Raw genomic sequence first — 64,755 nt, 5'->3', positions numbered from 1 at the left:
TGGTCTGGGAAGATCCCGCATGCCACGGAGCAACTAAGCCCATGTACCACAACTACTGAGCCTGTGCACCACAACTACTGAAGCCCACACGCCTAGAGCCCGTGCTTTGCAACAAGAGAAGCCACCTCAAATGAGAAGCCCGTGCACCTTAACGAAGAGTAGCCCCCACTCGCCGCAACTAGAGGAAGCCCAGACACAGCAACAAAGACCCAATGCAGCCCCAAAAAACAGTGTCTTTCAACCATTTCAATTTATTCAATTTCCCCTTAAAGTTAAAAAAGAAATATTTAGAAAGGAAAAATAAAAATGAAATAGTGCTATACAGAAAGAGACAATGTCCTTAAATTTACTATTCTCTATGCTCAATCTTCTAATTAATAATTCAGACTGTCAGATATAAGAAAGAGGTAGCCTTAATAACAGGTTAACAGTAGTCCAGTATTCTCCCACTGTCCCAACTAAAGCTCAATAAACTGATGTCCAATTTTCGTGAGCTTTGTGAACTCTGGGCACAATGACAAAACTGTTTTCTTCCAGAAAGTGGCGGACAGACCCTGAAACATGGTAACACCCAGTCAACTGCCAACTTTAAGTGCTATCTGAATGACTAAGCAAGCTTGCTGCTCTCTGACAACAGAAAGTTACACAAATGGGAAGTAATTTTTTCTTTCCACTTCACTGAGTTCCTTTGTATCAAACTCAGTAAAGAGCAAAGACACTAAGTATCTGTTAGACAAATGGACTAGTACTTTCCAGTTTACTTTTTCATATAGTCTCTCATCTAATCTTCACAAAAGTACTTAAAAAGACAGGAATTATCACCACAGATAAACTGAATAGAAAAATACTAATTTTTGCCTTGGATGAAAGAGGAGGGATGGGAGTTGAGGAGAATTCCAGGTAAAAGAGACTGGCCTAATCTTAATCATGTAATAATATGGCCCAGCAAAACTATCCACTTGTTTTACAGTATCCTTCCTATGACTGATCCCCAGATCAAGCCATTCCCTTTGTTAGAACATTCATTCTTCTCTCTAAATACTATGTTCCCTTTTTTTCTAAAAATTGCTGCTCAAGCCTCACCTGCTTCACATGACTGTCCCAGATTAGACCCTTCAGACTCTTATCAGTATAAAAACACTTCCCCTTCCCCTCCCCCTACCTCTTTCCAACCCCTATTACATAAACTAATGCCTCCCAGCTGTTTTTAGTTATGCAATATATTTGCTGTTATACCTGCCACTTGAGTGTATGAGTTGTTTGCTGCCCTTGATTTTGCTTCATTTCTCCCATTCGTGTGCAAAATTAACTTGAAATAATCCACAGTGTCTACTACCGCTCCTTCCTCATAGTGCTGAGTAGCATTTTTTCATCCCCTTAACATAACACTCATTTTACAAACTGTGAAGAATACATTAGCTTTAGAGACAAATCTATATTAAAAACTCTCTGCCACTTAGTATGTTTGCAGTTCTCTGTAAATCTAAAATTAATTCAAAATAAAAAGGTAAAAGAGGAATAAAAAAACGCTGCTACTTGCTACTTTGTAATTGTAGTTAAGTCATGATATTCAACCTCAGATCTCAGTTTCTGTTGATACATCTGAACAATAGGGATTATACAGCCTATACCAAAGGACTGTTAAGAGGACAAAGATGCCTCAAACTAGAGTTCCTCAGGGCTTCGCTGGTGGCGCAGTGGCTGAGAGTCCGCCTGCCGATGCAGGGGACACGGGTTCGTGCCCCGGTCCGGGAAGGTCCCACATGCCGCGGAGCGGCTGGGCCCGTGAGCCATGGCCGCTGAGCCTGCACGTCCGGAGCCTGCGCTCCGCAACGGGAGAGGCCACAACAGTGAGAGGCCCTCGTACTGCAAAAAAAAAAAAAAAACAAAAAAAAAACCCCCACCAAACTAGAGTTCCTCAAAAGCAGGTTTGTGTTTAGTTTTACAATATTTCTAATTAGAAAATGTAATAATTTCCCTCCACTCTAAACCCTGATTGATCAATGCCTAGCTAGAACTCCATACATAATATGACTTACTTCCCAATACTTCAGTGTCATCTACTGACCACGTAACACAACTGTAAAGCACCACTGCAAACAATGAAAACAATTATCTCCCCACACAATATACTGAGTCACTCTGGATCATTCATTCACTTCTGCTCATTTCACATCTCTAGCCTCATTCCCAACTACTCACCTTTTTAATTTACAAAACCATTTGCCTATTTCTTAAGAAGCTTATTCCAGCAAGAATGGTTAGGTGGGCAGATACTAGTAATCTTTGTGTAAAAGAAGCACATGGAAGTCTAAACAAAGGTGTGATGATGAGTGACTCCAACACGTATTCAATGAGGATGAACTGTTCCCGTCCTGAACAGATTAATTCAGGCATTCGACTATTTTTCCCTTGATCAGTGGTTTTCAAATATTGTTAGCTATGGAACCCAGTCCATAAAACAGACATAAGCACAAAAGCTGCCCTGGCTGAAGTAAAGAGGGGTGGGGGCACAGTAGAACCCCATAAGCTGACCCTTTCAAAGAAGCTTACAGCTGTATGAACCAGTGTGAAAAATCACTGCCCTAGATTAGTGGTTCTCAAAGTGTGGTCCAAAGGCTCCTATAAGTCCCCAAGACCTTGTTTGGGGGCCCAAGAAGTCAAAACTATTTTCATAATAATCCTAAGACATTATTTGCCTTTAAAAAAAAAACTGTGCTGACCTCTACACCTAGAACCTGAGCATGAAACAAGACAATGGCCCCAAACTGTATAGTCACTGGATTCTTCACTGCCACCCACTTACACAGCACACACAAAAATCCACTTTCACTTAAATGTCCTTGATGGAGCAGTAAAAATTATTGATTGTATTAACGCTCGACATTTCAGTACACATCTTTTCAGTACTCTGTGTGATTATTTTGGGGGATGAAGTGGGAAGTACTCAAAAGCACCTCTACATACTGAAATACAATGGCTGTCCCAAGGAAAAACATGTGGGTGATTACTTTTGAGTAGAAAGCTGAACCAACTGTTTTTTTTAATGGAACACCATTTTTATTTCAAAGAATAAATGACAAACTATGGTTACTTAGATTTGAAGAGAAAATTGGAATCTTGAAAACTTGTGTACACCACTATGAGCCTGTAAACTTCCCAATTCTTAAAAGATTTATCTGATGAAATGGGTGGAAATATTAGCAACTGTAAATTTGTCAACATTTGGAAGAGCTGCATAACTCAGTGCACCAATGATTCCTAATGACCAATATATAATGTCATAAAATCATGCACAGGTAAACAAACACCCATTCAAAGTGCAAGACAGACCAATGAATTTTATGTAACACTGTACAAAAGTTCAATGATATGGTTTCAGATTCCATGTTGCAACATACCTTTAAAAAGGTTTGAGCATACTGTCAAAGGAGAAATCTACAATTATTTGAAGAGGTTATTAAAACACTCCTTTATCCAAATACTATATATCTGTATGAGGCTGGATTTTCCTCACATACTTCAAATAAAACAACATACCAACCATCTGAATGCAAAAGATCCACAAATTCAGTGGTCTTCTATTAAGCCAGACATTAAAAAGATTTGCAAAAATTAAAACAATGCCACTGTTGTCACTAAATTTTTTAGTAACTTTTCATAAGAGTATTTTTTAAATCAATAAATCTTTTAAATATTAGTTTCAGTTTCTAGCTGTTCGGAGTCTGCAATAATTCTTAAAAGCATAAAGGAGTCCCAAGACCTCAAACTTTGAGAACTGCTAGACCATTGCTAGAGCCTCCTTCTAATCGTCTGACTCCAGTTTCACACCTTCCAATTTACCCTACTACCTCCCAGCTTAAACTAACTCTTAGTACCAGACTTAGCTAATTAGACCTATACTTTAAGAAATCATTTTTATTTCTCTACTAAAAAATTACAATTGTTTCGCATTACACTGAATTAAGTACAAACTCTTAAAATGTGGCAAATAATTCTCAGTGTTTATTAAATTCTCAGAGTCAGTACAATGGGACAAGACCTCTGATTCATGTGGCAGGTCGTGTATCAGTGAAATGGAAAGATAATGGACTCACAGAGCATCACATTTAATTATATCAATTCAACTACAAGCTCTTTTTTGTCCTCTTCCACAAAAACAAATAAATATTGCTCTATTTATCCAACGACCTATCTCCTTTCAAACAGGACTTTGATTTCTCCTATCCCAGAGAAAGGGAGGTTACCACAAAAATGAAAGGAGAAACTAAAGAAAGTGACTCTAGGACTCTTAGCTTTTCAGCTTCCCATACCAGATTCTGACAATTTAAGGGTTTTCGAGAACAATTTTAACCAGATTCAACTTATTAGCGGACTCCACGAGCATAGACCAGACATGATAAAGGTTAAGATTTTTTTACTGAAATACTGGGAACGTTTTCTCTAGAGCAGTAGTCTCACTCAGGGGCAGTTTTGCCTCCCAGGTAACATGTGACAATGTTTGGAGACATTCTTGGTTGTTACAACTTAGGGAGGGGGTGTTATATGAGTACCTTATGGGTAAAATACTACAATACACAAATGCCAAATACTTAGGTTCAATTCCAAACACACAGAATGCACCAAGTTCTTAACAAACATTGTTTACATACTTTGTCTCTAATACCTACTGGTAACTCTCTAAATTTCTTAATCTCCTAAGCTTTGGACAAATTGCATAATTACAGATGTGCTCTTTATTAACTGGAAATTAAATATCAGTACTACTACCCCTTTCTTCCTAAGGTTAATTGCTACTATAAAAAATCATAATAAAGTAATATTACTGATTTTTTCCAAGCTATGAACTTGGTTCCATAAAAGTTGTGCTTGTTCTTAGTTATCCAGGAGCAAGTGGACATGAATAAAGTCAGGTACCAAAGTACCGTGTATCACACGACTGGTATGGGTCCTCTTATCTGGGCCCCGTATTTCAGGAGTACACAAATACCCAGCCTCTTTATAGATTATTTTTAGGCTTAACTCCTCCATATTTGTTTATCCATTCAGGCAAGCACACTTACTGGGGGCCTACTCTGTGCCAAGCAAACTGAATACAAAGTCAAAAGATTTTTTACCAGTCTAATAAAAAGACACAGCTAAAATACAAAATGATTTGTGCTATAAATAGAAGTATCAAATAAGTGTTATGAAAGCTTGCAGGGGAAAGAATGCCAGGAAAGGCTTCCCAGAAGAGAACATGTCACAGAAAACATACCCTGTTCACCTCTTAGTATTAAGACTACAGTTCTCTTCTGCTCTTACACACTACATTTTTTAGTTTTTGCTTCGTCATCTAAACAAGAGGAAAGTGACAATCTGACTTATGTGAACAGACCAAAGTGGCCTTCATCAAATCTCAATGAAGAGTCAAAAAATAACCTTATCAAAGTATTTCCCAGTACCTCCTTCCTGTCCAACTTCTGGTTTGTTTTTTAAATATCCTAACTTCTTCGACGAAATTCCAAACACACCATCTGTCACTCAGTCAACAAGTGTTTCCTTCTGAATTTATAAGACTGTCACAGGGGATGAACACTGCTCTTTTTCTTTCTTCCAGTTAACTTCTTCTCCCCAAATAGTTTAATTTTCTCATTTCATTCTACTACAATTTTCAAATTCAGTAAGAGAGGAGCTATGAGTTCCGAGGTACAAGAAATACAAAATGACTGCTGTGTACCTTTCTAAGTCTTGTCCATATTTCTGGTTTTCTATTCCAATATTGCTGTAGTTCATTAACTGGACTCTTTCTTCTGAGTCCCCAGCAGCTGCCATAAATAAAAATTTCAGACCTGGGACAGGAAACTAGCCAATGACATGTAGTTTTATCGATACATTTCCAATACATAACATAACTAACATTCTTTAACCAACTTGTAAGTTTAGTTCTCATGGTCTAGGTGAACTAATGAAGCGCCTGCCTTACCACGAACAGAGCTGGTAGTAACTAAATCGGAAACACTATTGAAGACTAGGTCTGCTCCTAACTATCCCAACGTCCCTACCTTAACCCCTCCACTCTTCCAAAGGGAATCCTCAGTAATGGGAGGCTGGAACACCCAGGGAGGGCAGTGTAGTAGAAAAATTTCTACACTGAGTCAGATGTAGCATTGGCTAATCCTGTTTCTTCTCTGGGCCTCGGTTTCTCCACCTATAAAACTTGCATTTAATGTAGAGTAGGGGGATTGGCTTAATTTCTAAGGTCCTTATGGCGATAGTAATCCAAAAACCTCATCTCGTCTAGCTTTACGTGGAACACGTGGGAGAACAGAAAATAAGCTTTCACTCCATTAAACCGACCGATACTGTTTTAAAAAGGTAACAAACTCCCGACCCACTCACCCTCCCCTGGGGCTGCAAATTTCCCCTTGGAGAAGCCAAGGCAAATAAAGCCCATCCCGCACGATGGTCAGAGAAGTGCTGGGAAAACCGTACTCAGGATCTCAAGGCGCTGCCCCCGCAAAGGGCCGGCCCACCTAACCACCGCCGGGCAAATGAATGAGTACAACCAGCTAGAGGGACGCCCCTCAACGCAGGCTGCAACGCGAGACCCCCGGGCCCAGATCCCACCGATAGCGACTCCTTCCCAGAGCCCGAAAAGCTGGGCCTCGGGGCCGCAAGGTCGCGGGCCCCGCCCCCTCCCTTAAGGCAGAAGGTGCGCGCCCCGGCGCGAGACTCGGGCGCGGAGAGGGCCTGGGACTCCCCGCGCACCCACCCGCCCTGAGAGGAGGAGGAGCCTGCCGGTCCCCGGCAGCCACCACCCCGGCTCCCGACTTACCGCGATGCGGTGGGGGACGGGAAGTGTCAGGAGTGAGGGCCTAGGCCCGTCTGCCACCCGCCGCTCAGAGAGCAGCGCGCGGCCGCCACAAAACCGTCGCCGCCGCCACCACCTCCACTACCGACGGCCGCTCCGGGCGCAGCGCGCAGAGGGCCCGACTGCGTCACACGCCGCCTGCCGTCAGAGGCTCGCTGCGGGCGCTCCGCCCTCGCTGTCTGCGCATTGGCAGACACCGCCGCCACTCTAGGCCCGCCCTGTTATTTATTGGACCTAGAGTCTTTTGAAACCGAACGTGAGGGCTGTCTTTGGGAGACTGGAGAGGGGGAAGAGGAGGGACGGAAGGAATTAGTGGGAGGAAGCGGGAGGGGCAGTGGGAGGGACATGAAGTACCGCCCCTCGCCGCCGCGGTTGGCTGGGAGAGAGTCGTGACGTCACAAGGGCCCCTAGAGGTAGGCTGGTGAGTGGCTACATCGGGCGGGGGTGGGAGAAGAGTGATGACGCTATGCTGAGGCTCCGCCCCCTTCCTTGGAGAGGAGAGAGTCGGGTTGCTGATGCTCGGGCCAATCAGAGTGAAGGCTCCAGGATGGCATGGTAACTATTCTACCCTTCCTTTGCCCCAGTCCGCGGGCTGTGACGGGAAAGCTCCCCCGCCGTCTTGCCGTTATTTCCTGACCAGACCACGTGCAGAGCTGGAGGGACCTCCTAGGAGGTCTATCTGCGTAGCTCGCCTGTAGCTGCTCCGAGGCCCCAAAACCTGGCTTCCTTGTCTCCTGACCCATGCCAGCCCCAACACAACCTTTCCCTCTCTGAATCCCTAGAATGGACGTTAGGAACATTAGAGGTTCCTTAAGGGAATGGCTCAGCTTAGAGTTTGGTACAAATGACAATTCTTGGAACTTCTTTTCCACCTGCACTTTAGGAACCCCTACTTATTCTTAAAGTTTAGTTGAAACGTTCCCGCTTCTCTGGGATCTCTCACAGCTAGTTGGAGTAATGCTTGGGCAGGCCTCTGTTACAGCCTTGTTACTTTGTATTCTGTTATTTACTTTCCTATCTTCTGGTGCCGGGCTCTTGGAGGCCAGAGCTTCATTTTCAAGTTGGTGTTCCTTTCCCTCAAGGCCTAGCCCAGAGCAGAAGCCTGATATCTCAAGGAGGTGGGTTGAGCATGTTCCAGAAACTAGATCTAGTGACTGTGGGTGCCACACAAAATAGCAGGGACTGTGTTCAGAAAGCAAAACCTATTAGGATTACCGCTCCACCACCCCCTCCTCCTGGGACATATCTACAAAATTGAAATGGGCCCTGCCCAAAACATAGATAAACTTAAATCACTCTGGGTTTTCAGTGGTGGCAAGGGATTAGAGATACTTAGTCGAAAAGTGAACACACCATTGTAAAGCAATTATACTCCAATAAAGATGTTAAAAAAAAAAAAGTGGAGTGATCTGGTAGTAAAGGTAAAATAAGATAATGGATGGAAGAGACCTAGTGCATTGTAGATGTTCAGTAGATGCTTGAAGGAAGAAAAAAATAAATATATGGATAGTCAAATAGTAAAGCTAAACATCTGACTCCAGACACCTTTCCCCAACTATTCCATCCTAACATCACTCCTTTCCCTCCACCCTCCCTTGCCTATGCTCAGTATCAGAAAGTCATTAGGTCTCCCTGGAGAGTTACAGTAGCTTCCTCATTGCCCTCCTGAACCTTTGATTTCTCACTTTCCAATCCTCAAAACCAGCTCTGTTTAAGCCTCTCCTCTGCTTATTTATTCTGATGTCCCTAAGGCCAGGCACACAGCATAGGTGTACATTAAATGTTTGATGCATGAATTAGTGAATTATTTTCTTAAATAGAAAAGAAGTATGGGACTTTTTAGTCAGAGAACCCTGGGTTTAAATCTGAGCCCAACCATGTATTAACTGTATGAACTTTGGTCAAATTTCTTAACCCCTCTGAACCTCAGTTTCCTTGTCTGTAAAATGGGGATAATAATTGTACTTGCCTCACAGAGTTGTGAGAATTAAATGAGCTGAGGCATGTGGTAACTGGTACACAGGTACCCTCAATAAATGATAGATATTATTTGTATTCTTTAAAAATTTTAAGGAATTCCCATTCTAAATATTCTAAGACATGGATTCTGACACAGAAAAGGAGCTCAGAAATATGTCTTGTGTGAGTGAGTGTATTCAGAGTACTAGCAGGTGTGCAGGAGCTGGATCCCTTAAGTAGTGTATACTTATTGGAAGACTGGAGGGAGAGACACTGGACAAGGAGTGCTCTCCAGGGAGGAATTTCCTGTGATCATGGTGATTTCTAAATAGAAGGACCTCTTGTTAGGTACTCTGGTAGGCATGTGGCCTACAAGCTTATCATTCCCAGGGACTTCTGCCCCAAGAAGGACTTCTTTGTGGACCAGGGCTTCCTAGGCCCACATACTCTTACTCTGCCTAATTCTCATAACACCCCTTTTGATTGTCATCATCTGCCTTCTTCCCCTCTAAAGCCAAGGAATTTGGTGCATGTTCTCAAAAGCTTGCTGAGCCAAGCTCTGTCCTGGGCATCAGGAGCCCAGAGATGTCCACCGCTCAACACTCTGCCCTGGCCAAGAGAGACAGAGCTAAGTAAAGTCCACTTCTGTCATGGAAGTTTCCAATCTGTCTCACACATGCCCTGAGAACTCATTCTATGCAGCTCTGAAGGATTGATGCCCAGGGAGGATAGAGACCTGTAAGGACTGCAGAATTATAAAAGAACAAGAGACTTCCTTCCAGCGAGATGATTCTAAATTTCTTATATGGTACATTGGAAAGAGCAGCAAAGTTAGATTCAAACAGATCTAAGTTCAGGTCCTAGATCTGCTACTTTTTAGACCTTGTACAAATTATTTAATTGTTCTGTGCCCCAGTTTCATTGTCTATAAAGTGGGCACAATAATTTCTGTTTCATAAGGTGCTTGTGAAGGTCAAATAAGATCATGGAATTTGCAAAGGACTGGGCCCCTGTTTGGCACATGATAAGCATGCAGTAAATGTTGATTTCCTTCTTCTTTTCCTATAACTTGATAAGGAAGGATGATGTTTATAAATGACATATAATTAGACTTATATAAATCTTGTGTGAATATCTGACTTTTAACTAGAGCATTTAGTCAATTGCATTTAACGAATTTACTGTATATTTAGGATTTTATCTAACATTTTAGACTTTCTGTTTGCCCCAGATGTTCTGTTTCTGTGCTTTTAAAAAATTTTTTTGTTTTTTTTGGTAAAAATAACTGCCATTTACTGAGGCCCAGCTCTTTGCTAGATTTTTTTTTAAAAATTGAGATATAATTTGCATAATATAACATTCACCCATTTGAAGTGTACAATTCAGAGGTTTTTAGTATATTCACAAGGTTGTGCAACTACCACCACTATATAATTCCAGAACATTTTCATAATCCCAAAAGAAACCCCAAACCCATTAGCAATCATTCCCCATCTCCCCCTTCCCCCCAGCTCCTGGCAATTTACTAGTACACTTTCTGTTTCAATGGATTTGCCTATTCTGGACATTTCATATAAATGGAATCATAAAATATGTGGTCTTCGTGTCTGACTTCTTTCACTTAGCATAATGTTTCAAAGTTTCAAACATTTTTATAGGAGAATAATATTCCATTTTATGAATATACCATTTTTGTTTATACAGTCATGAGTTGGATGGCATTTGAGTTGTTTCATCATGAATAATGATTATTCCATTATTCCACTATGAATAGTACTGCTATGGACATTCACGTACAAGTTTTTTGTGGACATGTGTTTTCAATTCTCTTGTGTTTATACCTAGGAGTGGGTTTACAGGGTCATATAGTAACTCAATATTTAACTTCTTGAGGAACTGCCAAGCTGTTTTCCAAAGTGGCTGTACCATTTTACATTCCTGCCAGCCACATCTTTGCCAACACTTGTTATTTTCTTTTTTCTTTCTTTTTAAATTATAGCCATGCTAGGGGGTGTGAAGTGGCATCTCACTGTGTTTGTTTTTGTTTTGTTTTGTTTTGTTTTTGCCTTACACGGGCCTCTCACTATTGTGGCCTCTCCCGTTGCAGAGCACAGGCTCCGGACGTGCAGGCTCAGCGGCCATGGCTCACGGGCCTAGCCGCTCTGCAGCATGTGGGATCTTCCCGGACCGGGGCATGAACCCGTGTCCCCTGCATCGGCAGGCGGACTCTCAACCACTGCGCCACCAGGGAAGCCCTCTCACTGTGGTTTTTTTTTATACGTTTCCCCGGTGACTAATGATGTTGACCATCTTTTCTTGTGCTTATTGGCCATTTAAATCTCCTTTCTTGCATTCTTTTGGATTATTTCATTTTTATTCCTGCATCAGTTTGGAAATTAAATTCTTTTTCTATTATTTTAGTGATAGCTCTAGAAATTACTACATGTATGTCTAACTCACTAAAGTGTCATGCTAATCTATACCTTTATAGGAAGGATAGAGTTTGCGGAGACAAGGAAAAGATGCATTCCATGCCAGATGAATAGGGAGAACAGAGATGTGGGACCACGAAAGAGCTCAGTGTATTCATGGGTGCAAACTGGGACTTCATCCTAGAAGTGATAGGGGAGGAGCTTTACTGGTGGCGCAGTAGTTAAGAATCCGCCTGCCAGTGCAGGGGACACGGGTTCGAGCCCTGGTCCGCGAAGATCCCACGTGCCACGGAGCAACTAAGCCCATGTGCCACCACCACCGAGCCTGCGCTCTAGAGCCCGTGAGCCACAACTACTGAAGCCCGCGCGCCTAGAGCCCGTGCTCGGCAACAAGAGAAGCCCGCACACTGCAACGCTCGCCGCAACTAGAGAAAGCCCGCTCTCAGCAACAAAGACCCAACACGGCCAAAAATAAATTAAAAAAAAAAAAAAAAAGAAGAAGAAGTGATAGGGAAGCTAAAGAATGTTCTATAGAACATTGAAGATGTAATTACTATTTGAGGCAGAATGGAGCTAGAGCAAGATGAGTGAGCCTAGGGTAGGTAAGTAGTTTAAAGCCATCCAAGAAGGCTGTCTCTGCCATGGAAAAGATCTCTGGGAAGAAAAAAAGAACACTCCTCCTCAACCCAGGAAGACTTTCCTAAGGCTGCCCAGGAGGCAGCGCAGCGTTTGGCCTGAAGTTGGATGCTTTAGCACTGTTTCTGTATCTGTCACTTTACCTACCTCCCACCCCAACCCCGAGCCATGTACCCTCTGCCTCCACCCTCTATTCCCAGCAGTCATTCTTCAAAGGCCTTTCTTGCAGTTCCTAAATCTCTTCTTGATATATCTAAATCCTATCCATCCTTCAAAATCCAGTTCAATTAAATAAATCTAGCAAATATTTTCTGGACTCTTACTGTATGCCCATGCCTGGGCTAAGCTGAGACATTCAGAAATAAACAGGACAGGTGGAGGTTCTGTCCTTAAATGAGCTCCCAGGAAGGTCGGGGAAACAGGCAACAGATTATTTTGTTTCATTGTGATTAGAGCCCTAATAAGGATGTGATGGAAGGCCATCCAAGGCTGCCTGCGGAGTGGGGAGGTGGGCAGATCATGGTGGGTAGGGAGAGATAAGGAGGAAGTTAAACAAAGCTCCATGGAAGAGGTGAGTGTAGTTAGAATGTAAAACAAGTGGTTGCTGGAGTAGAGAATGGCCACATTATGAAAGATATTGAACACCACACTAAGGAATTTGCCCTTGATGCTAAAAGCCATGAAGATTTACTACTTTGCCACAAGGGCGGGACATGATCAGATCTGTGTCGGAAGAGAGCCAGTGTGGCTAATGGGGAGAATGATGGAGAGATAGGAGGGCAGTGAAGGAGTGAAGGAGATCTCCTACAGGAAGCTTTCCTTGACAACTATATCCCACATTCACTTCCCCTCTTCTGCCCCCCACCGCCCTATGCTCCTGGGGGCTGGAACATCCCTGAAAACAAATGTTCAGTCAGCTTGGGATATCTGGTATGTGTATGTGGAAAGGGGAGTGGAGCAGTGATCGTGGCTAAAGCTTGAAGATGGTGGTGCTATTTCAGGCACAGGCCTCTCTGGGGTATGTCCAGGCACCAGGCAAACCAACCAGGAGGGAGGAGACACTGAAAGGCTTCAACAGCAGCAGCAGCTACTTGGACAATGGACAAATATGCCAGTTCAGCAAACACTGAGAGCGTCCTGAATAAGGTCGAGCCTAGATGCTTAGATGCTTGTTCAATTTTTTTATCTGTAAAATGGCTTTCATCAAACCTACCTCATCAGATTATTAAGAGGATCAAATAAGAGAATGCATTTGTAGTCCCTGGCACGTGGTAAGAACTCATCTTTTTCTTCCACTTTTCTTCATATAAATCAAGTAGGTGATAGTCTTTCAAACTGACAGTGGAGGAAACAGATTCAGAGAGGGTCAGTGATAGCTGAAGTCAGACAGTTCAGAAAAGGCTCAATCAGGACAAATTCAGACTGTTGCTGACACATCTAGTTGTCATCAACCTGGCACATTGCTCTATTACCTCATCTAATTCTTACAACAACACTATAATGTGGATATTCCTAAAACCATTTTACAGATGAGGAAACAGACTCAGGACTGTATGGTGGGGAAGTGCCCAAATCACCAGAGAATTAAAGGCCAGTTAGAGCACCTCAAGTTTCAGGCACTGGGGGGTAGTCTAGAGGCAGGGAGAAGAGACCCAACCTTAGGGAATTGTACTTAGAGCCAAAGGAACAGACAAGGGGTTAAGACTGGTAACAAGGGCTAGGAGCAGGCATGTGTGGCTTGGAGCTAGACAAAGAGCATCACGTGAAGCCCCAAGGAAGAAAACCTAAATCCAGTTATCAAAACTAAATGGGAGTGGTTCTTTCAGTAACAATTAGTTTTACTAATTGTTCATTTGCCCTGGGACTTTAAAGGCAGGGGTGGGGTGGGGTGGGGTGGGGTGGCAGAATTCAAGTTAAGAAAACTATTTTTTTAGAATAAGACACCTTCCCTGTAGCCTTGGACCCCCAGGAGTGAGCACGATATCTCTGGGTCCCCCACCATTGCCCAACCCAGGGCCTGTCACAGAGGGGGCCTAGGCTGAGTAAATGAACAAGAGTGGATGCGTGCAAAAGAGCTCTGGCAAGTTAATCAAATTTGGGCCTTTGTTTTCCCGAATTAACAGTATATAGTGATTAAGGGAATGACCTCAGGTGCCAGACTCGAATCCTGGTTTCTGACACTTACTAGCTGTGTGACTAGGTAACTCATCTTCTCTGTTTTCCATTGGTGAAATGGAGATATTAATAGTATCTACGTCATAGGGCTTTTATCAGGATTAAATGGGATAACATAAAAAAGTAGAAAAGTGCCTGGGACACCGGGGGTGCTCAAAATGTGCTAATTATTACTGTGGGGTTTTAAATGGGAAAAATGTGATGGTAACGGTGTCTAGGTCAGATGTCCTCCACCTGCTACAGGTGCTCTGACAATCCCACATTGTAATTGTAGGAGGGATTACTGATCCCTTCATTCTTTTTCCCCGTTGAGGTAGGATGGTCTTTACAAAGGTAGCCAAGAGTCCCCCTCAGATTCCTTTAGGGGGTCGGTCAGGGTGGGGAAGGAACCCTGGCTGGGGGTGGTTTCTGGGGATCAGCCCTCTCATGGTGAAGAGAGACCAGGACTGGGGTGGGGTTGGGGGGCAGGAGATCCGCTCTCTGCATTTCGACAGGCGGCACAGGGCGCCCTCTCCTGATCAAAGGCCGGAATAGCTGTGGCCCAGAGTTTCTCGGGTGGGCCCCACGGGATCTCGCTCCCTGTGAGGCGCTCTTCCCTTTGCTGAAACGCCCCGATTGGGCTCTGGGGAGCAAAGTTTGGGGAAGGGGCGCCGAGGCTGGGGCCAAACTGGTTTGTTTCAGAAGTGCGAAACTGGATAATTTCGTCTAGATTGGGGTGGGAGGTGGGTAGAGACTGGGGTCACGAAGTGAGAGAATTCGAGGTCCTGTTGAATTAATTTTATGTTCTTTCAACAGGTGATGGAACGCAGCCGAGAGGTAAGTGACAAGGTGGCTGATCCAACGTGTCAGACCCAGGTGTCCAGTGCTCTTCCGGCTGCCCCCATGCAGCCGGAATTAGCGGGGCTGACCAGTGCTGGATCGGCATGGCATGAGGGGACGCCAGATTAAGGGGGACAGCCCGGGGTCCCGGGCCGCAGAAGCGGGGAGGGGCCAGCAGAGGATCTGGGTGCTGTTTCCTTCCCAAGTTCCGCCCCAAGCGCGCCGGCCCCGCCCTCGCCGTTCCCGCTCCGACCCGCCCCCCACCGCTCGCCCCCCGGGCCCGGCCTGGGCTTCCCCCGGGTGCTCCCTGCTCCCGGACTGCGCCGGCGCGGCCTCCTCGCCGCCACGGCCTGGGTGAGTATGGAGATGGGTGTGCTGGACTGCCGGGCAGCCCCACTTGGGGGAGCTCGGCCACGCGGTCTGGCCTCCGCAGGGCCCGGCCCCAGGCTGTGGGGATCCTGGTGTCTGTCCAGGAACTGCTGCTGTGCCCGCTGGGGTAGCTGACCCCTTTCCCCTCTGCTCCCTGACAGGGGCCCGATGTTCCAGAGGGAGCTCTCCCTTCTTCACCCCGCAGGCACTCCTGGTCTAGATTCTTCCTTAGGTGCCCCAGGAGAGAGGTGCGGGGGACTTTGCAACCATTTAGATTAGTTTCAAATCCCAACTCTGCCAGCTATTAGCCTGTGACCTTGAGCAAATGTTAACCTCCCTGAGCCTCACTTGCCTCTTCTGTAAAATGGAAATATACAGGCTATAGCGCCTACCTCATAGAGTTGTAGTGAGGATTAAAAGAAACAATGTATATCTAGTGCTAAGCAGGATGCCTAGTACTCAGAAGGCACCCAATAAATGTGGGTTTGGACTGGAGGCTGAGAAGATCTTTAAGGATCTTTGGAAATAAGGTAGGGATACTCCTAAGAAAGCAGTTTTCAGTTAAGTGGTAACTGTGTGGAAGTTAGAGTTGACTGGGGCTGGACAGCTGCCCTTCAGATAGTGAGCTCCCTGTCCTGAAGCCTGGGAGAGTAGAATGACCTAGTTGGTATGGCCTTATTAGTCATCCAAACCACATGATCCCCATGTTGTACAACTGTGAAAACAGGCCCAGAGTGGTTAGGTGACTTGCCCAAGGTCACACAGCTAAAAGGGAGGTTAGGCATACCTCCAACAAGTGGAACAGACTGTTCCTCAAACCTTCTTATCAACCCCTGCCTTGGGCACCGCCTAGTCATCCCCTGAGGATCTGGTCTTTGGTTTGGGGGTCCCAGTGATTCTTGAGGGATCCAGAGCTGCTGACTTCAGGAAGGGATGTTGGAAGCGGGGACTAGTACTATTGCAAGCACAGAATCTGGGTTTGGGCTGGGTGGGGAAGGTCTTTGGGGATGATCCAAGGACTGTAGGAATGTGCTTGATTTGCGAGGGGCACCAGAGCCACTTCCACTACTCCTGGGAAACCCCTGGCCCGCAGAAGGAGAAAGGAGGTTGAGCAGTTGGGGCAGGCTGCCTGATGGAGCCTGGCAGAGAGGTGGGTGGAGGAAAATGGTTGAGAGGCGTATCCACCTGGCTTGTTCCGGATGCCATGAGGCCAGCCTCCTGGAGGTCAGGGTTCTTCCTGAGGGTGGGACTAGGAGAGAGTCCTGAGGGTGGGGCCAGGAAGAGCTAGGACTTGATCTACAGGCAAGGTCCTGGAGTCCAGAAGGGCAGGTTCTTTATGTATCTGGAGCCAGCCCTAGTTTGGCACCTAGAAGCCTAAATTCTGAGGATGGCTTTCCCTCAGGTTCAGCATATGGCTTTGAGGAAAGACCTTCCTCTCTCTGTGTCTTGGTTCCTCTGTCTTTAAAATGGGGACAGGGCTGACTGACTCATCTATATAAGATTTGGTTTTTTAGTTTTTTTCCTCCTATGGACAGGTACCCCTTCACATTTCCCCCCTAACCTGACCTAACCTGACCTCTCTGCCCAGAGCTCTGGCCCAGAGAGCAAAGGGTCAAGGAAGGCGAGAGCTGCAGTTTGTGACACTGTGAGCGCCACATCTCCCCACTGCTGGCTCTTCCTTCTATTTGCTATGTGACCCTGAGCAGGGTCCTGCCCCTCTCTTGGCCTCAACTTCCCCTTCTATACACTGAGGTGGTCCGGGCTAGGATTGCTGGTATATACTTGGCTAATAGTATGGTGCATGACCCTAGATATCTTCATCTGAGCGGGGGAGTGGGGTGGGGAGGAGCCCAGTCCTCAGGAGCCCTTACCTAGTCTGCAGAGGGGAGCAGACAGGCCCCTGGGCACTGGGAGGCCTCCAGAAGCTGACCAGGCAGCTCTCTCTAGCAAACAGCAAGCCCAGGCTAGCACCAAGCCTGATTCTGCAAAGCCTTTCACCCTCAGAGCACGTGAGGCAGCGGGTGGGGACAGGCAGGGGGTTGAGGTTCTGCTGGCTTCCATGGAGTCCTTGCTGCTGTGGACTGTGGTGCAGGCACACAGAGCACACAGAACTGGGAAGGGACTGAAGGTGCAGAAGCACCCTGGGCCGGTGGGTGAAGCAGTGAGAGCTGATAGGAGGCCCTGAAACATGGAGGTTCCAAGGCCTGGGGGAGGAGATGGGCCATTCTGTTCACTGGGAGGTTTTAGGATTGGTTCCTGAAACAGGAGAGACTAGTTCAACCAGCTCCTGTAGTACTAGGCCTGTCAAGCCAGGCATAGGGATGAGAAGTTTTCCCAATCTATTCAGGCTTCATCTTAGCACAGATTTGGTTCATTGTCTTTCCTCTGAAATTGAGGGTGAATGTTCTCATGGGATTCTCAGTCCATCTTCCTCATCCAGGGCAGTAGCTGTCCAAGTTTAGGGGCAAGGTGGCTTCCTTCTCAAACTCTCCACCCCATAGCATAGCTAAGCTGAGGACTGGGCACAAGGGCTAGCTTCACCACTGAGTCCCAGCCTCACTACCTTGGGCCCTGACAGCACGCCACTCCATCCCCAGGTCTGACAAGATGTACGAGGTCCCACTGCCGCTGGACCGAGATGGGACCCTGGTCCGGCTCCGCTTCACCCTGGTGGCCCTGGTCACGGTCTGCTGTCCGCTTGTCGCCTTCCTCTTCTGCGTCCTCTGGTCCCTGCTCTTCCACTTCAAGGAGACTACGGCCACACACTGTGGGGTAGGGCTTGTGGCGGGGGGCACTGATACCTCATATTCAGGCCCAATCAGATCTATTTTGGATCCTGATTCTATTGTAACAGGATTAGCCATCAAACATACTGGGCTGCTGAGGGGATGCCTGCAAATTGAGGTCCCAAGGACTAGTCTCCCTCCACCTTCCACGGAGGTCGTTGGGGGCCAGGGTCCCTAAAGTTGGGCAACCCCAGGGTTTTCTGGGGGACAGAGAAAAAAACTGGGCTAGAGGGCATTTGGGGCTTTTTCGTGTGGCACTGTGGGCTGTGCCTGTCTCTACGGGAACGTGATTATGTATATGTGCGTGTGTTAACTGTGAGGGACGTGACTATAATGGCTTTGAGTGGGGTATGTGTGTGAGAGAGACTGAATCTGTGTCTGTCTGGTTGGGGACCTGATTATGTGTGTGTACGTGTGTTTTCTGGGGTAGGTCCCATGACCTCTGAGGTTCCATAGGTGGCCATACACCTTCTTGGACAGGGATATAGGGTGCTGGGCCAGGAAGAAAGTTGTGAGAGTTCTTTCTCTGTATGTTATGGGTGTAAATGGGGTGAGACCTGTGTGGACCTTTGTTATCCTCCTAGTTCATCCACTGACTCTGTATATTACCTGAAATTCAGAGACTGAGCCTCAGTTTCCCCATGTCTATCAGGGTTGCTAATTCCTGTCCTCCTCCTTCTCAGGGTTAGTGTAGAGCTCCAGGTGGAGGAAATAGGAAAGTGGTTTGGGAAATGTGAAGGGGAGGAGCAGAAGGAGGAAGAGGAAAAGGAGATTGTCAAGGTGGAAGACAGGGCAGGAGGGGAAGTTAGCCAAGGGTCTCTAGGTGGGAAAGAGGCCGAGTCTGGACGTGGACCCTTGAACTAGCCTCACAGAGAGCTCAGAAGGCCCCCAATCAGCTGAGCTTCCACCTTCCTATAAAGAGCATTTGCTTGAGAAGAAGGGGTACAACCAGGAGTGGGATCTGGCTGGCAAGCATGGGGGCCCACTTCTTTTGTTCATACGACTTCACGTTTTCCCTCTTCTTGATTTGTCAGTGGGTAGATGTGTGCCTTGAGTTGTGGGCAGCCAGCCTGGTGAGACTCAGAGCTGGGAGCTATCAGAAAGAACAGGACTGGAAGAAAAGGGGGTGACCAGGTGATCTGAGGGGGAAGATCAGAAAGGATCCCATCCAACAGCCTCTCCTGACCTAGTTCTCACCTTAGATAATGCATCAAATGTTCTATTACCCTGGCCAACTCCTCTTCATCCTACAAAACCCTTCTCATGTGTCTCCTCCTCCAAAAAGCTTTCTGCAGCCTCCATGGGGCAAGCTTAATCACTCCCTCCTCTGGGTGCCCATAGTTCCAGGTGTTCTCTCTGATATAGTTCTATCACATTATATTTGTGTCTCTCTTCCCTACTAGGCTGGGAGCTCCTTGAAGATGGGCACTGCATCTGAATCAGAAAGTATTTGTTGAGGGACTACCCTAGTGGTCCAGTGGTTAAGACTTTGCGCTTCCACTGCAGGGGGCACGGGTTTGATCCCTGGTCGGGGAACTAAGATCCCGCATGCCACACAGCGTGGCCAGGAAAAAAAAAAAGTATTTGTTGAATAAATGGATAGGACCCCCCCAACACACACACACACATCAGCTCAATGCCCTGGGAAAAGGAAGACATGATATAATGCAGTCATAGTCCATACTGAGAATTATAATATTTGTATGGCATACGGAGTTAGACGGAGTAGGCTGTTTGCTCTGGTCCTCGTGGCTGGCTCCAAATGATAATGGGATCAGTAACCTCAGCATACTTATAACCCATTCTCAACATACTAGATAGGGAGCTAAGGCATAGGTAGCTGCTGGAGGGGTACCTGGCCTCTCTGGAGCAAGACTAGGCCTAGTGACCCCAGGGGTATTTTGTCCCTACTCCCTGGGACTACTATGATGGATACACCTGGGAATTTTCACATATACTCTGAATTTCTCACCCAGAGTATCCCAGGAATGGCCAACTGAGGAATGAAAGAAGTAGCCTTAGTCTATAATTACCAATAGATGACATTGCCTCTGCTTGCACATCCCCAGTGATGGGGAGCTTCTTTCCTTCCCAGGCAGCTGATTCCGAGGAGACTTAGTAACTAACAGTTAGCAAGCTCTTTCTTATAGTGAGCATACACCCTCTTTCTGGTGAATCTCTATCCTGGCTCTGGCTCTGCTTTGGGACCCTTGGAGCTACTTTTTCCACCTGGCTTCCAGCCAGCCCTGCAGAGATGGGAAGGCAGTAATGGTGGGGGAGGAGGGTCCCCTGAGTTTACTCTTCTCAGGTAGCATAGCTCCAGTTCCTTCAGGCAAACCTTACAAGACATGTGCCCCTGGACTTGGCCCAGTTGATCACTGTTCTCTCCTAGGCCCTGATCTGGGCATAGGACTTCATGTGGCCTGGGAAGTACAGCCCAAATCAGGACTGTTCTATTCCTATTACTGGCTGTTAGACCTCTGTTAATGCAGCCTGAGCTGTTGTGGCCTCTCCCGTTGCAGAGCACAGGCTCCGGACGCGCGCAGGCTCAGAGGCCATGGCTCACAGGCCCAGCCGCTCCGCAGCATGTGGGATCTTCCCGGACCGGGGCACGAACCCGTGTCCTCTGCATCGGCAGGCGGACTCTCAACCACTGTGCCACCAGGGAAGCCCTGTCTAGATCTCTTTTGGACCGTGAATCTATTGTTTAAGATTAGCTAGCTCTCTGATGGGGCCCAACAAACATATTCAGTCCTGTTCCAACAGAAACGTGCTAAATCCTATTCTGCTTTCTCCCTTTCCCTTCCCAGGAACCTGCCTACATGCCTGGACCCAACCCTCAGAAAGGTCCCCACCCCCATGTCTGGCAAAGGGATCTGCTGTGGGCCAACCTTGGCCACTATCATTCTTACCTTTGCAGAGTGTTCTGGGATTTATGACATGGCCTTGTTGGTCGTGGGAAGGCTGTGTGCCTGGGGAAGGCGTGGAGATCCGGGCTCTGTGGGCGGGAGGCAGGCCCTCGGGAACTGGGGGTGGGACCCTCCAGTCTTAGAGCAGTCTCAGTCTGGCTAGAGCCCTCAACCCAAGCCCCGGATCCTTCAGCACCCAGTGTGAGTGTTGCTTAGTGCGCCTACCCCCACCCTGATTCCCTGATGCTGAGCTGGACTAGTAGACTGGGGTTCCCTTAATGGAGGGAGGTCCGAGTCCCCAGGGGAGATTTGGTCCTAGGCCTTTTAATACAAATCTGCCCTCCAGAAGGAAGTCCAGCGTGAAGGGTCATGGTGGTGGGTGCAGTGGGGGTGGGGGAGGGAGTTCTCTGCCCAGAGGGAGAGGGAGCAGAAGCCCAGCCGCCTCAGTCTGGGTCTGTCCTTCCTGGGTCGGGCCCAGCACAGGAGACTCAACCTGAGCGGAGAAGGTTCCCATGACCCTCAGTTCCCAAAAATCTTGGATCGGGTGACATGGTCTTCTCAGAGAGGAAGGAGATAGAGGTCTGGGCCTCTGGAGGGACTCTGGTATCTCGGGGTCAGGGTACTGCTGGCCTGAGGCTTGGATCATTCTGAGCCTGGGGGTGGGATGGCTGGTAGCCTGTGGTCCCATTGAAATAGGTTATGGGGCCCTCCCACTGTTCCTAGTTGAACTTGGGTGAAGAGCAGGAATGTAGTCAGACAGGGTCAGTGGGAGGGCTTGGGCCAGTCTGAGCCAAGGTCCTTTATCTAGGTTACTTGGCCTGAAGAAAACCTTGACTTGGAGCCTTAAGCTATCAAGTGGCAAGAGGCCTTAGTCCTAATGTATTTTTTTTGTTTTTTTTTTTTTAGTCCTAATGTTTGATCCTAGCATAGTTCTGGGCCTTGGTCTTCCCTTCTGTGGAATGGGAATAATAACCCTTCCACCTCTGACCCTTCTCCTGAGTGGGTATGAGGGTCATGGGAACGTGGTGGGCCATCAGAGCTCCCGTGTCCAGGCCACTGGGATCCTCTATTCTCCATACTCTTCAAGAGGTGAACCTATAGGACCAGCGTGCCAAGGGGATTCCTATGAGCTGACCCTGTCTCTCTGCTGTTCCTGCCCCATCTCCCTCTGTACTCCCTCTTCTGCACTGCTTTCCTTTTTCCTTTATGCCCTTCCTACTCTTTATACTCTGGCTCTTCCCTATACTCTGCAAATCCAGCTCTGGAAAAGGCCCCACTTTCCTAGGCCCAGGTAACCCCACCAGGCCCCAAGTTGTGTCCCTTGCCCTGCCTGGGCACCAATCCCTACAGGATGTTCTCTGCGGCCTCCCAGCCCTTGGACCCCGATGGGACCGTGTTCCGGCTCCGCTTCACGGCCATGGTCTGGTGGGTCATCACTTTCCCCGTGTTTGGCTTCTTCTTCTGCATCATCTGGTCCCTGCTGTTCCACTTTGAGTACACAGTGGCCACTGACTGTGGGGTGAGTGCCAGGCTCCCCAGCACCTGGGTCAGGGCCAGGTCAGGAGATGGTGATAAGGGTGGAATCAGACAGTAGGAGAGAAGGCGGAGGGACAGAGAGAGGGGAGAGGGATAAAAGGATGGTGGGGGGAAAGTCAGAGGTGGGGGGAATTGGGGGAGAGAGACTCAGGGAAAGTAGAGTCACAGTCCTCCAAGAGTAGAAGAGGATTGTAGAGGGTACAAGGGAGCAGAGGGGGCCCGGGGAAAGGGAAGAGAGTGGGAATAGGCAGGAGAGATTGCGAGAGGGAGAAGGGAGTTGAAGAAAGACCAGACTGGAAAGGAAGCCAGGACTGAGGAGGTAAGATGAGGCCAGGAACCAGGAGAAGTAACAGGTGGCTTTAGCCCAGACTAGGGGCCTGACCTGAGAAGACGCCCAGCCCTGCCCTGGCTTCTTCTAGCTTTGTTTCTCCTCTGGCAGCCTCAGGCCCCACAACCTATATCCACTCAGAGCTTTGTCAGCTAGAAACCTAGAAGGAGTTCCTGCCTCCAAGAGCAGTCCATCAAGCCTTTCTTGAGGGCCCAGGGGTGGAGGTTCTGTGTCAGGGGCATGGAATTGAACATGGACTTGCCCTTAGCATCTTATTCCTCCAAGAGACAGACCTAGGCACAGACAGTCACAACACTGTGAGATGAGATCCCTTCTGTGATAAAAGGGAGCACAGAGATGCTGGGCCCAGGAGAAGCACTTAAACCAGCTTGGATGTTGGAGACTTCCTTCCTGGAGGAGGGGAAATTGTTGCTGTGGGGTGAAGAAGGACCTTTGTGAGTGCCAGGCGGACAACTTTTGATTTTATCCAGAGGGCAATGGGGAGCTTTGGAAAGATTTTAAGCAGGGAAGGGACACGATCAGACTTGAGCTTTAGAAGACCATTCTGGCTCCTGAGTGGAGAACACATTCAAGGGCAGGGGGCAAGAGTAGGGAGACCAGTGAGGAAGCTAGTGCAATAGCTCATGGTACAGGGGATACCAGAGCTAAGGTGGGGGACTATGAGGTTAGAGAAGAGGGGATGGAGTCCAGAGAAGAGTAGCAAGTAGGATTGACAGGAATGGGAGTTTTTGTCCAGTTGGTGGGGAGGGGAAGGGGTGGTAAGGTATAAAGAAAAGTCATCCATAATTTCAGGGGACTTTTATCTGAGGGCAGAGGAATGAACCTCTAATGGTGAAACATGAGGTTCTATGATAAGGAAGTTTTTGGACCCTCTCCCTTTATACCATGTGAATTTCTGATCTACTGCCCTGCCGTAGATCCACTGAGCCATGTCTTCCAGGCCAAAGGATTTCTATTCTTGGGGAAAGAGGTTATGTTCCCATCTCTCAATACCCTTAGCTCTGGGCTTTTGGGGAGGTTTGTGGTGAGCTGTGTACCTGGGCTCTGATAGCACCTCATGTTGCTTGTTGTTGGCATAGTTGGTGGGTGGGGAACTTGTGTACTCGGAATGGCGGGGGTGTATATGAGTAGCTATACCTGATTAAGCGTGTGTGTGTGTGTGTGTGTGTGTGTGTGTGTGTGTGTGTGTGTGTGTGTGAGATGAGGGAGGCAATCCCTGCTCTTAGAATCCTGCCCCCACCCTTAATTTGAGAGGAGCTTGTGAGGATGGGCCAAGCAGCCACAGGGCCCTAATCCTCATCCTCCTGAGGCATCCCCCTAACTCCGTGCCATCTCTACCCTTTACCTCTTTCCCAGCATCAGTCAGGGCTCTGGGCCCTTGAATACTCTGGGCTCTCCCAGCCAAGGCTTAGATGTTGGTACTGTTCCCCTTAAAGTAGCTGAGATTGGGGCAGGAATTTTCAGAATGAATATTCTAGGAAGTGGAGGCAATACTCCCACTAACCCTACTCAGGGGACCTACCCAGAGAGGCAGAAAAGTCAAGTAAGGAGGCTTGGAGGTCTCAGAAGTGTCCAGTCAAGATATGATTCCCACCTTTCACTCATAAGTCGGCCTTCCCACGTTCAGTAGCCACATAGATCACAGCCAATTTGCAGGCTTTTCAGGAAAGTTTGTCTTCTGAAAGCCATCGCTTGTACTCACTGTGTGCTAGACACTGCAGATGCCTTGCATACATTATATTTAGTATTCACCATCCCCTGCAAGGTAGGTGATGTCATCCCTATTTTGCCAATGAGGAAATCAAAGCTCAGAGAGGTGAAGTGACTTGTTCAAGGTCAGCCAGCTAATAAAGGCAGAGCTGGGATGTAGACCCAGGTTTGTGTGGCTCCAAAGCCTCCATGTTGCCTTTCACTGATTACTCAGAGTGAATATCTGAGCCTGGTCTCAAGCTATGGTATCTCAAGCCATGGCCTCGATAGCATCACCCTCTCTCTGAGAGTTCTGCACTTAGCTTCTCTGATAGTGTTGAGGGGAATCCATCTCCGTTTCTGTGAAGGCTCGTGAAGGCCCTGGCTGGTCCTGTCCCAGGCCCACCCCTGCCCTGTGAGCTGCCTCCATCATTGCCTGCCTTCCCAGCCACTCTGGAGACCCATTCAGCATCCCCACTGGGAGAAAGGAAGGGGTCTTCCAGAACTCCATCTCTGAAGACTTGTCCTGCCATAGTCACAGCAGGGTCATTCCCTCTCTGGGTTTCTGGGCTCTGGCACTGCTCTGGCTCTTGTTGAAGGTCTAAAAAAGTCCACGGAAAGTGTGGGCAACAGACTGGTAGCTTCCGCAGTCATGGAATCTTTTAGAAATGCAGATTCTCAGATTCCAGACCTTCTGCATTCTCACATAATTCCAGGTGACTCGTATGCATATTAAAGTTTGAGACATACTGCTCTAGGCCCCTGAGTCTAAGAGATCCTCTTCCTATTCCTGGCCTTCCTGTTCCCATCGAAACTACTGTTCATCCATCCCCCATTCTCTCACCCTCCAAAATAAGCAACACACCAGTCCTTGCATCTGTGTGATATTATCTCCTCCTTCCTCAGCTTTAAAGAATGACACTCCAGTTCCTTAAGGAATGAGGGAATTCCAGCCTTTGAGAAAGATGGATGAGAGAGATGCATAAGAACAAGGTCATTTTCTTAGACTACCCCAGGTTAGGAGCACCCATTTTCTTAAGCATGACCAGAGTGAAGGTATCTTCTGGCCCAGCTCCCCTAGGATCTCACAGCACCCTCTACTACCTTGGTACCCCAGACCAGAAGAACAAGTGAAGCTGGGAGCAGTCAGGAACAGCTTAGCTGGGCAGTGAATCCAGCGCTGTGCCAAGGAAGCTGAGATGCTCTGTGACTCGTTTCTGTCCTTGGGACTGAATCTGGGTTGCTGGGCTCATGGACCCTCCCACAGGACCTTATCCAGGTCACAGCCCTGTGCTGTGGGCTCAGAGAGCATCTGAACCTGCCTATAGCTTTCCCAGCCACCTGTAGGGAGATGGAGGCGGTCCCACTGTGCCCCAGCACAAACCCCAGGCTGGCTAGGGAATTAGAACCAGGCATACTGGGGGCCCAGGACCTGGAAGGGGAGGTCTTCCTGGAGAGCTCTGGGGCTCTGAAAGAGGACATCCTGGAGGGAGGGGACTGGACCAGAGCCTTCTGAGTGTCAAGGTGATTACACAGAGAGGAAGATCTCAAGGTGGGTGGGGCCAGCAGGGGGCCGGTGCCCAGATGGTTCACAACTCTCTAGGTGCCCAATTACCTGCCGTCAGTGAGCTCGGCCATCGGCGGAGAGGTGCCCCAGCGCTACGTATGGCGCTTCTGCATTGGCCTACACTCAGCACCCCGCTTCTTGGTGGCCTTCGCCTACTGGAACCACTACCTCAGCTGCGCCTCCCCGTGTCCCGGCTACCGCCAGCTTTGCCGCCTCAATTTTGGCCTCAACCTCGTGGAGAACCTTGCGCTGCTAGTGCTCACCTATGTCTCCTCTTCCGAGGACTTCAGTGGGTGCCCAGACGAGGGAGGGAGGAGCCGGGAAGGGTTCCGGGAGGGGATGTCCCTGCCCCCCACCCCCGCCCCCTGACCTTGTGACGCAGGGCTTTGGGTGCTCCCTGTGGTACGTGCTCCCAGCCCTCCTCTCTCCCTCCAGCCATCCATGAAAATGCTTTCATTGTGTTCATCGCCTCATCCCTCAGTCACATGCTCCTCACCTGCATTCTCTGGCGGCTGACCAAGAAGCACACAGTAAGTCAAGAGGTACGGTCTACCCCTAGTGGGGCTCCAGGTGGCCCAGAGGAAAATCAAGGGCACTTGTCCTCAGGATGCGGGTAATGGTGAGGTGGGAAATGGAGTTCTTTTGCGAACTGGGGCTGGGGCTGGGCTTGGGGACAAGTGGAGGGTGATTGATCAGAATCTGGGGCTGTGTTTGGGTAGCATGGGAAAATGGAGAATAGAAGAGGTGGTGCCTCCAAATGGAAGTGGAATGAGGGGCAGCACCCAGGCTGCAGCAGGAACACTGCGTCAGGGGTCTGTGGTCTGTAATAACTCTGGTGCTTCCCCCCGGCCCTGCCCAACCCCCCCCCCCCGTACTTTTCTTCTCCCCACAGCATCTGGAGGTGTTGGGTTGGTGGGTAACTCCAAGTAACTTTCATACTCTGTCCCCCCGAAATGGGAGGGACAGGGACCCCACTGTGCCTTGGCCTCATTACACCAAATGCAGGGGTATGAAATGCCCATCATTCCTGCTGCCCCTGCCTCTGCCCCCTTCCGTGACCAAAGGAGGTAAGACACAGCTCTTAGGAGTTGGGGCCAAGAGGGGAGGCTGTCCGCACATATCTGACAAGCTGCAGAGTGATCAGACAGCCCGTCCCCTAGGATCGCAAGTCCTACAACTGGAAACAGCGGCTCTTCATCATCAACTTCGTCTCCTTCTTCACGGCGCTGGCTGCGTATTTTCGGCACAACATGTATTGTGAGGCTGGAGGTGAGGCCAGGCGAGGATCCGTAGGTGGTCACGGTGGCTATGGGACAGTTGTGATGTTTTCTGTAATGTGCAATATGGCAGTGGCAGTGGTCTTGGGGACTGCCTGCCATTGTGTTCTTTGCATAGTGATGCAGTGGTGGTGATCTATCAAGAGGCCCCTGGGGGGTAGGGAAGGAGGCTTATCACGCCCTGTTCCTTGTGTCCTTACCACAGTATACACCATTTTTGCCATCCTGGAGTATACTGTTGTCCTAACCAACATGGCGTTCCACATGACGGCCTGGTGGGACTTCGGGAACAAGGAGCTGCTCATTACCTCCCAGCCTGAGGAAAAACGGTTCTAAACCCTTCTCTTCTGCTGGGGAGGAGGCCCACTGCCCAGAAACTAGGACAAGATACCAATCTGGCCTTCCCTCACCCCCTGCATCCTCTCTGAGCCCTACTGAAGCTGGGGTAGAGGGGAAGAAGGGAAGAAGGGTACAGGACAAGGCTTTACCCGGCTCTACCGGCTTCTCCTTTCCCCCACCCCACTTGAAGGCACAGGCTCCTTCAAGCAGCACCACTCGTACCTGAGAAGACCCAAGAAGCTGAGCTGGCAGGAGAGCTCCACCATCTGGTGCTGGAAAAAGTCCTGAGGTTCATAACCACCATCTGGTTCTTGGCCTTTACATAGCCACCTCTCGCTGAGGTCAGGGACCACTGAGCAGTGGCTGCTACCAGAAAACCACAGCCATTTCTCCCCATGGGGTCATTCACTTGACTCATGTGTCTAATGATCTACTCTGCACATTCAGGCCTGTGACCACATTCCCCTGCTGAGTTTGCCCAGGTGTCCCAGTCCTGACTTCACCTCTGATTTGGTGTGTGCCCTTCCCTATCTGAGCCTCCTTGTGTCCGTGTGGATGATGGGGATGAGGGGTGGGAGGCTATATGATTTCCGAGGGCTCTGCCAGTCTATGCTTCTCCCTGTGGAGGTGGTGTTCTGAACCCAAAGGATACAGAAAAAGCACTGGCACAGCATGTATTTCCCTTCCCTTCTGGAATCTCTGGTTTACAGACTCTTCCTCCTTGGCAAAAGGTGCCAGGTAGAGGGGACAGAGGCACAGATTCCTACCCCAAAACGGGCTCTCTGGTGTCCCCCCCATCCTCCCTACTGCCTCAGGCCCTGTGCTCTTTTGGTTGTACATTTTATTTCAAAGGAAAATAAATTTTTTTTTTTTTGCCAACAGTCTGGGCTAGGCTTGCTTGTTCGGGGGCTTGTCTCTTTAATGGAACTGAGGGGAGGGACAGGCTCCAGGATGGAGGGAATAAGTCCATGGTAGGGTATGATTCCATGTGGCATTCCCCCCCACCGCCTTAGGCCTGGAGTCTCCTAAGGCTGGTCCAAGCCTTGATTTGATGAGCAGGAGTGACTGAGCTATCCCTGTAATGACTCCAGGTCTGGAAGCTGGGCTACCTGGGAGGGTCTTGGGTTGAGGCAATGGCCTGAGTTCCAGCCCCAACTCTGTCAGTAAAGATTTGTCCCCTTGAGGGTATAAGGGGACAGCTCTCAGATGCATGACTGTGAGAGCACCTACCTGCAGGCTGATGGCTCTCAACCTCTCCCTTTCTGAGTCCTAGATCAGGAAGTTTTTCCTCATGCTTTGCATCCCAGTCTACTACAGAATACGTGGCTGGGCCCCAGAACAAGACTGGCCCCTCCAAGGGAGCCCAGAGCTTTGTTAGGGAAATTGGGGGGTGGGGGGACCACAATGAAGCCTATTGTCCCCTGTCCCCTCTTGCAGGAAACAAAAGGCTCCCAGTCTCTGGGGAGCCCTAGCCCATGCCCGGCCCCTGCCCAACCCCCCATGCCCAGCACACAGGGAGGAGCCAGCGCCACTGGAGACAGGAGGTTTTATTGATGCTGATGGGGGTAGGAGGGGCCCCCAGGAGCCCAGAGGGGGTGGGGGTGGGGCTGAGTCAGTCAGCGGATGCGTAAGGCCTGGGCACATGGGGGTAGGTTAGGGCACATTCATCTTCTTAGGAGTCTGTGGCTCCTTCTCTGGGGAAGGGAGAGAGCATCTTGGGGGGTGGGGGGCAATTCGAAGAGCATCGAGGGAGAGGTTAGGGATGGCTGAGAGCTCCTAACCTGAGAGAAGGCACCACAATTGGCAGCAACATCTGTGTGGAAAGCTGGATCAACTGGTCAGTAGGGGAAAGTGGGGAGGAGGCACTGGGTTGGCTTCTTGGGGAGGGGTCCGACCTTGGCCTGGGTGAGCTCTTGAGCATACCTGGTGTTCCCAAGCAGAGTGGGGCAGGGCCCAAAGCCCCTTTCCCCGTGGGCCTCCTTAAGGAGAAAAAGGCATTCGGGGAGCCCCCTTGGCAAGGGGTGCCAGAATTAGTCCTTAAGGCACAGCTGGGGGCAGACAAGGCGCCAAGGCACAAAGGCACAACTGGTGGCGGGGCAGGGGCAGCCAAGCTGAGTGCCAGGGTCACAAGAGGACGCAGGACCGCCCACGTTTGACGGGCGTGGGGTTGAGCACGGCCCGGACAGCCTCGGCAAACACTTCCTTGACGCCGTCCTGCTGCAGGGCTGAGCACTCGAGGTAGCGCACAGCGTGGATCTGCTTGGCCAGCGCCTGGCCCTGCTGCGGTGTGATGGGTGCCTGGCCCTGCTCCTTCAGGCGCCGTAGGGTGTCAGGCTGGGCTCTCAGGTCCTTCTTGGTGCCCACCAGGAGGATGGGCACGTCGGGGCAGTGGTGGCACACCTCTGGATGCCACTTGTGCCGCACATTCTCATAGGAGGGTGGACTGGCAATGGAGAAACAGATGACAAACACGTTGGTCTGAGGGTAGGAGAGTGTGCGGAGGCGGTCGTACTCCTCCTGGCCCGCTGTGTCCCACAGGTTCAGGTTCACCGTGCGCCCATCAACGGCACTCTGGGCGCTATAATTGTCGAACACTGTGGGGATGTACTCCTTGGGAAAGGCGTTGGTTGTGTAGCAGATGAGCAGGCACGTCTTGCCCACAGCCCCATCGCCTACCACCACACACTTGATGCTCTGCATGGCGGGTGCAGCTGCTGTGGTGGAGGCTGTGCCTCCTTCCCCTTCTGGGCCCCTCTGGATGCAGTGACCTATGGACAGATGAGAGGGATACTCTTGGTTAGGGAGGACTCTATCCTCTGGGAAGAAAGGATGGGGGCATACAGAGGGAAACCAGCTCCAGTTCTTTTAACCTGAACACCATCCTGCAATCCCATCAAGACAGACCTCAGAGAGACAGACATGAAATGGGAGAGGCCCTGAGACCACACAAAGATAATCAGGGATAAAGAGGCTGGCACCAATGTGTAATATATTATGTGAAGCACATACGTTCTGATGCCAGACTGACAAAGGTCAAAATCTGGTTCTCCTATCTCCTAGATGTATGACCCTGGACAAATTACTTAACCTCTCTATGTCTCATTTTCCTAATCTGTAAAATGGGGATAAAATAATACCTACTTCATTGGGTTGTTGTGAGGATTATATGAGTTAACTCATGTAAAGCATTTAGAACAGTGCCTGGTCATAATAAGCATTCAATAAGTATTAGCTACTTTTATTTTTCCTCTAGGAAGTATAGACACAAAAGGAGGGTACGCATGTGTAGGGATCTACCAGATCCTCTGTCAGATATGGACCCCTCCCACTGAGTAGACTGGAGAGGGCTTCTAGCACAAGGCAGCTGTCCCAGGTCACTCTGAGATGCAGCCATGGGCGGAGCCTCTCCCAACTCAGGGCCCACCCTGCCTAGTGCACTGATGCTTCAACTTCAAACCTGACATCTTGGCTACTGAACGCAACCAAAAGGTGCAATGAGAAACCTGCTGAGTAGGGGCACAATTCTCTAGACAGTTGCCCTGTCTCAATCCAGGGTGCCCTGGGGATGGGAGAGCTTACCCCATCATTCTTGGAAGCATGGGAAACCCTATCTGGCCACACATACCCAGGCTGGCAACTCAGTGTAGGAGAACAGTGGAGACCGAGCCAGGGCTGGAATTTGGTCTGGAATCTGTGTGTGTAATGATGAATGAGGCAGAGGCTGTGGCTCCCAGATGTCTGCATCTTCTCTCAAGGTAGGGTGAGGCAGATCCTCCAAGCCCAGCCAAAAGGGATGAACAGAAAAGTAAGACAAAAACTTGATTTTTCCCTTAATCTTATGTCCCTTTCCTGAGACCATTGGCTGTGCCTCTGAAGAACTTGAGGGGCTTCCAGACTCTTGGGTAGCAAACACAGTGCCATTAAGCACTATCACAGAGAAGACATGCTGGAATCAGACTGGTCAGGGATTCTAATCACAGCTCCACCAACTAGTCATGTATGATCTCGGGCAACATATTTAAGTTTCCTGAGCCTCAAATTTTCTCATCTGTAATATGGGGATAATCTTGCCTATTGGGTTAGAGTTGGTCAGAGTATAAAATGAGCTAACATGTAGAAAGTGTTTGGCATGAGGCGTGGCACACAGGAAGTGCCAAATAAATAAGCTGCTGTAATTATCAGTGGGGTGAGTTTCAGAGGAGTCCTAGCTCCAGCCACCACCCTGGTCACCTGGGAAGCTCACAGGGCCTTCAGGTGAGGAACTGCTCTTCTGAGTTGTGGAAAAGAACAGAGCTTCCGGAAACCCTGTGATTATTTATACTGCTGTGGCAAGGGTCCTCCTCTAATTGGCTACTTCCTCTCAGCCATGGGGGACTTTTTCTAGCTAGTATGTGACTTCCTTTCCCTGCTGCTCTCTCACGACCAGGCCCCTGCTCCCTGGGAGGGGACAGTCCTGTTTTAGACACACCCAGATCTCTTAAGTATCCCCCGCTCCACCCAAGCACCTTCACCACTGGCCCGTTTTCTCCATTTCACTTTATACACCAGCAAGACTGCACCCTGGTCTGACAACCCCTTACCCCCCAGCCTGACCTCTCAACCACTGGTTCCAAAGCCTCAAAAATCACATTGGGAGGGGGAGGGGAAATCCACCACTGGGAAGTGGAAAAGGAACTCCATGGTGTGGAACCTGCATAGGATCCAGGGCTTGGTCCCAGCTCCCTCCCAGGCCCCAGCTTCCCCTGGGACCAGCTGGGAGGGAAATGAGTTCATTCTATGAGGTTGCCTCTCTGGTTCATATTAAAAATATTTTCATCTTATTTGCATGAATAAGTGTGTGTGTTCAACCTCAGGAGAGAGGATAGAGAGGATAGGAAGAAAATAAGGACCCTCTAGGGCAGTAGAGAATTTGGGATTGGGAGACAAGAGAACTAACCTAAGTCCTAGCCCCGGCTCTGCTCTGCTGCTGACTCACTGTAACCAAGCATGAGGCACGTACCCTCTGTGAGACTCAGTTTCCCAATCCATGAACTGGAGAGAAAAAAGCCTGTGCAAGGGTACTAAGTGGATGAGATGAGACATTAAGGAATCTGGGAGCAGGAGATAGGATGATGGGGATAGGAAAGGCCTGCAGGACCACGGGATGGGGGTGGGAGGGCTGATCACTCAGCAAATGCGTAAGATCTCGGCACATGGGAGCAAGTCAGGGCACATTCATCTCAGGATTCTGTGGCTTCTTCCTTGGGGGAGAAGAGACAGCATCTTGGGGTGGCGGGTGTTGGTGCCATTACTTGTGTCCACTGGATTTTCTAGGAGACCCCAGCATCTCAAAAGCACAACTCCTAGGCCTGTAAATCTTCAGTTCCACACAAAGCAGGGGAGTGGGCATGGCAGTGTGACGGGGAACTCTTCCCCCTCAAGCCCAGCACTGGGCTGGCCCAGGCAGGAAGGCAAGGAGGGAACTCTGGCAGGCAGTCACAAGGCCCAACAGACTAAAAGTACAGCTGGCTCCAGGCAGCTTTCTAGGGAGGGGTTATCAACCAGCAATCAGTAAATCAGCCCTCAAAGAAGCGAGGAGGGAGAGGGAAGCTTCCGGGCTGGCAAGGGAACAGGGACTGACACCGGAAAAGGATCACGAGTGAGGTAGTGTCCAGAAACAAGCAGGGCAGAGGCAGTATAGTATAGGGCCAAGAGCACCGGCACCGGAATCTGACCTCCTGGGTTCACCTGCCCACTCTGCCCCTTGATTAATAGCCCTCACACGGTACAACCCTTTATAGATCACAATATAGATCATACTACGTTTTTTTGATCCTTATAACAACTCATTGGTACTATTCCTATTTACAGGTAAGGAAACAAACCCAGAGCAGTTAAAATAACCCAACGTCACACAGCTAGTCAGCACGGGAGCTAACGCAGATGCCAGTTTTTTAACACGGACCCCAGTTTTGCAATCCAAAGTCCTATGTTTTCCTCAATGTGTCACACAGCCTCCAAGTTACCCCTTAGCACCTGACTTTGTGACCTTAAGCAAGTAAGTCACTTCCCTTCCTGGAACCTCAGTTTCTTCATCTGTACAACAGGCATGATAAAACTCGCCCTCCCTGTCTCAAAGGACAGCAGTGAGGATCCTGAGCACAGGAATAAATGTGCTTTATAAATTCGGAAGTGGGGTGCACAGAGAAGGTGGCAAAAGCAAAGTCTTTCATACCAAGAGGCAGGAATCATTGAGTATGCAGGTGTCTGAGTGGTGGCAGCAGCCCAATTCTCCCTCTTCAGGTCTAGTTCAGACCCTTATCCTCTCTCCCAGGACAACTCTTTTCTCTGAAATCCTACGGCCTGAACTGGGTCAAGTAAGTTCCCACAGCTCATTTAAGGAGGGCACATGCTAAAAGGTAGGGTCTAGCCTGTACCACGTAGGAAAAAGGGACGGTCAATGCTGCAGGAGGCCACACAAGGAGAGGGCTTGCCTGGGGCTGGGGATCGACTGTGGCTTATTCACCAAGTCACTTTTTTTTTTTTTTTTAAAAAGAAAAGAACTTTTGTTTAGTAAATAAATAATATTTGCAGATTGGTATAGTATTAACCATATTACAATGACTTGTTCTGGCTTTCTATTCCCAGCTTAATTCAGATCATGCCTGGTCCTTCATCTTGGCATTCAGAATTCTTCATAATCTGGCAGGGGTTTTGGAGTCAGATAGACCTGGGTTTAAATCCTAGTTCTGCCACGATGAGCTAGGTAATAGTACCAACCTTATAAGGTTGTTATACGGATGAAGTGAGTTAATGCACAATGTATATATATAAAGCAGGTACTTGGCAATGTGAGTTCCCTGCTCCAGAGGGGTCTACATTGTCCTATGTAAACAAGCCAGGATCATTCTGGCCTCTGAACTTTTACTCTTGTTGTTCTCTCTGCTGCCATTCCTTCTCCCCTCTCAAATATTCCTGACTCAAGGCCTAGCTTAAGTCTCATGGTCCCACGAGGCTACTGAATTCTCCTTTCTTTGAACTTCCACAGTATGGCCACCCTTTAAATCCTTCTTTGGCTCTGTGTGACTCTCCTCCTCCAGTATTCATACGTAAGTTCCTTAGCTTGTGGATGCCCCCACAACCCCGACCAATACTGAAGCTTGAGCTTCTCGACTCCCCTACCGAAAAGCTAAGTATAGAGCTTCTGACCTGCTTGCTTCTGTCCGTGTTACTGATATCTGGATAGACAGGTCAGAAGCCCAGAACTGGACTGATACCACCCCCAGTCAAAACTGCAATGCTGAATCTTTTTGGACAGCAATGGCAGCCAAAAGCTTTGACTGGGGTAGAAAAAATCTTTCCTCCCAGTAGCAGCTGGACCTGGCTCCCTCAGGGAGCACAGCCCATGGGGCTCACCCTGAGTGTACTCCCCAGAGCCCAGCTTGTACCCAGTGGGGCCTGGTCTGGGGTGTGGCCCAGGCAGGCCCAGAATGGGGGAGGAAAAGGAAGCAGCGGATTGCCTGATTGCCAGATCTCCTGATTGCCAGATCTCTGTGGCCATAATAGCAGGGGAAGTGTCCCAACTGGGAGTGGAGGAGGGGAGGAATAGGCCCGAAGAGATGGGGGAGTGTGGAGGCAATGGGAACTTACTACAGCCTTCTAATCTGCCTCCCTGACACGGGGGATCCCCTTCTGCAGCCCTCCATGAAACTCATTCTGACTATAATCCATCACTCTGGGTATTCTGATCCTAAGCTGTGGCCACATGACCCTGATCCTCTCTACAAGCAGCCTCTACATTCTCTTTCCCAAAACACATCAAGCAGCCATATTCACTGTCCTGGTGGGAATCCAGTATTTCTTCCCCATTTCCATCCTTCAACCCCCCGCACCCAGCAGCTCAGAAGACTCCAGTTGCCTCAAAGGATCCCCCAATTGGTCCTCCAGAGCCAAGCACCATTGCCACCTACTTCAGGGAAGTTTTGTAAATCACCCAAGTCACAAATGACTTATCCCATCCGAGGTCTGGTCCCATTTTCTCACAGGTGCATTATCTTAGTCACGTGGAAGCTGATCTGAATCTTATCTCTTGTCACTAGACTGGGAGGACCTAGAGGGCAAGGTCCCCTGGCTGATCTGTCTCCCCAGGCTGAGCACAGCACACAGTGGCTGTCAGTAAAAAGCTGAATGAACTCAATCTGTCCTTCATGTCTTTGCACATGGGAGCTCCTCTTCCTGGAATTCTGCTTCCTGCCCCCCCTCACCCTACCCCACAGCCTCCCAGTCCTTCAGGGCCCAGCTCCATTCCCCAGCTTCTCCAGGACACCACAGCCACCCCTTCTTCTGCCCTACCTTCCCCAGCACTGTTATTATGGTTCACTGTGCTGAACTTAACAGGATGCCTCATGAGGAGGGAAATCTGTCCTGCTTACTTCCAGAAGCCCAGCAGAGGGCTGAGTAAAAGCTGCAGACTGACACACATCTCCTCCCTCATCAATTCAGATTTTGACTCTGGGAACAAGGAAGAGCCTCCATGCCCAGGAGACACCAGACAAAGGTAACTAACTTCCTCCCCCTGAGGAGTACAATTTAGAGTAATGAACACATTGGCTAGATTGCCTTGTCCTCAACTGGAAGGGTGAGAGGGGTGGAGCAGGCATAGCTCCAGTCCAGTGGTGATGAGGAAGATGAGTAGGAAAAGTGGTCCTGGTGAGGCTAAGGACTGGGAATATCTAAAGACCAGGACTGGTCAAGGATGAGGCCAGGGTCAGGGTCATGGTCATGGCCAGTGTTAGAAACAGCTTCAGAAGCTCTGCCAGTCTGTCTGTTTGTTTTGAAGGGAGGAGTGGAGAAGAGATGGTACGAAGAGGCTCAAAGGGGCTGCAACTGGGCTAGGAGGAGGAAGCTGGGGGAGACATGAGGTCAGTGTGGGGCTGGGACCAGGCCAAGGGCTGAGTCTCTCTTTTTCTTCCCCTTCTCCCATCAGCAGGGGTAGAACCCAAGACAGCCTAGTTCCCAGCCTTAAAAAAAATTCACACTGGAGAATTCTCCACCTCTTGCCATTCTCCACCCTTCAGCCCCTGCAGAGGATCCTGCACTCCACGGACAGGGTAAGAGACAGAGCGAGTTGACTTTACTGACTAGGGACTGGAGAGGAGGAGGAAACAAGACAGCTATAGCTGGGAGGGCTGTGGGAGGCTGGGACCCTTTCACTCAGTCCCAGTTCCCTTCCTTCTTCTCTCGGTGTCCCAGCACCTGGGATGCGCCACACACAGTAAGTCCCAGGGTTAGGGCAGCTCTGGCTGGGGGAGCTAAGGAGGCTGCCCCTCCCCCACCAGGCAGCACAGAGGAAGGCCGAACACTTGCTTCCTCCTGCCTTCCTCCTCTCCACCTAAGAGCAGCTCAGCAGTCCTGGGGCCCCATGAAAGGCCCGTGAAGTGGCACTTCCTTTGCGTTTGCTCGTTTCACACGAGGCTGTACAGAAGTGCCATCCTCCCAATCCTGCCTCCCCCACCTGAAAATACCCATAGAGAGACCCAGGGCTGCCCAGTCCCTTCAACCCCGCCCCAGATCTGAGGGGGTTTCCACAAGGGAAAAAAACATCAGGGAGGAAACTCCAGCATCTATTTTCAACTGTCAGTTGGGGCAGAGCTGGAGCAGGGCACCGGGTACCCCCCCACATTGCTGAGCCCTGGCAAAATCCTTGACACTCTCTGCCCTCTTCTCTTGTGCTTTGGGGAAAGGGGCCACAGTACTTGTCCCAGACAGATACTTAGACCTGTTCAAGGCTGGGCCCAGAGTCAGGGGCACAGCTATGAGGAGCCTCTTGAGGGAAAGAGAGTCAGAGCTATCAGTATTCTGTATGCTCTTTGGAAGTATTGATAGGCAACTTCTTAATCTTGAAGCTGAGCCACAAGAGACAAAGCTGACGAGGGTTATACAGAGGGTTGCGAGCAAATCCAGGACAAGGACCTGGGTCTCCTGACCTCCAGCCTGGGAATGGGCCCATCTCTCTGACCTCATTCAGGATGACCCTACCATGGTTTATCCCTTCAGGAAATGGGCCAAAGGGGCCAGGTTGGCGTCTGAGCCCTTTTTGCTTCCAGGGCCTCATGCCTAGCCCATGCCGGGGCATCCATGATTTAGAACTGACATTACTGGACAGCCACCCTGAACTAGCCGAGGAGAGCCTCCTCTAGGCTCAGCTCCTGGGGAGATGCCCTCGCCCCATGACATGAGGACAAAAGAGGAAGCTGGACCCTGGACAGGAAAACCGATCTGTTCTGGGGAGGCAGCCCAGGCTTTGTCTTTGGTTTCCCTCCTCACAGAACCCTACAAGCCTCACCACTAATGGGTCTATACTCTGTATGGAGAGGGGTCTTCAGTCTGGGACCACATCTTCTTCCCAGTTGCCCTGCTACCCTCATTCTTATATCTTCCCAACTGTCTCGCTACAGCCACAACATCTCAAATCTTCCTGCTTATTACCCCCTAAAAGCTGACACCAGCCACCTCATCTGCCTGAACATCTTGCCAGAAACAACTCTCCGTATTCTCAACCAGGATCTGTGACAATCTTCTATCAGCCACTTCTGTTCATGTCAAGACTTTGACCATATTTCTTTAGCCAAGACCTCAAGGGCAGCCTCCCTCGAGGGATATAGCAGGCACATATCCCCCACCCCCATCCCCCCACAAAATATTTCCCCACTTAGATTCCTCCCACCCTGGTTATATTTTTCCAGCAGTGAATTTCATGCAATTAGCTCAAACCTCCAGTGGGGCCAGATCTTACCTGGGCGAACCCCTGTCTCATCCATCCTGTCTTCACCCTTAGAGTCCTGTGGGTTGCTCAGTTATCTAAAATAAGTACTGGTTTGGCAGGTGGGGAATCAGGACTCCTGGGTGGTTTTTTACTGATCCCTGATGCTGGGAAAGTGCCTTGCATACATATCCTTCCCTGAGCTGGGATTTTTATGTAGGTCCCTGGGATTTCCTGCTGGGGCCAAACCCCCCTGTACCTCCCAGAATCAGAGTAGCAGAGACAGGAGTGTGGAGGAAGGGACAATCCATGGGAGAGGGACAACAGTGAGAAGGGAAGAGGACAGAATGGGGAACAGGGATAGTCCTTAAATCTAGCTGTGCTTGGGAATCCCATAAAAAATAGCACTTGCTCCCCTCCACTTCTCTTTTCTTCTAGTGGACAGAAATGAATAGAGTAGACTTGAGGAGGTAGAGAGAAGCAGGATCTCTCAGCATGCATCCCAAAGGCTTAAAGAAGGAGCTCTAGAATGGGAACAGCAAGAGCTTATAGAGCCAGGCTGGACTGCAGTTAGACTTGGAAGAAATTCTCGAAAGAGAGGGAATAGGGTCCTAGGTGAGGGGGGAATATTAAGGATGCGTGAAGGCAGAAGGGTGAGCAGAACTCCAGAGAGCTTCCTGGTCACCAAGGCCTTGATGCAGCCCTGGGCACGTGGGAATCTGGCCTGGGCAGGCTTGGAAGGCAGCAGGAAAGAGGGGGCAGACACCTTTGCCTCATACCCTTCTTTTTTTCCTGAATTGTAACTACCACAGTTAAGACTGAAGTTAGACCAGCTACAGTCTTCTCTCCAGAATCCTGCCTTTACTTCTCCCTTTCCTTCCATCATACCTAGCTGACCTGGTCCCATTGTCCCCATCAGGTGGTGCTGGAACCAGTGAGCACTGGAGTCAGGGACCTTTAGGCTGTCCCCCACCCTCCAGGCCTGGCCTCTTGATCAAGCACCCAAAGGTCGAGGGGATTTTGATTTCCCACGGCCTCTCTCACCAGTCCTATTCCTGTGTCACTCTACCCTGATACCCTAACTGCTACAGACTGCTTCCTCCTACCTAACCACAACCTCACCCACTGCAGGTTCCCTTCATTCTGCTGGCTTCCCCTGCTCTGGGCCCTCACGAGGCTGAGGGCAGTTATTTTGTCTCCAAAAGATAAAGATGTGGACATGCAGACACTTGCATGCACATACACATATACAGAGGTTTTCCAGCCCTTTCATCACCTCTATCAAGGGGAGGCTGCAGCCTGCCTCTCTGAACTAGGGAGGTCTGAAAAGGCTCCCCAAAACTGCAGATAAGTGGCAGAAAGGAAAGGAAAAGAGAGGGATCCGGATATGTGTGCAGGAGCCAGAAGCTGGGCACGGAAGGGAGGGGGAAGGCCACTGGGAGAGGACAGAGATGGACAGAGAAGCAGGGTAGGTGAGAGGTCAGGGCCCAGGCATGACTGTGGGGGGGGGGGGGAAGGGACTGAAGAGGACGCAAGAAGAGGGTGACGGAGGGTTCGTGTCTGAAGTCTGACGGAATCTGAAGAAGGAATGGAGGAAGACAGAATGAGAACATGTAGAATTTAGGGACTAATAAAGGGGACGGGGGGAAGACCAGGAGATGGCTCCTGATCATCTTTCAAAGCTAGAGCCTCGTGCTGCCGAGGTCAGGGCCCAGGCATGACTGGGGGGGGGGGGGGAAGGGACTGAAGAGGACGCAAGAAGAGGGTGACGGAGGGTTCGTGTCTGAAGTCTGACGGAATCTGAAGAAGGAATGGAGGAAGACAGAATGAGAACATGTAGAATTTAGGGACTAATAAAGGGGACGGGGGGAAGACCAGGAGATGGCTCCTGATCATCTTTCAAAGCTAGAGCCTCGTGCTGCCTCCCAGAAGCCCTGTTCTCTCCATCTCCTGAAACCAGTCCTGCTCTCCTCAAGTCCTGCTCTCCTGATGCCATCTCCTCAAGGACTACCAGCACCTCTGAATAAGAGTCCTTTCACCTCTAGTCACAGGGCAAGACCAGGTCCCTTCCTTCCTCAATTTACCCCGCAAAGACAAAGCCAGGCACTAGGCAGCTAGGCACAGCCGATGTCTGCTCACTAAAATACCTGTTGCTCTGTTCCAGGGATGGAGAAGTTGGGCCTCAGAAAACAGACATAAAGAGAGAAGGATTGGGGTCGGGGGGCTCCCCCACCCTCCGCCTGAGCGCAGAGGACCCTTAGGTTGCAGGCTGCGGCTGTGGATCTGGACCGGCCTCGATCTTCCAGGGAAGGAACTCTTTCTCCGCAGCCTCGGGCTTCAGAGGCAACAGAAGCCTCTCTCTCTACCTCACAAGTGTCACAACTGCCAAAGCAGAGGGAGCGCCTTCTCTAGCCCAGAGGCCCCTTCCTCTCAACACACTTCGTAACAGCCCCCTGCAACTCCTGGGGGCACCCCACCTCTGAGTCCCATCTCCCAGCCCTAAGCTCTTCCACTCAGAGACTTTTCTCTCGGAGCGGGAAACCCTCCGACCTCAGGAGTCCCTCGCGGCTCCCGGGGGCCGGTACCGCCGCCCTTGGTACAGGAACCCACCGTCCCCGAACCACCGCCGGCTTGCAGTGGCCCGTCCCCGCCCCGCCCGGCCGGCCGCGCCCGCCCAACTTGAAGCGAGCCGAGCACCTCCCGCCGCGGCCTCCCGCAGCCAAACTTCCCGGGCCCGCTGCCGCGTCCAGTCCGGGGCCGGCCGGGCTCCCTCTCACGGACCCCCAGCCTGCCGGCCAGAGCCAGGCCTCACCTGGTGCCCTCCCCGCCGCGGGGGAGCTGGGGGGCGGCGGCAGCGGCTCGGGGCTGGAGAAGGAAGTGAGAGCTGGAGGCCGGAGGAAGTGGGGGGGGCGGGCCGGCCGGCGGGGCGGGGCGCGGGCGCGGGGGCGGGGCTGGGCGGGGCTCGACAAGGAAGTCCGCCGGCCGGTTCTCCCCCCGCCCCGGTCGCCCCCACCGGGTGGGTCCCCGGCCGGGTACTGGGCTCCCCCACCCCAGCCCTTTACCTCTGAGGCCATTAAGGTCAGTCCTCCCAGTCCCCTTCTTGCCACCTCCACCCCAGCAGAGTCCCTAGCCTAGGCGCTTGGCTTTTGTCCCCCCTTCCCCATCTCGCCCCCACCAACCCCTGCGGTAAGATGCTGTGAACAGGCGCCCCTAGGCCTGGTACCTTCAGTCAAGCCCAGGGATCGAGCGATGGCCCAGCCTGGGGGATGGCCAGAATAGGTCCGGCTGGGGCAGTCCCCACCTCTGCCCCGAGCCCCGGGGGAGTGCGGGGTGGCGGTGATTCAGCAGTGGGAAGGCCCCAGACCCCTGGGAAGGGTGCGGAGACTCGGGGAAAGAGAGCTGGCGTCAGCACCCGGGGAAAGACAAGATCAGCAGAGGCGCAGGCGGAGCCGCGGGCCCCAAAAACAGGATGTCGTGTCGTCGTTCCGCACCCGGCGGCTCCGCGCGCCTGGGCTCTGGGGAGGGGGCGGGGCGGAGCCAGGCCCTGGGGCTCCCCTCGCACCCTCTTCTCGCTGGGGCGCTCAACTGCTTGGGACAGAAGGGCCGCACCCAGTCCTGAATATTGCCGGGGCTCTGGGGACCGGCGGGTGGGCGGACTCGTGGGCGCCCTCTGGTGCTTCTAAGCTCTCTGGCCTTGCTCCTGGAGCTCTGACTTGAAGAATATTCTTCATCACAAACTTTCTGAGTGCCTACCACGTGCAGAGCTGCGTGCTAGGTGCTGTGGAGGAGAACAGGCATTAACAAAACGCTCCCTGTCTCCAAGAGGCTTTCCACATAAAGAGGAAGAACAACCCCGAAAATAAATAGTCCAACCTTTCTGAACCTCCATTCTGTCTTTGGCAAAATAGAATAACTTCCACTTCATCCTGTAGTTGTGAAGATGAGAATGGATGTAAAAGACCTGCTGCCAATACCTGGTTCAAAGTAAACACTCAACAAATACTTCTTTTCCTCTTCTTTTTAAAAATCATACTACTGTAAGAATGAGTTCCCAAAACACAATGTGCCAGCCCACATCTTTGGGTCTTTGTGCATTCTATTCTTTCCGCCTCTTTCCTGTATTGACTGCCGGGCGAAATCGACTCAGTCTTTCACAATCTGGCGGTGATGGACCACTGCCTCCAACGACACTCGCACGCACGCACACATGCATGCACACATACCACCTCTGCCATGCACTTGGTAGTCTCCTAGTGCTGTCTAGTGGAAATATAATGTAAGCCACATATGCAACTTAAAATTTTCTAGTGATGACTTTTTTTTTTTTTTTAAAGTAAAACGAAGGATTTCCCTGGCGGTCTAGTGGTTAGGACTCCACCCTTCCATTGCAGGGGGCACGGATTCGATCTCTGGTTGGGGAACTAAGATCCCACAGCCGTGCAGCGAATAAATAAATAAATAAAATAAAAAGAAACAGGTAAAATTTAATTTTAAGACTATATTTTACTTAGCCCAACGTATGCAAAATATTATCATTTCAACTGCAGCATGTAATCTGTATAAAATTATTGCTTATAAAAATGAATAGGATAGTCTACATTCTTTTTTTGTACTAAGTCTGAAATCTGGTGTATGTTTTACACGCAGAGTACATCTGAATTTTGACTAGACACATTTCAAATGCTTGATGGTTCATGTAGCTAGTGGGTATGGCATGGAACAGAATATTAAAGTCTCTATCAGATTCAGGCTGGTAAATGATCGAGTAGATGAATTCATTCTCCATGATCCTTCTGCTCAAGCTTCCCCAGATCCTCCAGGCAGAGTTTGGGTCTCTCTCCTCCCTCCACACAGCATTTGGGACATACTCCTCTGTGTGGAGAAGAGGAAACCAGGAAAGACAAGGGGAAAATCTGATTCTCCTCTGTACTCTAGTGGGAGCACATGGCTGGTGTTTGCCATTTGATGATGAAGAAAGGATTGTGTGTTTCCATTAAAGACAGGGTTCAGTGGAGGACCACATACTAAAATGGCTTCTATGAAGCCATTAAAAATTGTGTCCCACAAAGTGAGAGAGTGGCATGAACATATCTACACTACCAAATGTAAAATAGATAGCTAGTGGGAAGCAGCCACCTAGCACAGGGAGATCAGCTCGGTGCTTTGTGTCCACCTAGAGGGGTGGGATAGGGAGGGTGGGAGGGAGATGCAAGAGGCAGGAGATATGGGGATATATGTATATGTATAGCTGATTCACTTTGTTATACAGCAGAAACTAACACACCATTGTAAAGCAATTATACTCCAATAAAGATGTTAAAAAAAAATTGTGTCCCAGAACAAAGGTTTTTGAACTGTGTTCCTAAAGTTCCCTTACCAGGACTTGAGGGTGGGAAAATAGTGGGGCTCTGGCCTTCCTTTCCTTCAACTGGAATTGGTTCACTTTTATCTGATTTATATAATAGTGTTCTGGGTTAAGGGCTCATTAAAAAAAAGTTTTCTGCAAAAATATTTGAAAATCATTTTTAGAAGCATAGTGGTAAAAATAGGTGCAGTAGACCAAAAGGCTGGATTGGTAGCCTGGGGTGACTGCATTTCCTGAGGGCTTGGTCTTGGACATGCCTGACCCTGGTTCAGCTTGCTTAGGTGGGAGAACCTGACTTGGCCTTGAGGATGTCATGGTCTGATGGGACTGCTGCATATGAAGCTACTAGCAGAGGAGGAAAGGGCCCTGGGCTGGGCTTCAGAAGACCCAAAGTCTAGTCTTGGCTCAGCCAGACTGGCTTGTGAGACTTTAGACGAGGCCTTGCCTTTCTCTGGGTCTCAGACTCCTCCACGGAAAAGCAAGGAGTTGAACCAGATGATACTTTTGAGCTGTGACCTTCTATGATACACACTTAAAATTAATCATTAAGTAATTAAGGTTTATGCATGTAACATATTGCTCATAGTTCTTTAATACCATTTAGGTCATCTTGCTTTGTGCTCCAGTTAATTGTATCTGTGCCTAATGTCTGCCTTCTCCACTAAGTGTAAGTCCTTTTAGATTGTGTCTGATTCATCTCTGTGTCCAACCACTGGGCCTGGCACAGGCAGGCCTTCAGTATATTGCAGAATATACTTGCCTTCAATATATTTGCAGAATAAAATTGCCTTAATAAAGCACTAATATGTATGGAAGCATCAGAGACCAGGTGACTTGGAGCTACTTCTATGGCACAGGCATAGGAAGGGCCAATAAAGCCAGAGGAGAAGGAGACAGGTAGACAGGTGGGGCTGTCTGCAAAGGCTTCTTGGAGGAAGAAGATGGTGAGATGAAGAGGGTAGGAAGAGGGCACAACTCTAGATGGACTGTTTCTCTCACTTGCTTTCCCTGAATAGGTGAGTTCTTGGTAGGCAGTGTACATTTGTGTTCACAAGCAGCTGAGAGAAAAGGTCACTGAGCTAGGACATTTAGAAATGAGAGAATATATGAAAGCACTTGGTGGGGGTAGAAGAGAGAGATCAGAGACAGGTTCTGGAGCCAGACAGTCCAGGATTGAAATCCTGGTCGTACCACTTACATTGTGGCTTTTGACAAGTCACATGACCTCTCTTATTCATTCCTTAAACACATATTTATCGAAAGCCTCTGGGCCAAGCATAGTGTCACAGGCCAGTGACACAGTGGTGAAAACAAAGGCAAGCCCCTATCCTGATGTAACTAGCAAGGGAGATAAATCTTAAACAGGTAATGATACAAAAGTACAGAGTGCTATAAGAGCATACAACAGAGGCATTTAGTTTCCTTTAAAAATCAGAATGACAATACTGTGTGCTTTGTGGGATTGTGAGGATTCAGTGAGATAAGCAAGCTGAGTGTCTAGCAGATTGCCCAGGGTACAATTAATAAACATGAATTTCTGCATATACTCATGTTGTTTTCAAGTTTTTCTCCCTGATAATTCTTCCCTCTTTCTCAAGGTCAAATGCTAAAGCTGACTCAGTTCCCCTAAAAGAGCAGGATGAAGACAGAGAGGGGGAGGAGAAAGGCCCTGATCTGATCTCACCCCTGCCCTGGAGTTTTCCAAACACCAGGTGAGGACCCAGCCTGGTCCTCACTGAGCTCCAGCTCCTATGGCTCACCAGTGGCCCACAGGGTTTTCTGCTCAGTCCCAGTCCCAGCCTCTTCAAGCTAACCCTAAATCTGAGTTCTTCTTTTTCTCTCATGTGGCTCCAGGGACTCAGCCGTCTTGGTTCTCCTCTTGATTCCCTGGTCTTCCCTCTTTCAGCCTGCCTGAGCGGAAATACGAGTCTCCTGCTCATTATTCCCCTTATTGTTACCCCCAAAGATAAGCCCAGTGTCTCATTTCATGAAATGAGAAGATGATGGGTAATACAGGAGATAGCAGAAAGAACAAACAGGGGAAGTGACAAATGAAACAAAGTTCTAGAGTCGCATCCTCCGACCAATTGTTCCTGATTCCCCCTGAGGAAATAACTGGATGGGGGTAGTGGGGACCAAGCACATGCCCAATCCTTCTGGAGGGTCCCTCCTCCCAGACAGGCAGAACAGTAGTTGTCCTGTTTGTCTCCAGGACACCTTTGCCTCTTTGAGCTTCTCCAAACTGGGTGGTACCCAGGTCCTCTGGCATACTCCCCTCTGGGAAACTCCTCTTTCTTCAGACCTGGTACATTCCAGGAGCAGCTTGGCTTGCCCAGAGTCACACAGCAGAGCCTTGATGTGAATTCTAGGCAGTATAATTCCAGAACCCGTCCTCCTCCCCCAATCCATGTGCACAGCCTCTCTGACTGCTTTAGTCAGTTACTTGTTCCTCCTCTGTGCTCCTTCACCTGCCCCTGTACCAATTTCTTCTCAAGACATCATCAACAAGTTCTAATTACTCTTCATCTATATATTTCCCCGAAAACCCGAGCTCTTTGAGGGTAGGAACTGGGTTGTTACAAACAGGGGCTTGGTAGATGTTGAATGAACGAACATTGGCAGTAAGATTCTAGAAGTGATTCTGGAAAGGGAGATGATTCTCTTTGTGAAGCTAGCCTGGAAAGAGTTGTTACAAGCCAAGATTTCTCTCCTCATTCTCTACACAGCCAGACTCTTAGTGATAGCTGTACTTGCCATTTTTGGACACCAGGGAGCACCACTGATAACACAGCCTAAATTTACAGATTCCTAAACTTTTCTGAGCAGGAGATTTAGGACTCTTTTAGTACACTTCTACTGAAGATTCTCTCACTTTCCAAATGAAAGATGTTGGTAATCAGAAACCCTGTGGTGTAGAGAAAGGACAGCTAAGCTGCTGTACAGAACACACATCGTTCATTCGTTTACTTTTATTGAGTACCAGCTCTGTACTGGGTACATTTCTAGCTTGGGAGAATACAAAGATAAATGAAAAGAAGTCCTGGGACTTCTCTGGTGGTCCAGCGGTTAAGACTCCACGCTTCCAATGCAGGGGGTGTGGGTTTGATCCCTGGTTGGGGAACTAAGATTCCACATGCCGTGCCATGGGGCCAAAAAATTTAAAAAATTAAAAAAACAGAAAAAAAAGAAATGAAGTCCTTGATGAGCTCAGGAGCTAATGGGGAAGATAGATACTTATTGGATAACCATAATTCAGTTATATAAGTACTCTAAGGTATAGCAGGAGACTGGAGAGACAGGGTAAGTCAGGGAAGGTGGGAAAAGAAGGAAGGTGACTTTTGAGCTGGGTTTTCTTTTTTTTTTTGACTAATCATAACTTTTGGTTCATGCTATGCTGTCATCAGTGATCAAGGCATGGCTGATTTATATCACTTGAACTGAGACTTGAAGGATAGGGAGGAAATCCCAGAGGAGAAAGAGAACTTGATGTGGTTGCCACTTCATCTTCTTAGGCTGTTTCCTCATCTGTAAAATGAGTATAGTCTCTGACTTATCTAGCAGAGGTTTTGTGAGGGAGAGATAAGATAATAGACGTGAAAGCCTCTTGCAAACAGTAGAATAGAGGCATAAGAATTGTTAATCCAGTTTGATTTAACCAACATTTGTAGAATATCTATTAGGAGCAAGGCCCTAAGAGTGATGCAAGGGAGATATTCCTGGTACACGGTAAAGGCTTGGTGTATAGGTTTCAAAAAGACACAGAGATGAAAAAAACAAAACAAAACCAAGCTCTCGATTTCCTCCTGAGACACAATGTGGTGAGTGCTTCTTGCAGAGGCTACACTTACATGAGGACCCAACCTAGGGTATATTGAGGTGAGAGTCACAGCTTCTGATCCAGGAAGATCCACGAGGTCTCAGGATTTTCCTACCTTATAGAATATTAAAGCTGAACTGGATCAATAATCTGGTCCCTACCCATCCTATAGTTGGGGAGACTGAGATCCAGAGGGGCACTGGCTTTTCTGATGTCACATCATGATCTTGGAGGCAGAGATGAGACAAGAATGTTTCTCCTACTGTCCAGGCCATGGCTTTTGCTCCCAGACACCATTTATTTTTACTTTTATTTTTAACTGTGGTAAAATACACATAACATAAAATTTACATTTTAAGTGTATTAAGTACATTCACATTGCTGTGCAACCAGTTTCCAGAACTCTTTTCATCTTGCAAAATGGAAACCATATCCACTAAACAATTCCCTATCCTCTTCTCCCCCCAGCCCCTGGTGACCACTATTCTGCTTTCTGTCTCTATGAATTTCACTACTCTAGGAACCTTATATAAGTGGAATCATACAGTATTTGTCCTTTTGTGACTAGCTTATTTCACTTAGCATAATGTCCTTAAGGTTCATTCATGTGTAGCATGTAGAATTTCCTTCCTTTTAAAGGCCGAATAATATTCCATTGCATATATATATATATATCACAGTTTGTTTATGTAGTCATCCATCCATGGACACTTACTTGGGTTGCTTTTGTCTGTTGTGAATAGTGTTGTTACGAATATGGGTGTACAGATATCTCTTTGAGACCCTGCTTTCAATTTTTTTGGGCATACGCCCAGAAGTGGAATTGTTGCAGCATATGGTAATTCTGTTTTTAGTTCCTGGAGACCATTTTAGCCTCACAGGAAATGTAGCAGGCTCTGAGAGTTTCAAGTTCTTGGTGTGAATTGGTAAGACCCTTGCTTCCTGCCTCCAAGACCCAGGCTCTTTGTACCATATGGGTTTGGCACCCCTACCCCCAAAGAACTCACGTGGTAGCTAAGAGAATGATGCACTTGAGTTTAAAGGAGGTTGTATTAAGCATGATTTACTTTTCTTTTTTCTTGTGTGTTCTCTTTGACAAATGAGTACACAGGCAGGTGGGTTGGCTTAGGCAGAAATTATAAACTTGTAGTCTGAGTGATCAATTTATGCTACAGATGTAGGGCTATATCATTTTTAAAGGGCTATATCATTTTTTCTCTGCCTTTTTGATTTTTTAAAATTTATTTTTAAAATTTAATTTTTATTTTATATTGGGGTATAGCTGATTTACAATGTTGTGTTAGTTTCAGGTGTACAGCAAAGTGGTTCAGTTATACATACACATATATCCATTATTTTTCAGATTCTTTCCCCATATAGGTTATTACAGAATATTGAGTTCCCTGTGCTATACAGTAGGTCTGTGTTGATTAAGGGGCTACATCATTTAAAAGTCCAGATTCCCATCTTCTCTTAAAGATGATCCAGCAATACTGAGTTCACCTTCCTGCCTGCTTACCAGTGTGCCCCAGTCCCTACTACTCCCTATTACTCGCACCTACTTCTCTCAATAATATTAGCTATTTTCCCATTTTCCATTTGAGTTTCAGACTCCTGGTTCTGAGTGTAGGTCTAGTAGAACCTAGATCAGGGGCTCATCTTCTGTTAGGGACAATTTCCCAGCCCACAGTTGTTACTCAATAAATATTTGCATGATCAAATGAATTAACTCATGTCAACCATCTTTCATTGAGCACTTACTATGTACAGGGCCTATGGCTGGATGGCCATTTCCCAGAGATGAATAAGGCACAGCACCTGACCTCTGAAAAGTCACAATCCTATGGGGTGGGGGAAGGCAGATATGAGTATGGTCCAGTTGTGGACCTGAGGTGGCAGTCAGAGTAGGAGTTTCTGAGAAGATCTTGAACTGTATCTGGAAGAATGAGAGGCCAGCCATACGAGGGATTTGATGGGGAGGCCAGGAGGGGAGAGTGTTTCAGGTAGAAGCAACAGCAGATACAAGGGCTGGGAGGTGGCTGATGTTCCATGTGTTTGAGGAACTTAAAGAAGGCCAGTGCAACTGAAGTTTAATAAGAGAGTGGGAAGAGTGGTAGTAGATGACGTCAGACGTGTGTTTTTATATCGACAGCCTAACCCTTAAGCCAGGCAGCTATTGGCCAAATCCGTGTTCCCGGTCTTCAGAGGCCTTGCTCAGACCAGGTAGCTGGCTTAGCACTGTCAGAGCGGGGACGGGGCCTAATCCCTTCCCCTGCTTCCGGTGCCAAGGACAGGGTAGGGCACAGAGCAGGTTTCAGTAAAGATTTGCTGACAGCACACTTGAGAACAGGAAGTGCAGGCTCTGTTGAAAGAGGCCCAGGCGCAACTCCCTCTTTATGGGGGCACTCATTCTCAAGTCGCTAACACCCCCAAGCCACACAGAGAGCTGGGAGAGTGAGATGCAGGGAGAAACCAGCCACAGGCCCTACCCGCAAAAACCTCAGAGGGGAGGGGATTTGGAGCGGGGGAGTAGGAAAACGGGCTGTGAGAGTTAAGGGAGGGCATCCGACTTAGCTTGGATGAGGCGGGGAGAAGGCGTCAGGAAGGCAGATGGGGCCATTTAGCCAAGACTTACGGTACGTGTAGGGCAATTTTACCTACAGTGGTTTGGACGCTTCGTGTGTTTTCTGGCATCATTTCCTCCGAAACCACTAGCAGGCCCTAATGGGCCTCCCCCGGGGCGGGTCCTAGCTCTATTCCCCACCCTCTGCAAAGGGGCAGGGCCTCCCAACGAGCTCGGGCCCTGTTCGCAGCGCCCAGATTTGCCCGCCAGGGGCCGCTGCACACGGGTGACGAAGCGAGAGGGTTCCTAAACTGCAGAGAGGCGGAAGCGGATTGGTTGTGAGGCGCGGCGGGGAGGGCGGAGCTTTGGGATACCGGCTTGGAGTTGGGGGCTGGCAACGGGCCCCCCGGCCGAACCGGGCCGGGCCGTTGTCGCCTCAGGCAGCCCCCGGCGGCAGTCGTGGTGCCGAGGGTCTTTGCCCTGACCGGCTCTAGAGCTTGGGCGAGTGGAGCAGCACCGAGGCCCGGAGATCCGGGCAGGGCAGCCACTGTCATCGTTGTCGCTGCCGCCGCAGGCCTGGGTTACCTGAGCGACTGCGTGTCAGGGGCCCGCCCGCTCGTTCGCGGGCGGTTAGTGCGGGAGAGGCTCTCGTGGGGGAAAGGGAGGCCGGGACCCGACCCTTGGCTGGGGAGAGGGGTCCTGGCGGAGACTAGAGCGGGCCGAGAGCCGGGAGAGCCCGCCGGGGTCTGCGGGTGCCGGGCGGCTGCCTCTAACAGGTTATTCCGGGGTAAGCCGGGCGCTGGGGCGGGCTCGGGCTTCGCTGGGGGCCGGGCGGCGTGGGGCGGGCCTGCGGGAGAGCACGCCCCCGCCCGCCCCGGGCCCGCCCCGCGCCTCCCGCCCGCTCGCCGGGGAGCCTCTGTCCCGGGCCTGGCCCGTGCGCGTCCGCCTGCTGAACCTGGGCACCGCCGGCCGCCTGGGCACGGGACTGGGCGGGAGCGCTGACCTCGGCCTAGGAGGCCTGGGATCCCCGAGCCGCCCGCGCCCGCGGGGGCCTGGAAGTCGCACGCCCTTCCCGAACCTGTGCCCCTCGCCGATCCTCGGCGGTGCGAGGCCAGGTGCCCCCCTCTTCCCCTCCCTTCCTTCCCTCCCCCACTCCGGTGCCCGCTGGAGCTCCCGCCCGCCCGCCCCCTCCGGCAGGGGTGTAGCCGGCTGCAGAGCTGACACCGGCTCCGCGGCCACCCTGTCCAAACTCTCCGGAAGCGGCCCGAGCCGACCGGGTACTCAAGCCGTCGCAGCTCCAGCGGACCCACTGTTGGACCCGAGGCGCCGGCCCCCCTCCCGCGCCCAAACTTGGAGCACTTGACCTTTGGCTGTCTGAGGAGGCAGACTCGCGGGTGGCTGGACAGCTGCGGCACCTCGAGGGCATCTTGCCTGGGGTTCCAGGACCGTCAGCTGCACTCCCGGGCTCCCGGCTTTGCCTCTGGGATCCTGAGGTGTCTACATCAGGCGCATGTTGACTGAGACCTGGAGTCATGGATGTGTGCGCCCGTCTTGCCCTGTGGCTCCTCTGGGGGCTTCTCCTGCATCACGGCCAGAGCCTCAGCCAAAGCCACAGCGAGAAGACGACAGGAACCGGCTCGGGGGCCGGTTCTGAGGAGTCCACTGCAGCAGGTAAGGCCTTGGCCACGGACAAGAACTGAGTTGCTCAAGTGGGGAAGTCGAACCCTAGGTTTCTACATCTGCGATTGATGGCAGACGCACACATGGCACTGCCTGTTCTTAGTAGTCCAAAGAGTTCTTTCCCTTGTAATGTCTTTGTCTCTCTTGAACAGCTTTCCTCATCCCTCCTCAAGATGTCTTTTGTTGGCAGTGAAAAGGGGTTTGTTTTTGGGGCACCTTGGCCTTTCAGATCAGCAAGGCAAGACCCCTTCTTATGACTACTTGTCTGGACTGATGCCCTGGGCAGATGATAAGTCTGTTGCTCTTGGCCAGTTTCAGCACTTGGCAGTACACGGGAGGCTGAGGCTACTTGGGTTGGGTAGGGAAAGTCAGGACTGGGCCAACTCTATTACTCTCTAACTTAGTGTTGAGGTGTGCCTTTCCATTCCAGTGAGCGTGGGGACCCTATTCTCTCCCTTCCCTTAGGTAATCTGCTGTCTTCTAGCTGTGCCCATTTGAAATATCAAGGCATTTCCTTAGATGGAATCCTGTTTACCACCAGGGAGTTAAATGGCCTTTTGTTGACATGGGCATGATATAATTCCTGGGACCACTTGTTGACTTATTCTATTTCTTCTGACTGATGAGGGTAGGAATTCTACAATATTTTTGATCTGTCCTGGTTTTTCCTATGCACTTATGGAGACTTGTCAAACAGTAGGAGCCCTGGTATTGTTGCAGAAGAAAGAGCACTTTTAAAATTCAGTTGTTTTACACAAGGCTTAGAAGGTATTCAGTTTTTTATCCCCGTTTCTCTCACCCGGTCACTGTGATCTGCCCAAAGCAGTGAGATGCAGAGTGAGGAGAGTTTATAGCTGGGTTCTTTCTACCGCGGGGCAAGCTCAAATGAGGGGACGCCTCGGTGAATACCTGTTGATACAAGGAGGAAAAGGAAGCGTTAAGTCATGGTGGCCAGGAATTTTCATGGATGGATCCAGAGGCTGGCTTTGGTGCTAGACCCTTTCTTAGGAAACCCCCTTTTAAATTCCTTGACTGGGCTGGGTGTGACCGCAGGTACCCCAAGGGTTGGCTTCCAAGTGAGGCCAGGGTTGCCCTATGTACAAGCATGGCACCTAGGCTGTTGCTCTGAAGACAGGTCCTTCTTACATATTAATCCTGTTTCTCCATACAGTGTCTCCTTGGCCCCTGAACCCTAGCTCAAAGCTTGGTTCTCATTGGGCTATGAAGGCAGATGTAGGTCAAGCTGTGCAGAAGACCTGAGGAGCATCTCTGCTGTCCCAGTGACATCCCTGTTTGTAACTGATAATATGTCCTTTTTTCACCCTAAAATATGAGTACCTGACATAAAATGAATTTTCTTTTGGGGGGAGGAAGTGTTCTTTATTTTAGACACAGTGCTAAAAGAGATAAGTTTTGAATTTAGGCATTAGCTAGCTGTCAGGAAGATTTGTGTGTTTGTACATGCCATAGGTAAGAGGCACTCCAGCATCCCTCGTAACCAGCCCCTGACTTGAGCTTATGGAGACAGCTCTCCACACAACATATTTTAGAGGCTTGGCTGTGTTGATTATACTACTTAGGCTTCTCTGTTGGTCTTTTCTTCCTCTCAGTTCAGAAATTAGTTTCTATTGTCACAGTAATATTGAAGCCCAGGGAGGAAATCTCAGAGACCCTAGGTGCTGGGAATGGCTATGGTTTGTGGTAACCTGGAGGCCCCTGCACTGTTGTTCTGGTAGGTTGTCACCTTGGGCCTGTCTGGGACTTTGACTCAGATAAGAACTCATTTTTGCAAAGAGGTGGACTGGGCTCATGGACAAGGCTCTTCTAAAGGATTTGGTGAGGAGCTGTCTACACAGCCAGGAACTCTTGTAGCCTTTCCAGTCCCTCTGTATCCTCAGAACACAGGAGTTTTGCTTACCCTTAAAGCTGCCACTTTTCTAAATCAGATTCAACATATCTAGTCAATTTGTATGTTCTCTAAAGTTTGTATTTTACACAGCTGTTTTTCCCACAGTCTCGCAATTGCTCTATTAGAATGCAGGGCAGGTGGTATTATCCCCACTTTTATTGTTGAAGAAATTGAGTCCTATGCTCAGTTTTCTGATTTTTTTTTTAAAGATTTTTTTGATGTGGACCATTTTTAAAGTCTTTATTGAATTTGTTACAATATTGTTTATGTTTTGGTTTTTTTGTCTGCAAGGCATGTGGGATCTTAGCTCCCCGACCAGGGATTGAACCCGCACCCTCTGCATTGGAAGGCGAAGTCTTAACCACTGGACCACCAGGGAAGTCCCAAGTTTTCTGATTCTTAAGTCCTAGACTTCTTCCATCTTCTCAGGCCCTGCCCTGTTAAAGGAACATTAGGTAAGGCCAAGAGAATGTTACTTTCTTCTTGGTGAGTTAGTTAGGCAGCCCCTGGTGACTCTGTAGCAGAGATCCAAAAAAGGGCTGTCTTTTTCTCCTCTGGAGGGTCTTCTGCAGGGGCCAGAAAATTGCATTTTTTTCTCTTGTTGGATGTACATGGCTATCTTAAAGGTCAGCCCCTCCAGGGAAGGCAGGTGCTCTGCTAGAAGGCCTTCTCATTGGGAGAGGCCATTCCTGTCACCTTCTGGCTCTTTGATGCCTGTATACCCAGTTGTGCTAAGTTACTTTCTCAGTAAAGATCTGTGCTTGACTGTGCTGCTCTGAAACCTGCACTTCTGAAACTGCCTGGAATTGATGCTTGGAACCTCCCTTAGACTCTGGACTCATTGACTCCAGAAACTCAAAATGTTTCCTGCAGAATGTGTGTGAGGGGGTCCAACATGAGTCTGGAGTTGTGACTGCCAGTGTTGGTTGAGGACCTCTACTCAGGAACTGTGGTTCTACTCAGTATAACTAGAACTGGGCTTTGGAGGATAGACATCTAGGCAGTTTATGGAGTGCAGGTTGGCTTCTCAATCAACCCCTAATGGAGTGGGAGGCCAGAGTCCTGCCTGCCCACCCAGCTAGTTGCTGCTGCCTCCAAGGCTATAAATGGCCTGGCCATCTTGGTGGCTATGCTAATTTTAGCTGAGGGTGGCTCCCGGAACTGGATTGGAGCCAAGGGCAGGTGGGTGCGGCTTGGCTGAGGCTAATATTGGGGGATGGGCAGAGGGTCACACTAATCCTGGGGCAGCTAGGACATCATCTGTACCCATGCCTCAGCTTTGACAATCATCCTTAACCAGGTTAATTTATTCAGCAAACATTGAACAGTGTCAGCTCATGTGCTGTGTATTCAGCAAATATTTGAGTGCCTGCTCTGGGCCAGGCACTGTGTTTGGTGTTGGGAATTTAAGGATGAGCAAAACAGACATGTTCTCTGCCCTCATGGAGTTTACAGTCTAGTGGGGAGATAGAAAATAAATACATAAATAAATATAGTGTCTGTGGTAATTTTTGTGGAAGAAAACATAAACAGAGTGCTGTGATGGAGAACGGGAAGAGGACAGAGATCCAGCTGAAGTAGAAACCCAGTGCCTAGCAAGACATTAACATTAGTAACATCAACAATAATAGCAACTGACATTTTTTAGTGCCTACTGTGTGGCAGGCACTATTCCAAACATTTTATTCTTTTAAATTCTTACAGCCATCCTGTGTGCTTGGTATTATCCCTGTTTTATAAGTGAGGAAATGAAATCATAGAGAGGTCAAGTAACTTACCCAAAGTTATACAGATAGTAGGGAATAGAGCCAGAATTTGAACCCAGGCAGTCTGACTCTTCTCCCCACCTCCACCTCAGCCACTAGGTTATACACTCTTTCAGAACTTTGTAATAAGCGCTGTAGTAGAAGTATGATATATACATACAAAAGGCTGTGGGAAGCCCAGAGGAGCAAGTGACTAACCCTGCCTGGGAGAGCTGGGGGAGGCTTCTCAGTTTCCTCCATAATTTTTCTCAGATCTTGGGGAGATAAAAAGTGGTTGCCTAATTCAAAAGTTAAGAGGTGGAAACATCAGTTAGTTCAACTTATTTATTTTTACGTATGAGGAAACTGATGTCCAGAGAGGCGTCACATAGAAATTCCACAATGGGTTATTAGTAGAACTAGACTAAGACATTTGAGTCAGGGACCCTGGCTTAATCAGTTATTCAATCCACAAGTCTGTAATGAGTGCTTACTGCTTGCTTTGTACTATGGAAGGAACATAGGGCTACCAAAGAAGTCTAGTTTGGGGGTGGGGGTGGGGATATATATTTAGAGAATATTAAATACAACATAATGCACAGGCTTAATGAAGCACAAAACCAAGCAGGGTAGACAGTGTAGGCTAAGGATTACAAGAGCTCTGCGTGGGCTGAGCTAGGCTAAGGTGGCTGGGGAGGGCTTCCTGGAAGGAGGGGTTGGGCGGAGGCATAAGAGAATGGGGTCGGAGTGGTCTGACTTGGGGATTGTTGGAGGGAGGGGGGCATTGTAGAGGTCTGGATCACCAGTGTGAGCTCATGGGGTCTCACTGGCGGCTGAACAATAACTGGGCAGAGTTGCTTCATAGTTGGCCCACTACCTCACACGAGGGCTGGTAGACAGGAAGATTGCAGTCACGTGTGGTCTGTGGCAGGTCTGATAACTACTGTAATTTTGAAGTAATGATGATTATGAATAATATTTGGAGATATCTGTACCAATGTAATGTGACATGAAAATGTCTGTACTTTCTGTTGGTGACAACATCATAGGTAGTGCTAATAATATTATGGTTGGTTATTATGTATAATTGAAGGAAATGCTAACTTTCAGTAAGAGAATGTTGAAAATAAAGATGTAATTTCTTTCCCATCCAAATTCACCCCCCCCTCAATTCTTCTCATGGGCTCCTTAGGAATGTGGAGCCTTCATTCATGCTAAGAACTCCTGTTCTCTGACAAGGAAGGGATGAGGTCTTGATGGGAGGGTTTCCTAAGTCTTCACAGGACTTGAGTTTGAGCCCCAGGGGGCCCCTCATTTCCCGCTGAGTGGCTTTGAGATACAGTGCTGAGTGACTTCATGGGCATGCTGTGGTATACTGCTTTTTGTGAGAAATGATTTTCCAGGAAACCCAGCAGTTCTGGCTGTCAAATTTTTTGGGAGAGAGAAAGATACTAAACTAACTGGGTCTCCAACAGAGCTTTCTTTTTTTGTTACTGCTGATCAAAAAAAAAATTATGAACTATTAAGATATACAACTAAGTATAAAGAATAATACATTGAATACGCCTGTGCCCATAACACAGTGTAAGAAATCAAGTAATAACAATACAGAGCTTTCTTTATTACCCCTGGATACTTTGTATAAATTTCTAATTTAACACATAGCACATTGTACATGTATTTGCTCCCTTACAAGTGTAAGCTTTTTGTGGAAGAAAGGAGGGGTTGTATTTTATTTATCTCTGTTTTTATTGTGCCCAGCCTAAAACCTCTGTTAAAGTTTGTTGGAAAAGCTGAAATCAGGGCCTGTTTGAATGGATCATATTTTCTCTCTTCCTTTCATACCTTCTCATATATCTTGGTACACATTCTGGGCTTTTCAGCAACCCTTCATGGTGTGGCTTACCCAGGGCACTTTGTATTTTCATCCAAGCTCAGATCTGTTTATCCCTTTTCAATGTATTATTTTATTTTATCCTCAACTTTGGAAGTAGGTATACCTGTTTTTATTATTATGCCCATTTTTTTTTGGCCATGCCGCGTGGCATGCAGGATCTTACTTCCCCGACCAGGGATTGAACCCCTGTGCCGTGCAGTGGAAGCATGGAGTCCTAACCACTGGACCACCAGGGAATTCCCATTATGCCCATTTTAAAGGTGAAGAATTCATAGCTGAGAAATTTTTGTTCTTTGTCACATAACTAAAAAGTGGCAGGATCAGAACCATTACTCTGGGGATCTGTGTATCAAGCCCTTGTTGTTTTTATCAAAACACATTACCTGTCAGTGTGTCCCTCACCAATCTGGCATGCAGAGCCTTAGCCTCAATGGTCTGGCCATAGCTGTGTTAACAAAGGTGTTTGAATAGTCTAGTCACCTATCACAAAGTGCTGCTCTGGAGGATGATGGAGTCTATAATCTTACCAATCATGCTACCCTGTTGGAGTTATCTGTGTAAGTGCCGGCCTTCCTTGATAAAAACTCCTCAAGGGTTAGGACAGGACGCTCCTAGCACAAGCCTTGGCACATGGTGTACTTTACATACTGTAGAGTTTGTAAAACTGAATTAAAGGGGATTTATTGTCTGGTTCTGTTTCAACTGTAGTTTACTAGGTTGGAAGTTGAAGAAGTTTTACTTCGAAAGGGTTAAGTAAAGTCGAAGAAATAAGCTTCACTTATTTAGAAAGTTCACTGTTTTAGAATTTCTCATTTTTGGGGAATTCCCTGGTGGTCCAGTGATTAGGACTCTTGTGCTTTCACTGCTGGGGTCTGGGTTCGATCCCCGATCGGGGAACTAAGATCCTGCAAGCCATGTGGTGAGGCAAAACAAACGAACAAAAAATAGAATTTCTTGTTTTTTGCTTTTGTTAAAACGTCATCCAGATCAGTTTGAGTCCAATGGCCTCATTTTGCTTGGAAGAAGTTTGTCTAGGATTTTAAAGAAACCAGACTCTTATTGTTGCAGGCCTTAGCACGCTAATGTGGTTGGGAGTAGTTGGGAAACTGTCTAGTTCCACAAAGGACCTATGTGTAGCGGGGAGGAGAGAGTGGGAAATGAGTGGGTGGGGCTAGGTAGAAGCTCAGATGAGATGATTGGCTTTGGTTGGCAAAAGGGTCTGAGTTGGCCACAGCCAGCAGACATAAATATCTGGATTTAAGGGAGCTTCAGAGTTCCAGCTTTTTTTCTTACTGTCTGTGGACCTTGTAGAGGGTAAGTCACCTTACCTCTCTCAGCCTTAGTTTTTTCATTTGTAGAAAGAGCATAACCTTAATGAATAGATTTGTAGTGAGGATCAAATGAGATAACTTATGTGCTGAAAGGGCTTTATAAACTCTAAAGTACTGCACAATTAGAGATAGTGGGGTCCTCGCAACTTCTGCTTTTGTGGGCCTGGAAAAGCCTCAGTCAGAATCTGAGTGTCTTCTTATGGTGGCGCCTCTCTAATGAAAGTTGCTTCTCTGAACCTGCTGTAGTGCCATTGTTTTACTTCAGGTGTACCCACCAGACTTATATGAACCCTGGGTGTGGCCAAATTAGGCTTTTACTCAAAACTTACTCTGGGCCATAGGGAAGCTGTTGATAAAGTCTGGGTGATAGTATTTCACTTTATTTCTGGCCTATACCCCCTTCCGTTTACTGGGTGTAACCACTTCCCTAGCCCCACCTGCAGACTTGAAATGGCTGACCAGATGGGCCTAGTCCCTACCTGTATTGGTGCATAACAAATTATCCTCAAATGCAGAGGCTTAAAATAGTAAACATTTATTATTTTCAGTTTCTGTGGGTTAGGAATCTGGGTGCTGCTTAGCTGGGTGCCTCTGGCTCAAGGTCTCTCATAAGGTTGTAGTCAAGCTGTTGGGCTGGGGCTGAAGGCTCAACTGGGGGGAGAGTATTTACTTTCAAGCTCATTTATGTGGTTGTTGGTAGGCCTTGGTCCTTTGCCACATGGGCCTCTGCACTGGGCTGCCTCATGACCTGACAGTTGGCTTCCCCCAGGACAAGTGATCCAAGAGGGAGCACCCAAGATGGAAGCTGCAATCTTTTTATCGCCAATCTTGCAATTGATATGCCACAACTTCTGCCATATTCTATTTGTTAGAAACAAGTCAAGGTGAAGGGGTTATACAATGGCATGAATACCAGGAGGGTAGGAATCACGGGGGCCATCATAGAGGATGCCTGTGACATCATTCTAGGGCCATGATCTCGGGAACAATGGCTTCTGGGTGCTGAGTCCTCTTAGTTTTTCTCTGACTTCCTTTGCTTGCCTCCTAGAGTCTTGTGGTGTCTTTCTACATACTCCCTTTGGTATTATGTCCTTTTGATTCATGTATGACTTCATTGCTTTGACATGTAGAGTTGACATGGCCCTTCCACCTGTATTCCTCCCCTGTTTTAAACCCAATTCTAAACTAGATTTTTATCCTAGGTTCTAGTCATGCCTCCCAACTCCTTGTTTGGTACCTTTAGTTCTGGAGCACATTGTACAGCCACTGACCTTGGAGGCTTTACTGCCCCAGCTTGGCTTCTGAGAGCTAGACTTATAAGTGGCATTGAACTGGGACTTACACATTGACAGCTGAGGAACTTACTCTGACCTTTAGGGCTGTTGATGTTGGGTGCTAGGACTTCACATCCTAGTGTGTCAAAGTTGGAAGGGCTTTTAAGTACCATCTCAACTAAACTCCTCAATCTACATATGACAGGAACAAATTTGCCCAAGGTCTCAGTTGGGGCCAGAATCTAATTTTGTCTGATTATTATTCACATGCTGTTCCCACTCTGTTGTGGAGCTTCTTTACCCTAACGCAGCCAGTTTGGGTTGTTAGGGGGTCTGAGACCTATACAGAAGAAAACCAGAAAGCAGTTCACAATATTGTATTGTGTTCACAGAAATTGTGCTGGGCAGAAATGGGGGGTATGCAAAGTCAGTGCTGCTTCTGAGGAGCTTCCCGCCCAGATAGGGAGCTTTTATACGATGCGCAGAAAAAGAAGCCCAGTAATATCTGTGGCATATGGTGACTAATATCTGCATTCTGTACTCCCCTGGCAATCTCAATTCAAGCAAGGAGAGATCTGTTTGTTTTTATGTACAGAGCACATTTCCTGAAGGAGGTGGGTCAGAGTGTCATACTGCATATCTCACCATTGTTTGGCTCAGCTGGTTGCTTTATGTATAGCTTTGGGGCCTCCACAGGCAGGGTAAATGTATCTAAAGCCCTGTGGGGTTACTTGTGGCCACCTAGAAAGTGCCAAGGGGGAGCTTTCTGGGCACTGAGAATTTGACAAAGCCTTGCCTGTGTTGGCACAACTTGCTAAGGCAGGTGAGACTTGAGTAGGGATGGCTATGGCCCCTTCATGTTGATCAGAGTGGAGCAGACTTATTTCAGTGAGAGACCTGCAAGGAAAAACCTGGAATGAGCCAACAGCACTGTACTTTTGTTTTCTGCTGGGGAGCTTGGAATAGAGACGGTGTAAGCCCTAAAATCCCTCTATGGGTGGTATTTTCCTTCCTGACCCAGGGTTCTGGCCCCAGACCACTTTGCCCACTTCATCTTCCTCTGTTCCCCTCTCTACATTTTGGCCCAGCCAGGCTTTTTTCTTTGTCCTGGTCTGCAGAGCACACCTTATACTGCTTCTCTTTTGTCTTTACTTATGTATGCCATTTTACTGCCTCCCAGAATGTCCTCCCCTCTCCTCCTTCCTTCCTACTTAACCTCTGAGTCCTCTGTGAAGTGATCCCTGACATTAATGCTAGCCACAAACTCCCTCTCATTTCCAAACTCCGGTAGCACTTGCTATCTACAATACTCTCTGTGCCCTTCACACCCTGCTTATGCCTCTTAAAGCAAGAGATAGCCCGATGTGGGAATCAAGAGCACTGGGCACTGACTTGAGTCCTTACTGACAATATGACCCAAACTACAGTTTCCTCACTTGAAAATGGGATTAAAACTTGTATGAAATAGTTGTATAGCTTTTAAAGCCTTTTTTTTTTTTTTGCATATTTTCCTCTCTCTTGAAGGCAAGAGCCGTGTCTATTTTTTCTGACCATAGCACCCATCCTTAGTATCTATCATAGGGTATGTGCCCAATAGATATTTGCTGAATAAATGGATGAGTAATAACGAGTTGATCTTTGGATTGAGTAGTCATGGAGGGAGAGTGCCAAGTGACGAGCTTCGACAAGAGTGCCCTGAGATTAGGGGTAGAGTTCACGTGGGGGATTTCTGAAGTGTTCTGTGGGCACTCACTATTTTTCTGCTGCCTGGTACTTCATCCCTATTTACTGAGTACCTCCTGAAGCTGCACTCGGCGACAGTTATCAGTCGCACTGGGGGATGGTTCGGCCCTTGACTCTGGCTGGCCTTTTCTGTTTGCCATTGCACTGGCTGCCCTGAGCAGGTGGCTGTAGTAGGGGTGGAGCAGGGCTGTGCTCCTTGGAGGCTTGAGATGAGTCTTGTGGGCGGGGCTTCCTTGGCTCCTGCTCCTCCCTGTCTTTGGCTCCGTGGCCCCTGGGTTTACCACAGGGCAAATGTGAGGCAGCTGAAGGAACAGAACTACTTTCCTTAGCCTGGCTTGTGGGATGGAGAAGGAAGCCTTCTTTCATGCTGGGCTTGTGCAGCAGGGAGGTAGGATAGTCCAGTGGAGATCACTGGTGTTTTAAAGGTTATCTCTGATTCTGCGAACTCCCTGGGCCTCAGAGAACTCCAGCCTGAGCAGACATCACACCAGCTTTCCTTCCGGGCATTGGGGAAGGGCCTCTAGGGAAACTTGGTAAAGGAGGCAAAGGCATAAGAGTCAGCTGTGCTGTCAGCATGGCCCCGCTGGGCCAAACCTGTCCCTTTTCCTGTTAGCCATTTTACAGAGCTCCTGGCTGCCTTGTGTTGAATTCTGGCCTAAGTAATGACCAGAAATCTCACTGGCAGGCAGGCAGGCAGGCTTCCAAGTCTCATATGCCTCTAATTTTCTCCAGTGAGATTCAGTAGCTCTGCTCCTGATTGGCCTCTCTGGGTTATCTCAGGGCTCTCAGGAAGCTCTCAGAACTCTCATCACTACAGTGTGTACATTAAAGCAAATGTGTTTGTGTTTTCCAAGTTCCTGGAGCCAGCATCTAGAATGTAGGGACCAGGGGAGCTGGGTGCCCTTCAGGCGTAACACATACACAGGTTAGAAAACAGTTTGTGTGTGTGTGTGTGTACCTGGGTACTCAGACTTGTGGAGGTCTTATTTCAAGAAACTTTTGCCGACAAGGGCAAAGTTCACTGAAACTCATATTGTATATTGCTAAAGAGATAAGTATGTAATTGAGACAACTCAGATAACTTCAATGATAAGAATGATGATGATAGTTGCTATTTATTGAACACCTGTTATCTTCTAGGCACTGGGCTAGGTGCTTTACAGCTGTATAACAACCCTTAAAGGTGGATATTTTTCTCATTTTATAGATGGGGAAACTGTAACTCTGAGAATTTAAGTAATTTTCCCAAGGTGACTAAGCCAGGATTTGAATTTAGGTTTATCTGACCCAAAGGCCAATGCTGTTTCTATTTTTGTTTAATAACTGTGGAAGGGAAGGAAACAGCTGTATGAATTTAAGTAGAGATGTGTGTTTGGATTAAAAAGTGTACAATTTATCAGACTGTTAGTGGCATTAGTTTGTTCTATCACCTAAGTGGCCTGGAATAAACTGGGATTAGAATTTGTAGGGGATGGGGGAGGGAATGAGAAAGTCTATCCACTTAATAAATTCTGAATGGAAGTATCACACTGGTGAAGTGTATAGCTACAGAGTGCTGTGTATTCAGTTTGTATCCTCCAAAAACAGCATTATGGTTGAGCTCTTGTGGATATAAGCTTTGGGATAGGGTCTGTATCTATGTAGTGTTTACCTCTTCAGCTAACATTTAACATGTATGTTATACCTTGCCCGATAAAAGGATTGAGTATAATAAGGAAGTTAAGATGTGTAAGAACATTTTTCTTTATCATAATAAGAGCTCCTATTTACTGAGCACATATTCTATACCAGGACTGGGTTAGATACTTTCACATACGTAATCTTGTTTAATCCTCACAATGGGTTTCCCATTTTACAGCTTATCATGCAAGGCAATCTAGTTGCAGTGCCCCATGAATAATACCTGTGATCCTATTGGGAAATGGGATCACCTCTGCCTGGAGAGATCAGGGAAGCTTTATGGAGGAGGTAGTAGCTTAGTACGTCTTCAGGTACTTCAGGCAGAAATATAAGGTTTCATCTGGCTGGGAAGCATTCCAGCCAAAGGAAATGTCATGAATAAAGGCATGGAGTGAGACAAAGTGAAGAGTCTTTAGGGGACATTGGTTAGTCCAGGTTGGCTGGAGAGTGGCATCTATGAAGGAGAGTATGATAAAATAAGGCAAAAAAAGATTAATTGAGGAAAGATAATGGAGGGGCTCAATGTTTGGCTAAAGAGTTCAGACTTTGCTGTGTAGGCAGTAAGTAGTCCTTGAAGGTTTTGAGCAGGGGAGAGACATGACCTGAGTTTTGCTTTAGGCAGATTAATCTCACAGAATGTGCACAATGCATTGGTGGGATGAGGTTGGAGGCAGGGAGTCTAGATAGGAGACTTTGCAGTTGTTCATGAGCAGAGATCAGGGTGTGCACTGTGGAGGCAGAATCGGTAGGACTCAGCGTTTAAGTGTAGGGAGGGAAGGAAAGAGGCAAAGGTGTAGCCATGTTTTGCGTGTGGGTAATGAGGTGCCTAGTGGTGCCAGTAACAGAAAATATATGGCAGTCTGAAGGAGGGGGCCAGTGCTAGGCTGTGATGACTAGGGGGGTAGTTGACTTTTTTTGAAGTGCTAGGCAAGGGCTACACTTCACAGTACTCTAGGAACCAAAGAATTCTCTTCCCTCTACGCTTGTTTTACATCACTTCATTTTACAGATGAGTTTTCTGATGCCCAAAGATGTGAAGGGATTTGCCAAAGGTCATACAGGAACTGCTTGGTGGATTCCAAGTCTGAGAATACAGGTCTCTTATTTTTAGCTATTAAGCTTCCTAACAAAGCTGGGCCTTCACTGCAGGAAAATCAGAGACTCTTGCAGATAGGAATACCTGGGTTCAACTCCAGGCTTTGCCATTTTCCATTTGTGACATCTTAAAAAAAATTTTTTTTTTATATATAAATTTACTTATTTTATTTATTTTTGGCTGCCTTGGGTCTTCGTTGCTGTGTGTGATGGGCTTTCT

General features: G+C 48.7%; 2 protein-coding genes and 1 long non-coding RNA gene across 15 annotated transcripts; 2 read left to right on the top strand and 1 right to left on the bottom strand.

Annotated features, from left to right (window-relative positions):
* The first annotated feature begins 7,349 nt into the window (after positions 1–7,349).
* On the top strand, positions 7,350–28,566 carry PGAP2 (post-GPI attachment to proteins 2). Of its 11 annotated transcripts, none has more exons than XM_028484915.2 (8): positions 7,350–7,408; positions 14,851–14,871; positions 17,841–18,015; positions 26,116–26,368; positions 26,515–26,621; positions 27,240–27,348; positions 27,562–27,685; positions 27,886–28,566. In XM_028484915.2, the coding sequence occupies exons 3-8, from the start codon at positions 17,851–17,853 to the stop codon at positions 28,019–28,021; spliced, it is 894 nt and encodes a 297-aa protein (XP_028340716.1). In that variant the 5' UTR covers positions 7,350–7,408; positions 14,851–14,871; positions 17,841–17,850; the 3' UTR covers positions 28,022–28,566. The 11 variants fall into 11 exon arrangements, with proteins under 11 accessions (XP_028340716.1, XP_028340718.1, XP_028340717.1 ...); XM_028484917.2 differs by lacking the exon at positions 7,350–7,408 and adding an exon at positions 7,955–7,971; XM_028484916.2 differs by lacking the exon at positions 7,350–7,408 and adding an exon at positions 14,638–14,738.
* Positions 28,567–29,227: 661 nt separating this feature from the next.
* On the bottom strand, positions 29,228–42,003 carry RHOG (ras homolog family member G). 3 transcript variants are annotated; one of them, XM_007118455.4, is made up of 2 exons: positions 41,660–42,003; positions 29,228–30,463 (listed from the first exon to the last, which is right to left on the bottom strand). In XM_007118455.4, exon 2 carries the CDS (start codon positions 30,393–30,395, stop codon positions 29,820–29,822), a length of 576 nt encoding a protein of 191 aa, XP_007118517.1. In that variant the 5' UTR covers positions 30,396–30,463; positions 41,660–42,003; the 3' UTR covers positions 29,228–29,819. The 3 variants fall into 3 exon arrangements, with proteins under 3 accessions (XP_007118517.1, XP_023974749.1, XP_007118516.1); XM_024118981.2 differs by lacking the exon at positions 41,660–42,003 and adding an exon at positions 41,249–41,330; XM_007118454.4 differs by lacking the exon at positions 41,660–42,003 and adding an exon at positions 38,470–40,019.
* LOC114484992 (uncharacterized) lies at positions 35,883–41,119 on the top strand. Its single transcript, XR_003678414.1, has 3 exons — positions 35,883–36,231; positions 36,664–36,784; positions 40,601–41,119. It is a non-coding gene; the product is annotated as an uncharacterized lncRNA (long non-coding RNA).
* Positions 42,004–64,755: the final 22,752 nt, after the last annotated feature.

The sequence above is a fragment of the Physeter macrocephalus genome, unplaced genomic scaffold (genome assembly GCF_002837175.3).
Source record: "Physeter macrocephalus isolate SW-GA unplaced genomic scaffold, ASM283717v5 random_309, whole genome shotgun sequence".
NCBI classification, from domain to species: domain Eukaryota; kingdom Metazoa; phylum Chordata; class Mammalia; order Artiodactyla; family Physeteridae; genus Physeter; species Physeter macrocephalus.
This window is presented reverse-complemented; position numbering and strand designations above follow the sequence as displayed.

What these genes read in the sequence shown, in the direction of transcription:
- PGAP2 (XM_007118443.4), top strand. Translation starts at nt 14,984, where the DNA reads ATGAGGGGACGCCAGATTAAGGGGGACAGCCCGGGGTCCCGGGCCGCA. An exon ending in TCCTCGCCGCCACGGCCTGG is followed by an intron (nt 15,229 to 17,840) that starts GTGAGTATGGAG and finishes CTCCATCCCCAG; the next exon opens with GTCTGACAAGATGTACGAGG. An exon ending in CATGTATTGTGAGGCTGGAG is followed by an intron (nt 27,349 to 27,561) that starts GTGAGGCCAGGC and finishes TCCTTACCACAG; the next exon opens with TATACACCATTTTTGCCATC.
- RHOG (XM_007118454.4), bottom strand. Translation starts at nt 38,494, where the DNA reads ATGGATGAGACAGGGGTTCGCCCAG. An exon ending in TGAGACAGGGGTTCGCCCAG is followed by an intron (nt 30,464 to 38,469) that starts GTAAGATCTGGC and finishes ATCTGTCCATAG; the next exon opens with GTCACTGCATCCAGAGGGGC.